Below are 72,089 nucleotides of genomic sequence, written 5' to 3' on the forward strand. Positions count from 1 at the left end.
ACGTGTCACTGTCCTGTTAGAGTTCCACACTGTCCTCCATAGACTACATAGATCTTCCAGGTTCGGTGCCATCTACAACAATGAGATTGTTACAGTGTCACAATCTCCATGAAACCACTGAAATCCTGCCCCACACACACGAGTGTGAGCAAGTGAAATACTGATATATTCCCATGGACAGAGTCGAATAATAACATACTGTCAATGAAGCAACAAAAATCCTGACGCATACGAGACAGAGCAGATGAAACATTGACAAACCACAGAGCAAGAGAAATCCGGATAGGTTCACTTATTAATATTCATCAGGGTATAATGTGATGAAGTTGAAAGTGTGTACTGTACATTTAAGAGAGGGTGAATGCTGTTCTGAACTGAGAGGTTACAAGCATCTGTGGTATGAGAGAATGACAGACCCAGAAACAGTATATTGCTATAGAGCTGGAGTCAGGTAATAAGCAGTTAAGAGAAAGGGGGTCCCAGAATTGTGAACAGTTGATGTAAAATGTTCACTTTCAGAGTGAATAATAAATCGATGTTTTTATTTAAACATTGGAATTTGGGTGTTCACTGTCATTCATATTTTAACAGTTTACGAAACAAATTGAGCATTTCTTTATGTTTAGTTTAAATTACCAGATGAGCTTCACGCCGTGTCCTAACAATTACTGTGTGTGTATCTGTGTGTCTCTGTGTGGGGCAGGTCTGGCTGTCTCTGTGGTGCTTAAAGTGATGCAATGCCACCCTCTGCTGGCCTCCACACGCCACTGCACCGGCATTGGATGAGGGTGAAAACCAACAGGGATTCATTCAGAGAGGGGGAGGGAGAGGGCAGCTGCTCACAGCACCATCCAAACTGATACCTCATCCATGGACTGATCTAAATGTCCTTTAAACGTTGTAACTGTCACTGCTTTCACCACTTCCTCTGGAAGTTCATTCCACACACAAGCCAGCTTCTGTCTAAAATAATTACCTCTCATGACTTTTGTGAATCTTTTTTCCTTGCACCTTAAAAATCCCTCAGTTTTGAATCCACAATTCTAGGGAAAAGACATCAGCCCTTCAGCAAATCTGTACCCCTCATTATTTTATAAACCTCTGTAAAGTTACTGCTTAATCACATATTCTTCAGTGAAAAAAGTCCCAACCTATCCAACGTCTTCTTATACCTCACTCCCTCAACAACATCCAGGTTAATCTCTTCTGAACCCTCTCCAGCTTAATAATATCAACGTCAGTAATATCAAAGTGAATAGTCACGGTGTTTTATAAGGGTACGGGGAGTCCAAATCTAGATGATATAGGTTTAAGGTGAGAGGGGAAACATTTAAAAGTGACAGCTTTTTCACCCAGAGAGTGGTGTGCCTATGGAAAGAGCGGGAAGGGTGACCAGACTGGACAGAGTATTCCAGAAGCGGTCTCACCAATGTCCTGTACAACCTCAACATGACATCCCAATTCCAATACTTAAAGGTCTGTCCTATGAAGTCAAGTGTGTTAAACACCTTCTTAACCACACTATCTATATGAGATGCAAATTTTAAAGATTTATACCTGACGGCCTAGGTCTCTGTTCTACAACACTGCCAAAGGCCCTGTTTTTAATTGCATAGGTTCTGCTCTTGTTTGATTTACCAAACCCAATACCTCGCATTAATCCAAACTAAACTCCAGCAGCCACCCCTCAGCCCAGTGAGTGATATTACTGTCTCCTCCCCCTCCCCCTTGAATTTTAAAATGCCCATCCCTCTCCAGGAGACCTGCACACTCCGGACTTGATTTTCACAAAGACCCTGAGCTTGGGTTGCCTTGTGTGGTTAGAGGGAGGAGGGACAGATTGCAGATACAGTCAGTAGGGAGGAGAGGCTGGACAGTAATCAGTGGTGTCAGTTCATGGTTTTAGAAAGAGGGGAGTTGCACGTGAGAGTTGGGTAAGAGTGATCGGTGTTTTGGGGTCAGAAATTAAGCTCTTCCTTCGTCTCTGGTGTTCAGTCATAAACATCTATTTGAGACCCTTCATCGGGCAGAGTGTGTCTGCAGGATTTCTTTCCCTAATATTGCAGACTACAGATAATATCAATTAAAGATGTTTATAGTTATGTACACTCAATATCCTACAGTTGAAACAAATATCTTGCATTTGTTTAATAATACAAAGTGTTGCTTGTAATTCAGTAACGGTAACCTGATTATAATAAATCCACACCAAGCTGAAAGTGGGCACTAAAATATGACACAAAATCTGGATATGGTAATGTGGTGGGTAGTGTCCCATTCTCTGATCCAGAGCTCTGGATTTGATTCCAATTCCTGGACTTGTGTGGTGGTGTCCCTAGCTCTGGGATAGAAGGCCTGGATTGAAGCCCTGCCTGTTGCAGAGGTATGTCACAGCATGTCAGGACAGTCTGATGAGCAAACACACAGGAGAATACTGTTACAGCTTTATGGGTATTGCTGAGTGATGCTAGTATCCCTGGCTCCGGGCACAAATGTCCAGGCGGAAAGCCCACAGAAGTGTCTCAGGATACATCTGAACAAACTGATTAAAATGGATTTAGAATTGTGACTTGATGGAGAAGGAAGAGGTGTCAGTATTGCATTTCAGAATTTAGGCCCGGGATGACTGAAAGTACAGGTATTCGTATTGATTGGGGTCACATTTTGCAGCAGTAAAGGTTTATAAAATCAGAATGGCCATGGATAGGGTGAGTAGTCAGGGTTTTTCCCCTGGTTCGGGGCGTCCAAAACTAGAGAGCATTGGTTGAAATTGAGAGGGGAAAGGTTTTGAGGAGGCCTAAAGGGCACCATTTCACACAGAGGGTGGTGTGCGTATGGAATGAGCTGCCAAGGAAGTGGTGGAAGCTGGTACAACTACAGCATCTGGGTATTGAGAGACCTGGCGAGCTTTTCCAGCAATTTCTGTATTTCTTTTAAAAATGCATTCAGTTTAACACAGGTATTCTGAACAAAATTAAACATTTTTATTTTTTAATGACGCAGGGACATATAAACATATCTTCAAATTGACCGAGACCATTTTCTGCAAAGGGTATGGCTCTGTGTATGACAGCAGCAATGATGCACCTACATGGGACAAGGAATGTGATGGAGACATAGTTTGTACAATGTACAAGGAGACCTGACATGGTCCAGTTTGGGAGAGGATGACATTATTGTGTGATTCAGCTCAGAGAGGGAGAAAATGTAATCTGCCTGAGAAGGAATGGCCTCTTGCACGCTCTCTCCTTCATTCGATTAGATTACTTACAGTGTGGAAACAGGCCCTTCGGCCCAACAAGTCCACACCGCCCCGCCGAAGCGCAACCCACCCATACCCCTACATCTACCCCTTACCTAACACTACTGGCAATTAAGCATGGCCAATTCACCTGACCTGCACATCTTTGGACTGTGGGACGAAACCGGAGCACCCGGAGGAAACCCACGCAGACACGGGGAGAATGTGCAAACTCCACACAGTCAGTCGCCTCATCACAGCAATGTGTGCAAGATAAAAAAGAAAAACCTCTACAGTCATCGTTACTATTCTTATTTTTATAGAATCCCCGTAGTGCTGAAACAGGCCCTTCGACCCAACAAGTCCATACCAACCTTCCCAACCCGTTTCCCTATATTTACCCCTGTCTTTTGCACATAACCTAGAAATCCCTGAACACTACGGACAATTTAGCATAACCAATCCACCGAACCTACACAGCTTGTGGTAGGAAACTGGATCAACCATTAGAAGCTCACTCAGACAAGGGGAGAATGTGCAAACTCAACACAGACAGTTACCCAAGGCTGGAATCGAACCCAAGTCCCCAGTGCTGTGAGGTACCAGTGCTAACGACCGTGCTGTCCTGTGTGTGATCACTGACCAGAATTGACTGGAATCTACTCACTGCTTAAACCAAAGTAATCCAGCCAAATCCAAACTCTCTCAGGATGAAACCACATTGCTAGCAGCTGTGTGAGTACAATATCTTCAGAAGCAGAATAACGTTTTGGCCAATCCAATAATTTTTCCAATCATAGTTTGAGCAACATTGCTCTGGATCATAAACATGTTTCTTAGATCGGAAACTAGCCTGACTTGTTCCTAAAACTGACCCTGACCCAGTCTGAGACCGATATCATCGGCCAAATCACCGATCTGGTTCCATTTAACACTTGTTGTGAGCAGTGTAGCAGTGAGACTAGAAAAGGAAACAGTGACCTCAAAAAGCCGGGGAACTATAGACCGGTGAGCCTGATGTCAGTGGTGGGTCAGTTGTTGGAGGGGTTTCTGAGGGATAGCATTTACATACATTAGGGAAGGCAAGGGCTGATCGGAGTAGACAACATGGCTTTCTGCATGGGAAATCATGTCTCATTAATTTGGTTGAGTTATTTGAAGAAGTGACAAAGAATATTAATGAAGGCAGTTTGGTAGACCTTGTCTATATGGACCTCAGCAAGGTGTTCATTTAAAGAACAAAGAGCAAAGAAAATTTACAGCGCAGGAACAGGCCCTTCGGCCCTCCAAGCCTGAGCCGATCCAAATGTACAGTCTAAACCTGTCGGTCAATTCCTAGGCATCTGTATCCCTCTGCTCCCCACCTGCTCATGCCTCTGTCCAGACGCATCTTAAATCGTCCGTTCCTGCATCTACCACCTCTGCTAGCAACGCGTTCCAAATGCCCACCACCCTCTGTGTGAAGTACTTACCGCATGTATCCCCCTTAAACTTTCCACCTCTCACTTTGAAAGCATGACATCTCGTTATTGAATCCTTCAACCTGGGAAAAAGCTTGTCTCTATCCACCCTGGCTATCCCCTTCATGATTTTGCAAACCTTAATCAGGTCCCCCCTCAATCTCCTTTTATCTAGTGAAAGTAAATCTAACCTACTCAGCCCCTCTTCATAGCTAGTATTCCTTCCGATTGGTAGAAAGATTAGTAAGTTTCAGTCACATGGGATACAGAAGAAGCTAGTCACAATTGGCCTGAATGAAGAGGGATATTTATCAGACTGGAGGCTTGTGAGCAGCAGTGTGCTGTAAGAATCAGGACTGAGTTCACTGCATTTCATCATTTATGTAAAGGATTTAGATGCGAATATTGGAGCAATAGTTAGTAAGGTTACAGATTACATCAGAAAGGTGATGTAGTAGATTATCTCAGAGTACAACAAGACCCCAATTAGATGGGACAAAGGGGCAAGGAGTAACAGATGAAGTTTAATTTAGATAAATATGAAGCTTTGCATTTTGGGAAGGCAAATCAGGGCAGAGTTTATACACTTCATGGTTAGGTCCTGGGGCATGTTGTGAAACAAAGGGGCATAGGGCTGCAGGTCCATTGTTCCTTGAAAGTGGAGTCGCAGGTCGACAGTGTGGTGCAGAACACATTTGGCATATTTGCATTAATCAGTCAGAGCATTGAGTATAGGAGTTGTGGTGGCATGTTGTATCTGTACAGGATGTTGGTGAGACCTCTTTAAGAATACTGCGTACAACTCGGTTTTCCGCAGAAAAGATTTACACAGATGTTCCAGGACTGGAAGTTTGCACATTTAGGAGATTAGGTTGATTAGGTTGAGGTGTTTCCCCCTGGAGAGTCAGAGGTTGAAGGGTGACATTATAGAGGTTTATCAAACCATCAGGGGCATGGATATTCTGAACAGCCATGTTCTGCTCCTCAGGATAGGGGAGTTCAGAACAAGTGGACATAGGTTGAAGGTGAGGGGGGTTGATTTAGAAGGGACCTGAAGATAAATGTTTCACACAGAGAGTGGTGAGTGTACAGAAAGTGCTGTCAGAGGAAGTGCTGAAGGCGGTTACAATCGCACATTAAAAAGTATCTGAAAGAGGAGGGATATTTACCAAATGCTGGCAAATGGAACTGGATCAGATTTGATATCTGATCGGAGTGAACAGTTTGGACTAAGGGGTCTGCTTTCGTTCTGCATCACTCTCTGGTTCTATAAGAGGAATGACGAATAATTCTTTAAGGTCCTTTCAAGTGGGAATTCTCTTCTCTGGAAGTTTATCGTGACTCTATGTTCACATTGATTGAAAGGTGCATTAGTTAAATATTTGACAGAGAAGTGAGTAACGGATAATGGGACACAGACAGGAAAGTGGGGCTGAGACCCCAACCTGATCAGCCACAATCTTACTGCCTAGTGGAGAAGGCTCAAAGTATCTAATGACCCACTCCTGCTCCTCAGTCCCATATTCCCGTGTTCCATCCAGCCCCTCATACCTGCTATATAGGAGCAGTTGGAGGCCACTTACTCCTATAACCTGGTGTACAGAAACAGAGGAGACCATTCAGTCCCTCAAGACTGTCACACACGCTTTGAGGTGATTTAGGAAATGTAATTGGAAAACCCAGGCTGGGTATGAAAGAGGCCCCTCATCTCTCTTTAGAAAGCTTCCCCTTGTGCTCCATTTGTTGTACATGTTGTAGACCCAGATTCACTGTGAATACAGCCCCTATACCTCACCCAGAGATGGCTCACAAAATCATCTGGTCTCCCTGACTGCAATATGCAATACCAGGACATTCATAAAAATAACACCCACTAACTTTCCAATAACAGAATGTGAGAACATCAGAAACAGGGGCATGTCGTTCACTCCCCAAGCCTGCCTTGCTCTTCACTAAGATCATGACTGATTTGCTCCTGGCCTCAAATCCTCTTTCATACCCAATTCTTCATAGCCCTCACCTCTCTGACAGGTCAATATCCATCTATTTCCTCTTCAAATACTTTCAGTCATCTAGTTCCCCGAACACACTTGAGAAGAGAAATCCTGACATTCAATCTCACTTGTTTGAAGAAAACACTTGCTGCTCCTATATCATGGCCTATTTTTGGGAACAAAAGAGGTTGAGACAAGAGTTCAGGTAAGAATGACTGGCCCTGATATCAAGGCTGTGGTTGACTTCTGTTGACATCAAGGAGATGGACTTCATGGGAATCAGCGTAACCTCTCCAGTGTTTGGAGTCAAACATGGCACAAAGGAAGATGTTCACCATCTCAGTCCTGGGTCACCTCTGTGCGAGATCCTCACAGTAGCTTCCTCTTCACAAACAGCTTCAGCTGCTTCATCAATGTATTCCCGCCCCCACCCTCCCCACCATAAGAACAGAAGTGATGATGGTCACTGAAGATTCAACAATGGTCAGTACATTTTGTCCCCCGTCCGCTCCTGAAGTGCAGCAACACCCAGATTTGTGATGTTAAAGTGTCTGTAACATTCATGTAACAGCACTGCCTGACACTGCACATTGCCACAGTAAAATAAAAGTTAATTTAGCACCTCACGCTGGTTTCACAGGAATATGAGGAAGCCATTCAGCCCATTGACACTATTGAAGATGAACAGGGACAGCCCATTCAGTGCCTCCAGCCTATTACTCAGGAAGGGAAGGAGTCTAATGTGATGGGCCACACCAGAGCCCCTCGAAAATATTTGAAGGCGGTAGCCTAGACTCTAATGTTTTCTTATTTTAAAGGAAATGTAAAGGGTCTGTTCCAGATGCAATGTGACAGGTCAAACTACTTGGTGTGAAGCTAAACACCATTTATTTAAACACAAAAGAGAAAATGAAACCAAAGAAAGAGGAATCTAGAATAATTAATTCTATAGGACAAGTTAACAGAATAATAGATCTAGGAACTATTATTAATGAACTGTTCCAATATAGGGAAATCCCATAACACAGGACCTGGCAAAAAGGAAAATTCAGACACAGGTTGTCACAAACACTTCTCCAATCCAGGAATTAAAAACAGCACCAAGAGAAAATTCAGAGAGAGTAGCAGCCAGGAGATAGTCACTGAAGCTTCCAACTCTGTGGAGACCCCAATAGTTTTGGATGTTCCTGAGAAACCAAAACCCAGAGTTCCTAATCTGTGAGAGTTGGCCACACCCATTCAGGCTGCATTAAAATAAACCCAAGGTCTCTCTAGCTGTTTATTCAAGTGGTCTTAACTAGCCAGCTTGGTAATGGTCGTTCAATCTCTCTATTAAAATAAACCAGGACAAAATAACCTCTTAAAGCTGCAGCATCATCACACTTGTCAGTACATCGAGCTGTCAAACAGAAACCGCGGTAACCCAATCCGGCCCTTGGCCCTGTCCAATCGGACGAGGAAGAAGCAATTCAGAACCTTGGGTCACTTACACAGCAATGGGATGACGCCATTCAGCCCCTTGAGTCACTTTCACAGTAACAGTAAGAGGCCATTCCCCCATCAAAGCACTTACACAGGGACAGAATGAGGTAATTGATGCTGATTCCTGATGAATGTCTTATGCCCAGAACATCGATTCTCCAGCTCCTGGGATGCTGCCTCACCTGCTGTGCTTTTCCAGCAATCGACGCTGTACTCTGATCTCCAGCTTCGGCAGTCCTCACTGTCTCCTAATTAATGCTCCAACATGATGAACAACTGGAGCAGAGGCTGCACAGACAGACTGTTCTACGTTGCTCCTCTGGCTCCATTACTTATGACACACACGTGGGACTGTAACGTGATTTTCTAGTGGTGAGGAGAGAAGCCATATGTCTTGTTGAAGTCTCAAGAAGGCATCTTCCATCTCCGAGAAGCCAGCCTGGTGTTCTCTATGTAGGGCGGAAGTGGGTGGGAATGGCTACCTGATTCAAATGGAAAGTATTGTGGCTGCTGTTGGGGATTGCGAGCAACCTGACGTTCAGTACAGGGTTCACACGCTGACTGCACAATAACGTGGGGAGAGTTAGTAAAAGCATATAGACTATTAGGAAAGTCACGATAGACTGACGAATGGACTCTCTAAGTTCAAATAATTCTGACCGTGTTCATGTTGATCTTGTCTAGTGCACGTCCTGTTCCGTGTAACCTGTATGCCTTACTCTGTCGAAGTCTATTTCCACCCTATGATCTGTATGGTCATGCTTACTATGACCTGTCTCCACTGCTCATAAATAAATTATTTCCCTGTACTGAAGTACACGTGGCAATAAATCAAACCAATCAGTCCTTGGTAAAATATGGAATTTCTGTCCCTGTCAATGTGTCTTTTGGAAATAAGTGATCGCTGCCACTCCTCGTGTTTCAGCGTCACATTTTCTTCGTCTCTCACAGTTCTACAGATTAAACACTCAGCTTCTTTACTCTATCCTCCTGTTACCATCATCCGTGTCTGTGGGAAGGAGATCATTCCTTACAAAGGAGATCAAATCTGTACATAGTACCCCTAATGCTCTCTCAGCAAGGCTCTGCAACAGCAGGAAGATGGCTTTACTTATGTACTCGAATCATCTTACAATGAAGGACAGCAAACCCTTGACTGCACCCGTTACTTACACTGGGTTTGATTCAGAGCAGTCAGCATAGACTTGTGAGGAGGAGATCATGCTTCCCAAATGTGTTAGAGTTCTTTGATGAAGTGACCAGGATGATTAATGAGGACAGAGCCGTATATGTAGTCTCTATGTATTTCAGTAAGGCCTTTGATAAGGTTCCATATGGCAGGCTGCTCAGGATGGTTACATCGCGTGGAATGCTGGGGGAACTGGCCAATTGGATACACAGTTGGCTAGATGGTCGGAAGCAGAGTGTTTAGTGGAAGGATGCTTGTCAGACTAGAGGCTGGGTCCATTGCTATTTGTTATTTATGATTATCTGCGATTATCTATGACTGCAGACACATAGACATGGGATAAAACTTTTCAATTATCTCTGAATCGGCCAAGCAAGGCACTCTATTGTGTCAAACTGCTCTGAGGTCTTAAAGGATAAACGTGGACAGAACACCCGGCCCCAGCTTCAGTATCGCAAAAAGGGAACGGGAAACACAGTCTTGTTGACACTGCAGAGACCTCGTTCCTAACATCTGAGAGAATGTGACAACAATTACAGAGCTTTCCCACAGACTGCACAGAAACATCAAAAATGGAGTAGGCCATACAGCGCAGAAGGAAAAAAAACAAAAAGGAGCGCATCCCTTTGTAGATCAACACGTTTCAAACAATCCCTTCCAATCGATAGGCTTCCAGTCTATTGTTCCCACCAAAGGGCACACCATGACCTCTACCACATTGCTCTCCATCTGCCACGTATTTGCCCATTCACTCCACTTGTCTTCGTCACCTTGAAGCTTTTTTACAACCTTCTCACCCACTCACAATCCAACATCCTTTAGTTCTGTCAGCAGGTTGGGATATATTGTATTTGATTCCCGCAACCAAATGTTTAATGGATATTGTGAACAGTTGGGGCCTGAGAACCGATCTCTGTGATATCCCAGCAACCTTCCTCTGTTATATATTTTAAAATAATATTTATTTCCTGAATCTGGGTGTGAGTGGCTGGGCCAACATTTATTGCCCGTCCCTGGCTGTCCCTTGAGAAGCTGGTGGTCAGCTGCCTTGTTGAACCGCTGCAGCCCACTGTGGATTCAGTGATAGTAACATCATTGAATGCCAAGGGGCAGTAGTTAGATTGTATTTTAGTGGTGATGGTCACGGTGTGGCATTTGTGTGGCGTGAATATTACTTGCCACTTGTCAGACTGGACACTGTCCAGATTTTGTCGCATTTGGACATGGCCTGCTTCAGTATCTGAGGAGCCACAAACATTGCTGAACATTGTGCAATCATTAGCGAACATCCCCACTTCAGACCTTATAATAGAGGCAAGGCCATTGCTGAAGAAGCCCTGAAGATGTATGGGCAGAGGCCACTGCCCGAGCAACTCCTACAGACTTGTCCTGGAGCTGGGTTGACTGGCCTTTATCAACCATAACCATCTTCCTACGTGTCAGGTATGATTCTAACCAGCGCAGAGTTTGCCCCTGATGCCCATTGATTCTAGTCTTGCTAAGGTCCCTTGATGCCACATTTGATCTAAGGCAGTTTTGTTTTAAAGAGCTGTCACTCTCACCCCACCTCTGGAATTCAGCTCTTTTGTCCTTGAATCAAGGTAATGAGGTCAGGAGCTGAGTGACCCTGGTAGAGCCTCAAACTGGGCGTCATTGACCAGGTTATTGCTGAGCAGGTGTTACTTGAAAACACTGAGACCTTCCATCACTTTACTGCTGATTGAGAGTAGACTGATGGGGTGGTAATTTGCCAGATTGGATTTGTTCTGCTTTTTATGTATAGGAGATACTTGAGTAATTTTCCACGGAGCTGAAAATGTGTTGCTGGAAAAGCGCAGCAGGTCAGGCAGCATCCAGGGAACAGGAGAATCGACGTTTCAGGCATAAGCCCTTCTTCAGGAAACCACGTAATCGGGGAAATGTAATTGTTGTAACGGTATTGGAACAGCTTAGCTCGGGCAGTGACAAGGTCTGGAGCACAAGTTTTCATTACGATTGCAAGAATGTTGTCAGGGTATGTACCCTCTGGGGTATCCAGTGTCTCCACCTGAATCTGGATATCGCGTGGAGTGAATCAATTTGGCTGATGACTGGTAACTGAATTGCTGAGGACCATTGGAGGAGGCCGAGATGGATGATCCACTCAGCACTTCTGACTGAAAATTATTGCAAACGCATGAACATTATCTTTTGCACTGAAGTGCGGGGCTCTTCCATCATGAAGGATAGGGATACTTGTGGAATCTCCTCTTCCAATGAATTGTTTAATTGTCCATAACTATTCTCAACTAGAAGTGGAAGGATTGCAGAGTTTAGATCTGAACCGTTGCTTGTGGGATCACTTAGCTCTGTCTATCACTTACTGTTAATGCTGTTTGGCACACACGTAGTCCTGGTTGTGTGGCTTCACCAGGCTGACACCTCATTGTCAGGTATGCCTGGTGCTGCTCCTGCCATCCTGCACACTCCATTGAATCAAGGTTGATCCTCAGTCTTGATGGTAATTGTTGTGAGGGGGATATGCCAGGCCATGAGGTTGTGCTGGAGTACAATTCTGCTGCAATTGATGCCCCACAACACGTTATGGAAACCCAAATTTGAGCTGCTAGATCTGTTTGAAGTCTGTTCTATTTAGCACGGTGATAGTGCCACCCAAAATTATGGAGGTTATTCTCAATGTGAAGGTGTGACCTTATCTCTACAATGACTATGCAGTGGTCACTCTTACTCGATACTGTCATGGACAGACACTTCTGCAACTGGCAAATTAGTAAGGCTGTGGTCAAATATGGCTTTTCCCTCTTGTGGGTTCCTTTATCACCTGCCGTAGACCCAGTCTATCAGTTATATCCTTTAGGACACGGCCAGCTCAATCGGTAACGCTGCAGCTGAGCTACTCTTGGTGGTGGACATTGAAATCCCCCACCCAGAGTACATTTTGGGCCCTTGGCACCCTCAGTGCTTCCTCCAAGTGTTGTTCAGCATGGAGGAGTACTGACTCATCAGTTGGGAGAGGCTGCTACATGGTAATCAGCAGGAGGTTGCCTTTCCCATGCGCAAACTAATACTATGAGTCATCATGGGATACGGAGACACTGTTGAGGACTCCCAGAGCAATTCCCTTCCAACTGTATCCCACTGTGCCACCACTTTTACTTTGTCTGTCCTGCTGGTGAGACAGGAGATATCCAGGGAAGGTGATGTGGTGTCAGGGACATGGTCATACTCACAGAATCATACCTTCAAGACAATGTCAGGCTGTTGCTTCACCTGTCTGTTTATTTCTATTCACTGTTTCCTGCCAGCTGTCTGATTCTAGAAGCATGTACATATATTCGCCCCAATCCATTAAGATTTGATTTTGCAAAATAGGCTTGGAGGTTTATCAACATTTTTCTGAAAATCCACGTGTTTTACATCCATTGCAGCTCTTTCATTTGTCTCCCAGTCAGTTTCTCAAACATACTTCCCATTTCATAAATCTATGTTCGTGTTGTCTATGGCAATTACTTTCAGTCCCAATAATTTCTCCCAAACCATTTATTTACTATGTTCTATTCTCCATGTAATATTTTGTTTTCCACACCAAACTGGTTTTTCCTGGTATTGTCAGAAAGTTCTGTGAAGACAGAACTGAAGTTGTTGATTCATAGTTTTGCCATTTCCCTGTTTCCCATTCTCCATTCTCTGGTTTCAAACTAGAAGGAACCCGCACTGTTTTTTCATACTTCTCACATTGACATAATTTGACAAGCTATAACAGTTCACTCTTATAACCTTTGTGAACATTATCTTCAGAAACCCATCAATTCCTGCCTTAAGCTGCTCAACTCCACACCGTACACTCACAGGAGCATAGTCTCTGTACCAACAGAAATACAGCACGATCTATATTAGTCCCACTTTCCAACACCACGCATATAGCCTGAAATGTTATGAACTTCAAGTGCTCGTCCAAGTACTTTTAACGGTTGAGAGGTTAGCCGTGATAAAACCCCTTTCAGGAAGTTCATTCCAGACCTCAACACTCTCTTGGTGAAAAAAGGTAATCTTTACATCCTCTCTGAACGTCAAAATCTTCACTTTAAAAGTGTGCTCCCTTGTTCTTGATCCTTTGTCGAAAAGGAACAGCTGCTGTCTATCCACCCTGTGGATGCCCCTCGTTACCTTATTCTTCAGAATCACATCCCCCTCAGCCTCTCTGTCCAAAGCAAACAACCAGAGCTTATCCAGCCTCTCTCCATAGCTCCATCCCAGGAAACCTCCTGGTGAATCTCCTCTGCAACCACTCCAGTACAATCACATCCTTCCTGTAATGTGGCTCCCTGAACGACATACAGTACTCAATCATGGATTAAACAAAGCCCTGCATAGCACTTATAATCCACTCCCTGATTAATAAACGCAACACCCAAGGTTCAATTCTTAACTAGTCCATTACCCTGTTCAGGCACATTAAGGGATGTGTGGAGAAACACCCTGTGAGCTCCCTACTGGGCTGCCAATCATTGTGTTCATCCAATGTCTGGTTCCGCCTTCCAAAGTACATCACCTCATATTTCTCAGGATCGCATTCCATCTGCCATTGATCTGCCCATCTGATCGTTCCACTCGTATTTTCCTGTAAAATCAGAACTTCCTCCTCACTGCCAACCACCCAGCCAATCTTTGTGTCAAACACAAACTTACTTATCACAACTCCCACCCCTCCACATATTCCCCCTCCAGATTCACATCTATACCATTTATGAATGCTACAAACAATAAGGGACACAGAACTGATCCCTGTGGTACACCAGGGGACACTGGTCTGCAGTCACACAAACAGCCTTCTCCCACCACCCTCCTGACACTGACAATTTTCGTTGTAACTTTTCAAGTTATCCTTGATACTCTGACATTTTTTGTTTCAATTTCCCATGTGGAACTTTGTCAAAGGCCTGGTTGCAAAACTAAATAAGCGACCTCCTCAAACTAATTCAATCAAATTCATTAGGTGTGACTTCACTCTGATAAAGTCATGATGATTATCCCTGATCCAACCTTGAGACTCTGATTGGAGTTGGATTTTCTCCTACTCTATTTTCTCCAGTAGTTTCCCGAACAGTGATCTAATACTCGCTCGTCCGTAGTTACTTTGGCAAATCTCTACCACCCTTACTGTGAAGTGGAATCATATTAGCTGCTCTCCAGTCCTCTGGCACATCCTCTATGGTCAGATTCCAATTAAAGTTTCCTTCCTTGACTCCAACAGTATCCAGACCTGCGGATTAATCCAATTTTATACCAGACAAAGCCTCAAACCCCTGCTCGTATTTTACATCAATCTCTTCAAGAGCTTTCCAGTCCATCTTCTCGAATTCTGTACCTGCATCCTTCTTCTCCCAAGTAAAACAGCTGTGATGTTTACATGTAACAATCTATCAATGTTCTCCGGGTTGACGCACTGATTGCCCCCCTTTGGTTTCTAATGGACACTAGCTGTTTGCTGATTATTCTGTTCTACTTGTACGTGTGGAATATCATGGGATTCTGCCTAATCTCGCCTGCTTGCACTTCTCCATGTCCTTCTGTTATTCAGTCCCCTCTATGTTCCTAAGTTTCTAAGTTTCACTACAATCATCTCTCATCTTTTGAAATTCGAGGTCAATGGCTGAATGTCCCCCATCAGACAATCTTGCCATTTTATGGATTAATCTGGAGAATACCTTTTGCAGTTCCTCTGTAGTCAGTATATTCTATCTTTGATTGGGACTCCAAACGGTACACAATACTCTAAGTGTAGTCTCAGCAACACTGTATGCAGCTGGTGCACGACATCTTCTCTATTGCAATTACATTCACCATGAATGTAAACCTAATTTTTCGTTTCCTATTTGCATGCGTTCTTCCCAATTCCTTTCACTTTAACTTTTCTTTTGATGTTAGTGGGAGAGTTCTTAAAATAGATCCTCCTGAATATCCAACGATACGTTATCCATTGGCTCCTCATTGCCTACGTCCATAAGAATCATCTTCAAACCATTACCAAAAATGTTTGCCACTTATGGTTTTCATTTCATCGATGCATTATCATACTCCCCAGTTTTCCCATTACCTTCTATATATCCAGTAACACGTTCTTTGTAATCGAGCCCAAAAGACAGCCGACCGGGGATGACAAGTTACTGGTCTGTAGTTCACCACTCTCCATCTTCATCCTTTCTTAAACTGTTGGATAATATTTATAACCTTTGCCTTATCCAGATTGGCTAAATATTTTTCGGGAATGCATTGGAAATAAAGTGAAAATTTGCGATGCAATTAATATGCCTATTGCTGCTTCCTTTGAAATTTTTGCATGAAGTACATCTGACCTGTCAGATTTATAAATACTCAATCCAGCTTTCTTTTAAAAGATGACCTCAACACTGATAAGAATGATCTTAGACTTTACTTCCACAAGTCCCATGGTTACTTGGTATTTCTGGGAGAATATCTGGATATTCTGCCTTGAAGATAGACACAAAGAAACTGTTTCTTTCCCCTGTGATTTCTCTGTTCTCTTTAATAAATTACCCTGTCCGCACACCCACTGTTCCATATTTGGCCTTGTTTTTACTTTTGTTTCACACACTGATGTACGTTTTTTTTTAGCAGTCTTTATGTTTTTCCTTTAGCAGTCTTTATGGTTTTCTTTTGTTTGCATGCTGTTTCGCTTTTTTATTTTCTTCTCAATTTCTTGGTCATCTGTTGCTGGGTCCTATATTTCTCCAAATTCACTGGCTTACTACAACACTAAGTTGCTTCCTTTGGTTTAATAGATAGTTGAAGGTGAGGCTGAAAGGTTTAGGTCGGAGAGGAGGGTGGACCAGATTGATGGGAAGGAAGATGAACACATAGGAACGTTCAAAAGTGGGGAGGGTGCTGAGTTGGAAGATTGGACTGGGATAAAGTGGAGTTAGGGGAAATAGGGAAACCGGTGAAATCTACATTAATCTCCTTTTGTTGGAGTGTCCCAAGGCAGAAGAGGAACCTTTCTCATCCATGCTTCGGTCGATTAGGGTTTGGCGATGGAGGAGGCCCAAGACTCTCATGTCCTTGGCAGAGTGGAAAGGAGAGGTAAGTGTTCAATCACAAGGTGGTGGAGTTGATCAATGTGGCTGTTCCAGCGATGTTCTCTGAAATAATCCACGTGTGTCTCGCCAATGTAGAGAAGATCACACTGAGTTTAAAGGATGCAGTAGATGAGGCGTTCTGTCTCCCTTCATCACTTACCACTTTCAACCCACGTTCATCTACTTATTGCATTCCTAGCTACCTGCCCCCTGCCACACCCCCTTCTTATTTATCTCTCAGCCCCCTTGACACATAAGTCTCATTCTTGATGAAGGGTTGTCCCTGAAACGACAATGTTCCTGCTCCTAGTACGCTGACTGACTGTACTTTTCCAGCGCCACTGATCTCAAGCATCTGTAGTCCACACTTTCTCCTCACACCTTCAGGGTTTGCATGATTCAGATTTATAACAAAACAAAAACTGCTGTGTACTCAAACAGCATAAAAGAAAACCAATGCATTGTGGTCACTGATCCCATAAGGTCCTCTCCAGCAAAGTTTTCCATTAGCTTTTCTGATCATCCAACACCAATTCCTAAGTAACCTGATCTCCAGCTCAGTGCTCGACAAAATGTTAATGCCAGCTATTTAACACATGCCCATGAAATCCATTTTCCCAGCATTAGCATTCAGTTGTGTTTACACAGTTTCGATATAATGTAAACAGGACATTATTACTGCAGCACCCACAACTGTGTATGTCTCATTTTCCTGTTTTATAACATGCCCAACATTTGTATTGCAGCTTTCACGTTGATATATAACTCCCATCAACGTTTCCTTCTCCATGCTGTTTTACGCTCCACATTACAAGATTCTGTAGAATCTGAGCGACGTGGTCTTGGGGGAGATTAATGGTAGAGATCATCTCACCACATCATTTATGTTCTTCTTAATCATCATTGTGACATTTTCTCCAGATTTCCCGTTATGCTAGTGGAGTAGAGAAGGACAATGATCATTCAACAATGCTCTGTATTTCCCCCAGAGAGCTGAGACTGCTCTAAACTGGGTGGGAACCTTACAGCAGAGTGGTAAAGTATTATTGCTGCTCTACAGGATTTTACTGGCCTACGCCAGTAAACCTCACTCTCACAGGGATATGTTTTAAGAAGATCACACACATTCTTCTCAATCCCTCACAGAAACCAAACTTCGATTTTTGAACCAAATCATCATCAGCCATTTCAGCTTCTAACCTTGCCATTGTAACTCTCCGCCCTTCCACATGAGTTCTCAGGACTGCAGGAAGTGAATTCTAAAATAAGAATCTCTCTCAGAGTGTCATAGGTTTGCTCTGTTTTCAATACCCTTCCCCACCTTTCAAAATTTTTTTGTTTTATCCTTTCAAACACAACGTGCGGTTAACCAGGGATGCTATTTTAGATTCCTGAAACACTGTCTGGCACAAGCTCATATGCACTTCAGATGGCTTTCTTCACCCCCTCAGATAGGGATGCAAATACCAATTAGCTTTGTTTGGATAAACTAAATCCACATGATCTCTGGCCACTGCACTTGTTTAGCCACTTTCTGAAATGAAATTATAAAGGCTCCCCCATCATTCTCATCACATTTAGATAATTCCTGGATGTATTTAAACAGATCCTGATCAGGGCTTTGGCTACCATAGGGATGCTCAACCTCACTATCCTCTAATGAAAATCCATACAAAATGAAGAGGAATTTAGAATAACTTAACTATTGGAAAACCTACCCGAATATTGGATACACTACATTCTACAAATGAACTGTTCAATCTATTCACATCACCTAAACACACCCCTTGGCAAAAAGGAACATTCAGACATGCATTCTTGCATACAGTTCTCCAATCCAGGAGGAAACACCATCAAGTGAGGCTTTAGAGAGATTAGCAGCTAGGGATAATTTACTAAAAATTCCAACCCCTTTGGGACCCCAAGCACCCGGTGATTGTTACAGCTACAAGAAAAAACAAACTAGAAATCCTGGTCTGTGCGAGCTGGCCATTGTTACTACTATTTATTAAAAACCCTAAAAGCCCTGTAAGTTATTTACTTGAGCCGTTTTCAGTCGGCAGTTTGGTCTTTAAGACCTCTTACTAAAACAAAATGAGAAACTAACGTTTTATTTAAAAAATAACAGCATTGTCACACAATTTAGATGCCTGGTCCTTCACTCAGTGGGCTTCCTTGTGTTACTTATCGCAAGGTCACCTGAGAGGGACAAATTCAGGTACAGACCAAGTTACAAGGATGTATTTCATAACTTCTGAAACACGCCTGTCCATGGAACATCACCTGGATCATACCAGAAAGTGAACAACAGCTTGACACACACCATTTCAGCATTTCTGAGCTACACAATGCCAGCACTCGATACACCAGGGAGCCAAAACTCAAGGCCAGGGAAAGATACAGAGGGACAGAGAGATTCACAGTAAAGACAGAAACAGACAGTTAATTAACTGAAAAGATGTTGTGGAAAGATGTGGAAAAAGACAGGGCAGTGAGACTAACTAGAGAAGTGAGATCTTCGTGAGTAAAATTACAAGAATGAGAACATTGAATAAAGGTATTGTCGGATCAGCTGAAATGGTTTGTTACATCAAATTCTGAATCTGGTTCACCGAACACCACAAACAACATAAACTGGGACAAGATTACAGCCCAGCAAGGAGAGCTGTGCAGACCATGCTAGTGTGTTCCTCAGTAAACAGCACTATCTGCCCAGCATGGAGAGTATTGCAAATGTTACTATCATATGCAAATTATACTTACATCAGATTACTGCCTACAATGGGAAGGTTTGCTGTGTGTGTATGCTCATCAGAAACTGAGAGAGTGTGTGTGCGCGTGCACGATTGGCGTGGTTGAATGCGAAACTCATTGTTTGAGAAGGAACGCACATGGAGGAAACTATTTTAAATACGAACAACTGGCTGGCTTTTTATTAATCAATAGAGAGAACGAGGAAAGTTTCATGGACAGATGAGATAAAGTGTTTGAGAATGTTAAAATAAGGTCATTGCCAGACACAACAGCAATATACATCGGCGTGCACATGAATTACAGATGGATTGGAGTTTGGTGTGAGGTCGAATCAGATTTGTTTCGGCAGGTTTGAAGCCGGGAGCGTCAGCAGCAGATTATTGGCTTCATTAAGCCTATACTTCATAGCTCAAGGTTCAAACCACAGATGGAATAAACCAGTGAGATATATTCTGGAGTGGTGAGTATTTCAAGTTAGAAATGGTCAGAGCATGGTGTCAAGAATCAGCTCATAGTCAAAGGGATCTCCCACAGTTGTGATTTGTCTGCTTCAGCTGCAGATATTGGCCAGGGATGGGATGGAAACAGTGGAAGGAAGTGAAGTTTGTAACCAGAGCAGTAGACAGTGACCTCTATGCTCTTAACAGCAAAGGCAATGATACAATGCATTGTGGTTCTCCCCTGAAACGGAATAGATCAACATAGAGACCCGTGAGTAACACTGCCAGAGCAGAGGGAGACAGTAATTGAACACGTTCATTTATGTATTTAGTAGTGGTCTGTAGAGTGAATATCTGGATTGAGAGATTCAACAGGAACAATAATAGTGGCAAGATGTGTAGACTATATGAAATAACAGTAATACAGTCATAACTGGTTTATAGAAAACAAAATCTGGACAGTGACACTCACCAGGAACACCAACGATAGCCAGGAAGGGATAATGAAAATATTGAATAATGAGAAGAGCATAATAGATCCGCGATGATAATGACCACCAATAAAATGCTGAAAGATACCAAACATAATCGGATAATCTCCTGTATATTGTTGAAATATTCCTGTCTAATGTTCTCAGATTCTGATCCATTGTTGGAATATTCCTGTCTAATGTTTTCAGATTCTGATCCATTGTTGGCACATTCCAGTTTAATGTTCTCACATTCTGATCTCTCCTCCCCCTCTCTCTGGTTCTGCTGATCCCTGTCAGTGCTGTCGGTGATGCTCCCGCTCATGTTATGGGCTAACACATTGAACGGAGCCCATTAATAATTAAAAGATGGAAACACTCCACTGACATAATTAGAATCCATGGAGATTGGCATTAATCGCACTTAATGAACAAATAGGCTCAGTTTACCAGTTCAAAACATCACTTTTCATTTACTATTTTGGATGGAATGGATGAGGGTTGCTGAGGAATGGATCATAAATCTTTAAATCTTTTAAATCGTTTTATTAACTTGTATATGAGAGTATTAACAGAATACTGCAGGGGTCTATATATGTTCCACTCTGTTTAAGAAAGGAAGCAGTTATAAAATAACAGATTAGCTACATAACAAAAAGTCGGGTGGGCAAGTTTTTCGATACCTGAACGCAAAGTACGGTACTTCTTGACCAGTGTGCGGCCACTCCTGGTTTTAATGCCCTGATGTCAAATCCTTTCATAACCTTGAGACAGAGCATTGAGACTGCTGCTCAGGAACAGGCCGCAGCAATTCAGTCCCATGGGCCTCTTACAGAGGGATAAGAGAAGGCCATTCAGCCCATTTTAGCCTGTTGCTACTTGAAAAGGTGGAAATCTAGAATATTGACACATTTTGCCAACAGAATCATTCAAAACAAAGAGATGTGTCGCTGCAGCTGCATGAGGTGTTACTGAGAGGGCACCTGGAGAACATTGTGTTGTTTGTGTTTCTGTAACTAAGAAGGAATGGGCCTCCATTAGATGCAGTTTAACGGGCTGCTCGTAATCCAACGGGTTGCTGTCTCATTTAATGTCTCGGATCTGTTACACATGGACAGGAGGAGGCCATGAAGCCTCTTGAATCTATTTCAGAGGGACAAGAGGAGGTCATTCAGCCTCTCCAGTCTATTAAAGAGGGGGAGGAAATGTTTATTTAACATTCACGTCTGTTACACATAAATATTAGTTTTAAACTAGTTGTGGAATAGGAAAGACCTGATGTAAACATTAAAGTTCTAACTTTGAATAAGGCCAATTTTGAAAGTGTTAGGCGAGCTCTGTGAAAGGCTGATTGGAATACCCTATTCACAGGTAAAGGGATGGTTGGAAAATGCAAGGCCATCAAAACGTGGTTTCAGAGAGTCCAGAGCCAACGTGTTCCTATTAGTGAGAGGGGCAAGGCTGGTGGGTGCAGGGAGTGCTGGATGGCTAGATATATTGATGCTCTGATCAGGGAAACGAAGGAGGCATATGCCAGATAAACAGAGCTGAGATTAAGTGAATCCCGAGAGGAGTATAAGGGCAATAAGTGTATAGTCAATGGGGAAATTGGGCCAGAAAAATGTGGATATGAGATGGCTTTAGAAATCGGGTTAACGAGGCATTGAAGCAACTCTACACATCCTTTAATTGCAAAATATTTTCTAGGGAGAGAATAGGGCACTTTAAAGATCAGTAAGGCTACGTATGTGTGGAACTATAGGAGATGGAAGGGATACTAAACAAGTATTTTTCCTAGTATTAAATGTAGAAGAGGTTACAAGAGCGAGAGAATGAAGAAATACATAGTGATATCTTAAAAAGTATGTATATTACAAGGAGATGTTGGTCATTTTAAAACATATAAAGGTGAACAAATCCCTGGGACCTGATCAGTTGTATCCCAGAATATTGTAGGAAGCTAGGAAAGAAATTGCTCAGCCTTTAGCTGATATATCTGTAACATTGATTTCCACAGGTGAGGTGGCAAAAGCCTGGAGGGTTGCTAACATAGTGTCATTATTTCAGAAATTCAGGAAAACCCAGGTAACTAAAAATCAGTGAGCCTGACATCAATGGTGACTAAATTGTTGGAGGGGATTTTGAGGGAAACGATGCATATGCATTTGGAAAGACAAGGACAGAAGAGGGCTTTGTATATTGGAGATCACGTCTCTGACTCGGTGGTATTTTTTGAGGAAGTGAAGAAGATGAATGATGAAGGCAGGACAGTGGATGTTGTCTTCATGGAATTCAGTAAGAAAACCAAAATGTTCTACATGGTAGACTGGTTAGCAAGGTTAGACTGCCTGGAATCCAGGGAGAGCTCGCCATTTAGGTCCAAACTTTTCTTGAATATCGGAGACAGGGTGTGACAGTTGGCATTTGTTATTAACTTGGAGACTTGTGACCAGTGGCGCTGCTCGCAAAGATCAATAGTGGGTCCACTGCCTTTTGTTACTTATACAAATCATTTGCACTTGAGTATATGAAGTATTGTCAGTAAGTTTGTAGATAATTCCAAATTTGGTGGTGTAGTCGACAGTGAAGAATGATCTCTCAGAATATAATGGGAACTTAATTAGGTGAGCTGAGGAGTGGCAGATGGAGTTTATTTTAGATAAATGTGAGGTGTTGCATTTTAGCAAGAAAAATCAGGGCAGACATATAGGTAGGATCCTGTCGAAAGTTGCCAATCAAGGAGAACTCCATAGATATTATAGAATCCCTACAGTTAGGAAACAGGATTTTCGGCCCATCGAGGCCAAACCGTCCCTCTAAACAGAATCCCACTGGACAAACCCCTACCCTATCCCTCTCAGCCTGCATTTCCCATGGCTAATGCACCTTGCCCTCACATCCAAGGGTACTATGCACAATTTAGGATGGCCAACCTACCCTTACCTGTATATCGTTATACTGTCGGAGGGAAACATAGCACCCGGAGGAAACTCACACAGACACGGGGAGAATGTGCAAACTCCACACAGCCAGTCATTCAACGATGGAATTAAACCCCGATCGCTGCTCTGTGAGGCACCTTGTGGTGCAGGTTCTCCGTTCCTTGAAATTGCCGTCACAGGTAGGCAGCGCAGTGAAGAAGGCACTCGGTGTTCTTCCCTTTATTAGTGCGTGCTTTAAGTCTATGCGTTTGCATGACATGTTGCATCTGTACAGGACATTGGTTAGGCCACTTTTGTAATATTGCCTTTAATTCTGGTCTCCCTGCTGTCGGAAAGATGTTGTCAAACTTGAAAGGGTGCAGAAGAGATTTAAAAGAATGTTGCAGGTGTTGGAGGGTTGGAGTTACAGGGAGAGTTTGAAGAGGCTGGGAGTATGTTCAAGTGTTGAGGCTGAGGGTGGACCTTAACGAAGTTTATAAAATCAGGAGGGGCATAGAAAAAGTATACAGTCAATGTATTTCCCCAGGATAGACAATTCCAAATATAGAATATAAAGGCTTAAGGTGAGAGGAGAAAGATTTAAAAAGGGACGTGAGGGACAACATTTTCACACAGAGTTTGCTGCGTGCATGGATTGAACAGCCAAAAGAGGTGTTGGAGGCAGGCACAGTTACACCTTCTAAAAGGCATTTGGATGGATACATGCATGGAAAGTGTTTAAAGAGAGATGGGCCACGTGCTGGCAAGGGAGACGAGATTAATTTAGGATATTTGGTTGGTATAGATGACCAGACCGAAGGATCTTTTTCCATGCTATACATCTCTGAGAGTATTGACTCTTGAGTGTTTAACACGGGAGCAGGAGGAGGCTATGCAGCTTCTGAATTCTGTCAGTCAGCTGGTTTGCTCAATTCCTGACAGTCAAATACAAAAATAAATCATTCAGATTTTGGTGCTGTTTTACAGAAACAAGAGAAAGGCTTTTAGTCAAGAAAAGCTGTAAAGAATGTGAAGAAGCCATTCAGGCCCTCAATTCCATTCCACAGGAGCAGTAGGTGAGCACAGAGCTATTGGAGCCTGTTACTCTGGAGCAGTTGGCGGACATCTATTTTCACAAAACTTCGATTAGGAGGCAATCACTCAGCTGCTGAAGACTGGGACACAGGAACAGGAGTCAGTCACTCAGCTGCTCGAGACTGGAACACAGGTACAGGAGGGAGTCACTCAACTGCTCCAGACTGGGACACAGAATAAGGAAGGAGTCATTCAACTGTTCGAGACTGGGACACAGAAACAGGAGGGAGTCATTCAACTGCTCGAGAATAGGACGCAGGTACAGGAGGGAGTCCCTCAACTGCTCCAGACTGGGACGCAAGATCCGGATGGAGTCATTCAACTCTCGAGACTGGGACACAGGAACAGGAGGAAGTCATTCAACTGCTCTTGGCTGGGTCGCAGGAACAGGAGGCAGTCACTCAACTGCTCGAGACTGGGACACAGGAACAGAAGGAGTTATTCAACTGCTCTAGACTGGGTCACAGGAACAGGAGGGAGTCACTCAACTGCTCCAGACTGGGACACAGGAACAGGAGGGCGTCACTTAACTGCTCGAGACAGGGTCACAGTGGCAGAATAGTCATTCAACTGCTCGAGACTGGATCACAGGAACAGGAGTCAGTCACTCAACTGCTCGAGACTGGGACACAGGAACAGGAGGGAGTCATTCAACTGCTCTAGACTGGGTCACAGGGACAGGAGTCAGTCACTCAACCGCTCGAGACTGGGACACAGGAACAGGAGGGAGTCATTCAACTGCTCTAGACTGGGTCACAGGAACAGGAGGCAGTCACTCAACTGCTCGAGACTGGGTCGCAGTGGCAGGATAGTCATTCAACTGCTCGAGACTGGGTCACAGGAACAGGAGGCAGTCACTCAACTGCTCGAGACTGGGTCACAGGAACAGGAGGCAGTCACTCAACTGCTCGAGACTAGGGCACAGGAACAGAAGGCGGTCATTCAACTGCTCGAAACTGGGACACAGGGAAATCTAGAGGCTAGTGAGGCCCGACGATCCTGTTACGCAGGAACAGGAGGGGGGGACTCACTCCACACCAGTATGGGACACCGGGAGAGAAGGGGAGTTTGCTTGGAACAAACAGAAATATATGAATAAGTTGCATTCGTGGTCCATTCAATCCTGCCCCACCATTCACTAAGACCACGGCTGATCTGATTGTGATTCCGTCATTCCATTTTACGGAGACTGTCCTTTCTGCAGCCTCTGCTCAATTTGTTGGTCATGTTGCAGACTCAGATACTGCAACAACAGTCACCATGATTCATCCAGAGGGTCGGGTCTAATCGGATGAGTCTGGATTTGAAATGTCCAATCACAAGAACGAAAACATAAAATAAAGGTATTGCCAGATGTTTAGTTCCCTCATATTCGCAATCCAACTCACATAACCAGCCCATCCATTATACTTTCAGGATGGAACACTGTGTAGATATGGCTAGCGTACTGCAGAATACAACCCAGCAATATCCAGAATGGAACACACCAGCCCACACCAATGCTTGATCTATAATCGTGGCCTAAATGTCCAGCTTGGGGAGCTCTGCAGCCGCACTGGTTCATTCATATATAGACCCAGGCTGTTGCATTGTTCGGTAACACTGCATTAGATCGCTGCCCAGTGTGGGGAAACTTACAGCCCATGCTGGAAGTGACAGGATGTGCGGCTCCCATCCATTTACAGCTTCATATCTCCACTGTGCCTTGACAAGGGGTGCCATGGATGTGAAAATCACTGCGATGTAGAGATGTAAATGGAAACAATTTTAAATACCAATAGTTCTTATCGCACCAGTATTTAAAGTTTAAATACCTGAGATAATATCCAATGAGGTTTCGTGAATGGTGTAAAGTAGTTAGAGGGGGATGGTAATATTATAGTGGTTGCACTATAATCAACAATGTGAATTAGAGGAACAAATATGCAGCGGGACTGGGGAGACTTGCAGGAACAATAGGGCTGTTATAATAGGTGATTTCAATTTTCCTAACATACACTGGGAGTTCCAGATGGTTAAGAACTTAGATGGAACGTAATTTGTTAAGTGTGTTCAGCAAAGTTTCCACAATCAATATATAGAGTATCGTACTCGGGAAGGGACAAACTCGACCTTCTATTGGGAAATAGGGCAGGATAGGTGAAGGAGATAAAGTGGGGGAGCATTTTGGTAAAAGTGATTAGAGTTGTATTAATTTTAAAATAGTTATGGTAGGGACAAAATTGTTCCACAGATTCAAGTTCTAAATTGGGGCAAGGCGTATGTTGTTGGAGTTACACAGGAGATTGCAGGGGATGATTGAAGTTGTTTGATTCCAGGTAAAAGGATCTCGGGCAAGTGGGAGGGATTTAAAAGTGAGATAGCTCGAGTTCAAGGTTTCCATTTTCCTGTGAGGGTGAAGGTTATGTGAGACTGGAAGAGAGAACCCTGGATGTCAAGACATATTGAGGCTTTGACCAGAAAAAAAGGAGGCGTGGCTCATGTTCAGGCAGCTCGTCTCAAGGGAATCCCTGGAGGTATACAGGGGATAGAGGAGTTTACTGAAGAAGGAAATCAGCAAGGCCATAAGGGGGTGTGAGGTAGTCTTGGCTGAGAAGATTAGAGCGAATCCAAATTCAGCATAGTAAAGATAAAGAGCAACTAGAGAGAGAATAGGATGCTTTAAAATCCAAAACCGGCATGCATGTGTAAAACCTCAAGAGATGGGTGAAGTCCTCAATTTCCCCTCTGTGTTTATCATGAAGAAAGACATGAAGATCTGTGACCTTTAGGAGGTTAGTTGTCATATCTTGGTACTGTCCATATCACAGTAAAGTTGTTTTCGGAGATATTAAAACGCACAAAGTCAGACAAATCTCTTGGTCCTGACCAGATATATCTCAGAGGACTGTAAGAGGCGAGAGAAAAAAGCTTAGGGACCAAGATCCCGGAAGACTGGGCGGTAGCAAATGTAATGCCCTTATTCAAGAAGGGCTGCAAAGAAAAGCCTAGGAAATATAGACCAGTAAGCTTCACACCTGTTTTCGGCAAACCACTTGAGAAGGTTCTGAGAGATAAGATGTGCATGCTGTGGTTCTGTTCGCCGAACTGGAAGTTTTTGTTGCAAACGTTTCGTCCCCTGTCTAGGTGACATCCTCAGTGCTTGGGAGCCTCCTGTGAAGCGCTTCTGTGGTGTTTCCTCCGGCATTTATAGTGGCCTGTCCCTGCCACTTCCGGTTGTCAGTTTCAGCTGTCCGCTGTAGTGGCCAGTATATTGGGTCCAGGTCTATGTGTTTGTTGATGGAGTTTGTGGATGAGTGCCAAGCTTCTAGGAATTCCCTGGCTGTTCTGTGTTTGGCTTGCCCTATAATTGTAGTGTTGTCCCAGTCAAATTCATGTTGCTTATCGTCTGCGTGTGTGGCTACTCGGGATAGCTGGTCGTGTCGTTTCGTGGCTAGTTGATGTTCGTGGATGTGGATCGTTAGCTGTCTTCCTGTTTGTCCTATATAGTGTTTTGTGCAGTCCTCGCATGGGATTTTGTACGCTACGTTAGTTTTGCTCATGCTGGGTATCGGGTCCTTAGTTTTGGTGAGTTGTTGTCTGAGGGTGGCTGTTGGTTTGTGTGCTGTTATAAGTCCTAGTGGTCGCAGTAGACTGGCTGTCATTTCAGAGATGTTCTTGACGTATGGTAGTGTGGCTAGTCCTTTGGGTTGCGGCATTTCCTCGTTCTGTTGTCTCTCCCTTAGGCATCTGTTGATGAAATTGCGAGGATATCCGTTTTTTGCGAATACCTTGTATATGTGTTCCTTTTCCTCTTTTTGCAGTTCTGGTGTGCTGCAGTGTGTTGTGGCCCTTTTGAACAGTGTCTTGATGCAACTTCGTTTGTGTGTATTGGGGTGGTTGCTTTCATAGTTCAGGACTTGGTCTCTGTGTGTGGCTTTCCTGTGTAAGATGTGCATGCATTTGGAAAGACAGAGTTTGACTTGAAGCAGTCAGCATGGCTTTGTGCATGGCGGATCATGCCTTACAAATTTTGTTAGAGATTTTTGAGGAAGTGACCAGGAAGGATGATGAGAGCAAGGTTGTAGACATATTCTATATGGATTTCAGTAAGGCCTTTGATAAGGTTCCACATAGTAGGCCGCTCTAGAAGGTTAGATCGCATGGAATCCAAGGTGAACTGGCAAATTAGACTGAGCTGCCAGTGGAAGTGGTTGACGTGGGTACAATAACAACATTGAAAAAGCATTTGGACAAATACACAGATAGGAAAGGATTAGATGGATGCAGAGCAAAGGCAGGGAAATGGCAGATTGGTAGTTAAGGGGCAATTACACCATGGTTTGTTGATGGAGCACGGTGGGCGTATTGGATGGGCGCGTACAGAGGGGGAACATTCCCATCCCAGAGGGTGCCACACCATCAGACCCACCGAGCATGATCTGTGCTCACTACCGAGTTCAGTGCAGTATTTGAGGTCTGAAGAAATGTCCAGCAATACAGGACAAGCATCAATAACCTTCCCCGCTCTGTCAGGATAAGGGTCACCGTATTCAGTCTGCTCCCTCACAATCACTGTATATCTGTGATTGCAACTACTACCGAACAATTCCCCCACTCATATTCCCCCACTCTCACTACTGCATGCAACACCTCTCTCTCTCTCTCTCTCTCTCTCCTTTGTAATACCTCCCACACAGTCATAGAATATTCTGGAGAATGCCGATTATAGAATGTTCCAGATAATGTTCCAAATATTTCCCAGTTTCAGGAAAATGGTAGTGTCCCAGTGTGTAACACATAAGAGTCACTTGACTCACCTTAATGATATTAAACCAAAAACAACTTCTAAACACGTCTTGTTAAAAATACAATTTCCAGCAGAGAACATTTTTACCCTCAGGCGTTATCTTGACCGTTATCTGAACTGTACCACTTTCCTTATTATGAATGTTTCTCTTACCCTTTGTCTGTGACTGTTTCTGTCTGTAACAGTTACACAGTCTCCCACTCAGTTGGCAGGACGGCAGGATTGTGATGTAGAGGCAGGACAACAGCACAGGTTCAGTTCCTCACACTGACAGAGTCCCCATGAAGGGGACACTCTCTCAGCCTCACCCCATCACCCGAGATGTGGTGATCCTTAGGATAAACCACCATGAGTGGTCTCTCTAATGAGTTTTTTTTTTGTGACTGTATTCTATCAATGTTAGCATTTTAATTTAAAAAATATTTAAACAGAGATTTTTAATATTATAATAAACCAATAACAACACAACTCAAATAACTGAAAAAAATTCCATCCAATTGCATGTACATACAAAACAACTTAAAACACTACACAGACAGAAGAAATAACAAAACTAAACAATAAATAATGAATAAATATTACAGCTCAGCTTAACCAAAGGACAGCTCTCGTTCATCAAGAGCATTAACTGATATACATTTTAATGTTCAAAGTTCTTCCTCTCTGGGAGTGGGGGAGTTCACACATCCAACATAACAGAATATTTATCCTAGCACGGGAAGTATGGAATGTAAGGATTTAATTTTTTCCCCATATTCATCTGTGGAAAGTACCCTGGCAGGCCCAGTAAAGCAGAAACCAAGTCCATCTCCAATTCAATCCCCTCGACACACTCTATCACGTCTGGCACAGTGCTGCAATATAGATGAAGTCTGCAGCAGGACCATATGCAATGAGTAAGAGTGACTATAGTAATTCTGCATTTAGGACATGCTGAAGATAATCCCACTTTGAATTTTGAGAGACAATTTGGGGTCAGATAGAACCTACGAAGAATTTTCAACTGCATGGAATGGGTCCTATTACAGATCAAAATCCTTCGAGCATTTTCACAAATATCCTCCCATGTCTCCGAAGTGTTCTGAACCCCCAACTCTCTCGCAGACATCACAAAGCTGCACAGTCTCGTCTGAGGGGACACTCTCCAACTAATGATAAAGAGTACTGACAGAGAGTGTATTCTAAGCAATAAGCACCCTCTTCCCTTTATCGGATCTGTCAGAGTGTGGTAAAAGTGTTTTTATTTTAAATCAAATCTCTGATCTGGAAATAAAAGAAGTAGTCTCTACTAGTAGTCCATACGTACGAGTTATTTGATCAAATAATAACATTGTTTTTACATCAAATAACACGTGGTGGCTCAGTGGTGAGCATTGCTGCCTCACAGCACCTGGGTCTCGGCTTTGGTTCTGGCCTTTGGTGACTGGCTGTGTGGAGTTAACATTCTCGCCGTGTCTGTGTGGGTTTCCTCCCACAGTACAAAGATGCGCAGGTTAGATGAATTGGTCATTGATAAATCACCCATAGTGTTCAGGGATGTGTAGGTTTGGGCATTAGCCAGGGTAAATATGGGATGGTAGGGGAATGGGTCTGGCTGGGTTACTCTTCAGAAGGTCGAAGTGGACTTGCTGGGCCCAAGGGCTTGTATCAACACTGTATGGATTCTACTAATTCTAAATCACTCAAGCAAGGTACACCCCTTGCTGCCCACAGTTTAAACCTGGAATCCAGTATGCCCCGGATGACAACCTGGTATACCAATTACAGCGGTAAGAAACATAATTTTGGCTGTATTGCCGTCGATCTGATGCATTGTCATTTATGCTTTAACAATATTGATAATTATTGGGTTATGACAATACTTCATAAATGTTGTCAATTTAGCTATGAAAAACAGACTAATAAAGGTTCACTTTATCTGATAGGGTTCAATATCTCACAGTAGCCCAGGCACTAACATAGGATTAAAAAAGAGCTTAATTGATAGCTTTTATCTGGGCGATCTACTCCCCACAATCTGGGGGTAGTTGCAATTTGGTTAGCTTGATAAAGAGTTGCTTATGCTGCCAAATAAAAGAGCTAAACCAGCCATTATGTTTCCTAAATACCTATGTGGGAAACATCAAATGAAGCATTCACACGAGGTACAGTAAATGAGGAAGGACATTCTTGAAAAAAAGCTATTCGACCTAGCCAGGACATTGGAAGTGCCTCCTATCTTTGAAGGTCTTGTTTAATTTAGTCAAATAAATGGACATAGTTCACGTTAAATAAATGATCAAAGACGGATGTCATGAATATACCGAAATTGGGAAACCCTCCCCCACCACCACGCCCGTTACCATTTAAAAGGAAAACAGGATTTGCTCTCATCAGGTATTTCCCCAAGACCTCCCATAGACATGGCCTCCAACGTTGCAAAATTAATCTTAAAGCCCGAAAAGGCGACAAGCGAATTAATGCATTGCATCACGTGAGCTGCCAAAATTGCGGGATTTGACAAAAACATAAGACCATCTGCATACAACACAATTTTATGTGACTTTTATCCCACTTCTGGGGCAGGTATGTTGGGGTAACATTCCCAATTGTGCAGGATGCCACCGAATCTAAGATTGTTCAGGGATGGGGAAGAGATCACCCTCGTGTGCCATTTCTGTGGGTTAAAGTAGAAAATGAAATCCCGACTTGTGAGGTAGATCTGCCTCCAGACATCCACCAGGTTCTAGACACAAATCCATTAATTGCGTACAATATAACGAGGGTATTGGGGGACCTTTGGACATTCTGTCCATCGTGGGGCCATAAGACAGTCGAAATCTCTTTCCACAATCATGTGCCATGATGCAAGATAACTGAATTTGGAAAATGCATCTACCAGGATTTTAAGAGGGTGCAGCGGGTGGCAATAAACATTTAAAATACTGTATTAACTCCCGTAGTTCAAGACTTTGCGATTATGATCTTTCCATGGGTGTTTCATACAATCTAGTAGTTTAAATGGAAGATTCTTCCTATCCATTATGACTTTTCCCCGACTCTTAGTATTAAAAGACGAGATATAAACCCGAGCAAACCCGCCCTGCTGTAACGTCAAATGTTCCTTGTCATCAAGGTGCATCTCCTGCAATAGGACAACTCTTTTTTTAAGACGAGAAAACATATTTTTCCTCTTGACTGGACGATGGCTCCCCTTAATGTTCCAGGTACACTAGTTAAGCACATCATTATCCATAACACACTGCAGCAACATTTGAACTCTAGAGAATTTCATATCGAATTACACATCGCTGAGCATTAATGACTAAAGACTCATCGAGCCTTGAACCTGTACAAACTAAAACTACTGCAACTAACAAGCTCTCAAAACTTTCCAAAGCTAAAAACATAAAAAAGAACGAAACAAAATCCAAAGTGCCAATGACACTTGATAAGGTTTTTACGCACCCCCCGCCGTCCCCCCCGTCCCCCCCCTCCGCCCCCCACCACCACCCAATGGGGACGCTGACGGCCTAGGTCTCTGTTCGACAACACTGACAAAGGCCCTGCTTTTAATTGTATAGGTCCTGCTCTTGTTTGATTTACCAAATCAAATACCTCGCATTAATCCAAACTAAACTCCATCTGCCACTCCTCAGCCCAGTGAGTGATATTACTGCCACCTCACCTTCCCCGTTTAATTTTAAAATTCCCTCCAGCTCTCCAGGAGGACTGTACACTCCGGCCTTGATTTTCACAAAGACACTGAGCTTGGATTGCCTTCTATGGTTAGGGGGAGGTGGGACAGATTGCTGACACAGTCAGTGGGGAGGAGAGGCTGGTATCATTTCATGGTTTTAGGAAGAAAGCAGTCACAAGTGAGAGTTGGGTAATATTGATCCTTTTTTGGGGGACCAGAAATTATGGTCTTTTTCCGTCTCTGGTGTTCAGTAATGAAAATCTGTTCGAGACCTTTCATTGTGCAGAGTGTGTCTGCAGGATTTCTTTCCCTAATATTGCAGACTACAGATAACAGCGATTAAAGCTGTTCATAGTTAACTTCGATGGCACAGCACGTACACTCAACAAATTAAATACAATGACTGTAGATGCTGGAAACCAGATTCTGGATTCGTGGTGCTGAAAGAGCACAGCAGTTCAGGCAGCATCCGAGAAGCAGTAAAATCGACGTTTCGGGCAAACGCCCTTCATCAGGATGCTGCCTGATCTGCTGTGCTCTTCCAGCACCACTAATCCCATATACTCAATATTCTACAGTTGAGACAAATATTTTGCCTTTGTTTAACAATACAAAGTGTTTTGTAGTTCAGTAAAGGTAACCGAAATGAAAGCTGACACTTAAAATATGACCCAAAATCTGGATATGTTAGTGTCGTGGGTAATGTCCCTGCCTCTGAGCCAGAGGTCTGGATTTGATTCCAGAACGTGCGTGGTGGTGTTCCAAGCTCTGGACTAGAAGTTCTGGATTCAAGTCCTGCCTGTTGCAGAGGTATGTCACAGCATGTCAGAACAGGCCGATGAGCAAACACACAGGAGAACAATGTTACAGCTTTATAGGAATTGCTAAGTGGTGCTCGTGTCCCTACCTCCGGGCACAAAGGTATGGGTGCAAATCCCACAGAAGTGTCTCATAACACACCTGGACAAACTGATTAAAACGGATTTAGAATTGTGGCTTGATGGAGAAGGAAGAGGTGTCAGTTTTGCATTTCAGAATTTAAGCCCAGGATGATTTAAAGCACAGCCATTCGTGTTGATTGGAGTCACATTTTGCAGCAGTAAAGGTTTATAAAATCAAAATGGTTATGGATAGGGTGCGTAGTCATTTTTTTCCTCAGATTGGGGCGTCCAAAACTCGAGAACATTGGTTGAAATTGAGAGGGGAAAGGTTTTGACGAGCCCATGAGCACCATTTCACGCAGAGGGTGGTGTGCATGTGGAATGAGCTGCCAGAGGAAGTGGTGGAGGCTGGTACAATTACAGCATGTAAAAGACATCTGGATGCTGACAGACCTGCCGAGCTTTTCTAGCAATTTCTGTATTTGTTGCAAAATGCATTCATTTTAACACAATATTCTGAATACATTAAACATTTTATTTTTTAACGACGCAGCGACATATAAACATATCTTCAAATCGACCGACACCATTTTCTGCTAAGGATATGGCACGGTGTACGACAGCAACAATGATGCACCTACATGGAACAGGGAATGTGATGAAAACATAGTTTGGACAATGTACAAGGAGACCTCGCATGTTTGGGAGAGGATGACATTACTGTGTGATTCAGCTGAGAGAGAGAGAAAATATAAGCTGCCTGAGAAGGAACGGCCGATTACACTCTCTTTCCTTCATTGTTCCTCATGACAGCAACGTGCGCTAGATAAAACAAAAAATCTACAGTCATCGTTACCATTCTTACTTTTATAGAATCCCTACAGTGTGCAAACAGGCCCTTCGGCACAAAATGTCCATACCAACCTTCCCAGGCTTGCTCCCTTACATTTACCCCGACCGATGCACCTAACCTAGAAACCCCTGAACACTTCGGACAAATTATCATGACCAATCCATCTAACCAGCACAGCTTTGGACTGTGGAAGGAAACTGGAGCAACCATTAGAAGGGGAGAATGTGCAACCTCTGCACAAATAGTCACCCTAGTCTGGAATTGAACGCAAAGCCCTGGTGCTGTGAGGCAGCAGTGCTAACCACTGAGCCACGGTGATACCCTTCGGCGATCCCTGGCCAGAATTCATTGGAATGTCTTCACTGCCTAATGCAAAGGGAATTCAGCCAAATCCAACTGTTCCAGGATGAAGTCGCATTGCTAGCAGCTTGTGTGAGTAGAATGTCTTGAGAAGCAGAATAACATTTTGAACAATCTCTCAATTTTTCCTTTTGTCATCAGTTACAATAATATATGGACAAAGCGCGTTCAACCTGAAATTGCAGAGATTTTGTTTATCTGCGTATGTGTGTGTCAGTGTTTTTAGAAAGGGAAATATCGATTCTTTATTTGCAATATCCAAACACTTTGCCATGCATCTTTCCATCATAGTTTGAATAACATTGCTCTGGATCATAAAGGTGCTATTTGAGCAGATCAAAAAAACTAGCCTGACTTGTTGCTAAAACTGACATTGACCCAGTCTGAGACCGATATCTTCGGCCATATCACCAACCTGGTTACATTTGACATGTGTTGTGAGCAGTGGAGCATTGGGAATGGAAAAGGAAGCAGTGACCCAAAAGGTCGGGGAACTATAGACCGGTGAGCCTGATGTCAGTGGTGGGTAAGTTGTTGGAGGGGATTCTGAGGGACAGGATTTACATACATGTTTATGCCGAAACGTCAATTCTCCTGCTCCTTGGATGCTGCCTGACCTGCTGTGTTTTTCCAGCAACACATTTTTTAGCTCATACAATTGGGAAGGCAAGGGCTGATCGGGGTTGTCAACGTGGCTTTCTGCATGGGAAATCATGTCTCATTAATTTGATTGAGTTTTATGAAGAGGTGACGAAGAAGATTGATGAAGGCAGTTTGGTAGACATTGCCTACATGGACCTCAGTAAGGTGTTCACAACATTCCAATTGGTAGGCAGATGAGTAAAGTTCGGTCACGCGAGATACAGAGGAAGCTAGTCACAATTGGCTTGAAGGAAGAGGGATATTTTTCAGACTGGAGGCTTGTGAGCAGCAGTGTGCTGTAAGAATCGGTACTGAATTCACTGCATTTCATCATTTATGTAAAGGATTTAGATGTGAATATTGGGGCCATAGTTAGTACGGTTACAGATTACATCAGAAAGGTGGTGTAGTAGATTATCTCAGAGTACAACGAGACAACAATTAGATGGGATAAAGGGACAAGGAGTGACAGATGCAGTTAAATTTAGATAAATACGAAGTTTTGCATTTTGGGAAGGCAAATCAGGGCAGAAATTATACACTTAATTGTAAGGTCCTGGGGCGTGTTGTAGATCAAAGGGACCTAGGGTTGCAGGTACATAGTTCCTTGAAAGTGGAGTCGCAGGTAGACAGAGTGGTGCAAAACACATTTGGCACATTTGCCTTAATCAGTCAGAGCCTTGAGTATAGGAGTTTTGGTGGCATGATGCCTGTGTACAGGATGTTGGTGAGGCCACTTTAAGAAAACTGCGTACAACTCAGTTGCAGTACTGGAGGTTTGAGCTTCAGGGAAAGGTTGATTAGGTTGAGGTGTTTCCCCCTGGAGTGTCAGAGACTGAAGGGTGACATTATAGAGGTTTATAGAATCATCAGGGGCATGGATATTCTGAACAGCCATGTTCTGCTCGTCAGGATAGGGGAGTCCAGAACAAGAGGGCATAGTGTGAAAATGAGAGGGCGAATAATTTAGAATGGACCTGAAGGTAAATGTTTCACACGGAGAGTGGTGTGTGTACAGAAAGTGCTGTCAGAAGAAGTGGTGAAGGCGGCTACAATCGCACATTTAAAATGTATTCTAAAAGAGGAGGAATATTGGCCAAATGCTGGCAAATGGGACTAGGTCAGATTTGATATCTGATCGGAGTGAACAAATTGGACTAACGTGTCTGTTTCCGTTCTGCATGACTGTCAGAGTCTATAAGAGGGATGGCGAAATATTCTGAAAGGACCTTTCAAATGGGAATTCACTTCACTGGAAGTTCATCGTGCCTCTATGTTCACATGGACTGAAAGCTGTTTAATTAAATATTTGACAGGGAAGTGAGTCACGGGTAATAGTGTACAGACAGGAAAGTGGAGCTGAGTCCACAATCTTAGTGCCTGGTGGAGAAGGCTCAAAGTATCTAATGTCCCACTCCTGCTCCTCAGTCCCATGTTTCTGTATTCCATCCAGCCCCGCATACCTGCTAGATAGGAGAGGTTGGAGGCCACTTACTCCTATAACCTGTTGCACAGAAACAGAGGAGACCATTCAGCCTCCCAAGACTGTCACACACGCTTTGAAGTTATTTGGGAAATGCAATTGGAAAATCCAGGCACGGGTATGAAAGAGGCCCCTCATCTCTCTTTACAGAGCTTCCCCTATCTGCAACTTGTACTTCATTTGTTGGTCATGTTTAGACCCAGATTCACTGAGAAAACAGCCGCAACATCTCACCCACAGTTGGCTCACAAAATCCTCTGGTCTCCCTGCCTGCAACATTCCATAACAGACATTCATGAAAATACCACCCACTAACCTTCCAAGAACAGAATGTGAGAACATCAGAAACAGGAACAGGTTGTTCACTCCCCAAGCCTGCTTTGCCCTTCACTAAGATCATGACTGATCTGCACTCTGTCTCAAAACCTCTTTCATACCCAATTTATCATTGCACTCAACTTTCTGACAGATCAATATCCATCTACCTCCTCTCCAAATACTTCCAGTCATTTTGCTCCCCAACACTCTTGAGAACAGACATCCTGACATTCAATCCCACTTGTTTGAAGAAAACACTTGCTGCTCCTATATCATTGTTTATTGATATGAACAAAAGAGGTTGAGACAAGGGTTCAGGTTCAGATGCCTGGCCCTGATATCAAGGCAGTGGTTGACGTCTGCTGACATCAAGGAGCTTAACAAAACTGGACTTAATGGGAATCAGAGTAAACTCTCCAGTGTTTGGAGTCAAACATGGCACAAAGAAAGATGTTCATCATCTCAGTCCTGGGTCACCTCTGTGCGAGATCCTCAGGATAGCTTCCTCTTCACAAACAGCTTCAGCCTCTTCATCAATGTCTCCCCTCCCCACCCTCCCCACCATAAGATCAGAAGTTGGGATGGTCACTGAAGATTCCACAACGTTCAGAACATTTTATCCCCCGTCAGCTCCTGAATTAATCTGTGTCCATGTACAGCAAGACCCAGACTCCATTGAGACTTGTGCTGTTAAATGGTCCATAACATTCATCTACCAGCACTGCCTGACACTGCACATTGCCACAGTAAAATAAGAGTTCATTCAGTGCCTCACGCTGGTTTCACAGGAATATGAGGAAGCCATTCAGCCCATTGACACTATTGGAGAAGAACAGGGACAGCCCATTCTGTGCCTCCAGCCTATTACTCAGGAAAAGAAGGAGTCCAGTGTGATGGACCACACGAGAGCCCCTCGAAAATATTGGAAGGCGGTAACCTAGATTCTTTTTTTTATTTTAAAGGAAATGCAAACTGACTGTCCCAGATGCAATGTGACAGTTCAAACTACTCGGTGTGAAGCTAAACATTATTTATGGAAACACGAAAGATAAAATGAAAGCAAAGAAAGAGGAATTTAGAAAAACCTAATTCTATTGGACAAGTTAACAGAATAACAAAACTAGGAACTATTACTCATGAACTGTTCCAATATAGGAAAATCCCATAAACACAGCCCCTGGCAGAAAGGAAAATTCAGACACAGATTGTCACAAACATTTCTCTAATCCAGGAATTAAAAACAGCACCAAGAGAAAACTCAGAGAGAGTAGCAGCCAGGAGATAGTTACTGAAGCTTCAAACACTGTGAAGACTCCAATAGTTTCTGATGCGACTGAGAAACCAAAACCTAGAGATCGTAATTTGTGAGAGCTGGCCACACCCATTCAGGCTGCATTAAAATAAACACACGGTCTTCCTCGCTGTTTACTCAAGTGGTCTTAAATAGCCAGCTTGGTGATGATCATACAATATGTCTCTTAAAAGAAACCAGGACAAAATAATCTCTTAAAACTGCAACATCATCACACTTGTCAGCACTTTGAGCTGTCAAGCAGAAACCAGGGGTGACCCAATCCGGCCCTTAGCCTTGTCCAATCGGACGAGGAAGAAGCCATTCAGTCCCTTGGGTCACTTACACAGCAATGAGATGAGGCCATTCAGCCCCTTGAGTCACTTTCACAGGAACAGTAAGAGACCATTCCCCCCTCAACGTACTTACACAGTGACAGAATGAGGCAATTGATGCTGATTCGTGATGAATGGCTCATGCCCGAAACAGAGATTCTCCTGCTCTTCGGATGCTGCCTGACCTGCTGTGCTTTTCCAGCAATCGACGCTCTACTCTGATCTCCAGCATCGGCAGTCCTCACTTTCTCCAAATTGATGCTCTAACATGATGAACAAGTGGAACAGAGGCTGAACAGACAGACTGCGAAACGTTGCTCCTCTTGGCTCCATTGCTTATGAAACACGTGCGACTTTAACGTGGTTTTCTAGTGGCGAGGAGAGAAGCCATATGTCTTGTGTGAAGTCTCAAGAAGGCATCTTACATCTACGAGAAGCCAGCCTGGTGTTTTCTATGTAGGCGAAAGCTGGTGGGAATGGCTACCTGTTTCAGATGGAAGGTATTGTAGCTGCTGTTGGGGATTGTGAACAACCTGACGTTCAGTACGGGTTCACACACCAACTGCACAATAACGTGGGGAGAGTTTGTAAAGGCATATAAACTATTAAGAAAGCCACGTTAGACCGATGAATGGACTCACTAAGTTCAAATAATGCTGACGGTGTTCATGTTGATCTTGTCCTTTTCCGTGTAACCTGTATGCCTTACTCTGTCCATGTCTATTTCCACCCTATGATCTGTCTGGCCATGCTTACTATGACCTGTCTCCACTGCTCAAAGTTTTTCCCTGTACTGAGGTACACATGGCAAGAAATCAAACCAATCAATCCTGGCTAAAGTATGGAATTTCGCACTCTATTAATGTCTCTTTTGGAAGTAAATGATCGCTGCCACTCCTCGTGTTCAGCGTCACCATTTCCTCGTCTCTCACAGCTCTACAGATTAAACATTCAGCTTCTTTACTCCATCCTCATGTTACCGTGTCTGTATTAAGGAGATCATTCGTAACAAAGGATATCAAATCCATAGAGAGTGCCCCTAATGCTCACTCAGCAAGGATCTACAACAGCAGGAAGATGGCTTTACTTATGTACTCGAATCATCTTACAATGAAGGACAGCATACCATTGACTGCACCAATTACTTACATAGGGTTTGATTCAGAGCAATCAGCATAGACTTGTGAGTGGGAGATCATGCTTCCAAAATTTGTTAGAGTTCTTTGATGAAGTGACCAAGAAGCTTGATGAGCGCAGAGCGGTAAACGTCGTCTCTATGGATTTCAGTAAGGCCTTTGATAAGATTCCACATGGGAAGGCCTTAAGGGGTGTAGTGGGCAGAAAGACCTTGGGGTTCAGGTGCACAGTTCTCTGAGAGTGAAGTCACAGGTAGACAGAGCAGAGAAGAAGGCTTTTGGCACATTGGCCTTCATCAGGCAGGATATTGAGTATAGAAGTTGGTAAGGCCGCACTTGGAGTTTGTGTTCAGTTTTGTCACCTTGTTATAGGGAGGATATTATTAAATTAAATTAGAAAGAGTGCAGAATAAATTTACAAGGACATTGCCAGGACCCAATGATCTGAGTTATAGGGAAAGGGTGGACACGCTAGGACCTTTTCTTGAGAGTGTAGGAGACTGGGGTGGGGGGGGGGGGGGCGGGGTGGGACCTTATAGAGCTGTATAAGATCACGAGGAGTATGGATAGGGTTAATGCTCTCAGTCTTTTTCCAAGGTGTACAGAATCGAGGATTGGATGGGATCGGTTTAAGGTTAGAGGGGAAGGAATAAAAGGGAACCTGAGGGACCAAATCTTTACACAGAGGATGGTATGTTGCTGAGATGCCAGCAGATGTGGTTGAAGGGGGTACATTAACAACAACCTCACATATTAAACATTACAATCTCAAGACCACACCGTCTTTATCTTCCCCGCTGAGTTCACTCTTCCAGCTGCTGATCTCCCTGGGTCATTTTGTTTTTGCTGCAAGTAGGTTTGACATGAACATATATGTTTGATAGAGAGTGTTTGAAATGGCCAGTTAGCGCTCTACTCTACAGCAGTAACTCTGCTGTTGGATGGCAGTGGCTCTCCCTCTAGTGTTCAAAATGCTGGGTTTATATACTCCCCATGATACAATAATTCTCATAATTTGATTGCTTTCCAGGTGTCCAAACAATAATATTCATATTCCTTCAGCTTCTTCTATCCTTTGGTTGTATTTGAATTGCCGACAAAACAGCAGCCAAAACTCAGGTATCCATTTCCCAGCTAATGGTGACATGTGGAATAGACTGACCTTTAGCTGGCATCTGTCGCTGTACTTTCTATTCAACAAGACCCATTCTGTCTTAAAGTGACCAGACATGCTTTCGGCTTCATAACACCTCCCCCCTTGAGAAAAGAAAATGAACCATCAGAATTAAAAGATGGCATCATTCCTTTTCCTCTCATTCTTAATCCAATTATTATGAAATACAAAAGTATTAATCTCAGTTATACCATTCTTATTAATCCTGCACACCTATGTAACACTGCAATAAGTAAAATATTATTGAAACATTTTCCTTTAAATCTGAGATAACACATCTGCTGTCACATTTTACGACCAACAGCATGTACATTTTGTACGTTTAAATTTGGTTACATAAGACTCCAATCAAATAGTCTCATATTCTGGTCTGTAAAGATTCCAAAAAATGCGAGAGATTTGTCATTGTCCACAACCATAAACGACAATTTGTTTGTCATATAAACATTAAAATACTGTCAGGCCAGTACAAAACTTAATCATTCTTCTTCAATAATGGCGATTTTGTATTTTTTTTCTGGTGGATATTGAGTTTTTACGACAAGTGGCCAATTGGCCATTCAATTCCATCATCATCTTTGACCCCTACATCCCGAGCATCAAACACAATTTTCAAAGGGTTTCAAAATATTTGGTGTATCTAAAACTGGTGCGGTGATTAATCCTTATTTAATATTCTCAAATGCCTCCTGGCATTGTTCTGTCCACCACAATTCTGTGTTCTTCCTTAGTAAATCAATTTGCAACAAACTTCCGATAGAATCCACTCAGTTCCAAAAATCGAAGCCCCTCTTTCTTCGAGGATGGTCGTGGAAATACCTCGAAGCCCTTTGTCTTTGTTTTCCATGGGGTCAACCTTCCATGTCCAATATAATGTCCCAAGAACATCACCTCTGCCTTCGCGAATTCTGTTTTCACTATTTTTATTTCCAAGTTTGCTTCTTGTAATCGTTCAACCTGCTCTGCCAACTGTAACATGTGAGTTTTCAATCACTTGCTAAAGATCACTACATCATACAGATAAGCTGCACAATTTGTACGTCTGACCACAACTCTGTTTCTGAGTCTTAAATGTGTCTGCAGCATTATTCATTCTCATGACATTCAATAACATTTTTTGTCAGATCCGGTATCTTTATCAGATAATTTAAACAACTGAACAATTTTGTTAACTTGAAAGGTGCCACTAAACCTGGCTTTGAAGTGGTTTCCTACCACTGGTGGCAATACTAATATGTCATCACCATGGGAAATTGTCAAAGTTTCAGAGTTTTTATCTGCCACCTGCTTCACTCTATGCTGTGCCCTTGTCAGGTGCTGTTTAGTAAGTCACCTACTCCACCTTATTTCTCCCTCACCTCAGATACATAATCCAAGAGTGAGATCTCCGACTTCGGTCCTGCCAATTTATATTTAATTAATTTCAAAGGGCCTCTCACTTTATGTATGAATATTAACTCAAAGGAAGTAAACTGAGTAGTTTTATTTGGGGGATCTCTAGTGGTAAACAATATAATGGGATGCCTTTATTCCAATCGTTCGTGTAATTCAGAGGGTACGTTGTTAATAATGTCTTCAGCATCTGATGCCAACCTTCTAAGGCTCCCTGGGATACATTTTGGAATGCACTTGATTTAAACTGCTGTATGCCGAAGCTATCCATGACGTCCTTAAACAACTGCGCGGTAAAATGAGACCCTTGGTCTGACTGAATCACACTGTGTAGCCCATAGTGAATAAAGAAAGCTACTAACCCCTCCACCTCCCTTTTTGCCTTAACACCCCATAATGGAATTATCCCTGGAAATCGAGAAGACACATCCATTATGATCAGCAGATATTGCTTTCCACTTTTATTTTAGAAAGGAGAGCTCCACAATTAATCATAACCCTCCTGAAGGGTTCTTTGAATACAGGAATTGGCAACAAAGGTGCTGGTTTTAATACTGCCTGTGACGTACCTACTATTTGGAATGTATGACATGTACAACAAAAATTAACCACGCCCTTGTGCATTCCAGCCACTAGAACTGCTTTAGCCTGAGTCTTCCGTGCATCAACTCCTTTGGCTTTTTCTTTCGGTTTTCCTTCCTGTTGTAACGTATGACAGTGGGATCTTGTTACGACCCTGTCTGGAAAAATCCCTGGGTATTTTTCTTTTAATTCCTCAGTTCCGTAGTTTTACTTTGGCTTTTCCACCACAAGGAGTGCCTCTCCCACGTTGAATCCTGCTAAATCATTCCCAAGATCTATCAGTGTTCCTGGAACTGACACTCTGTCATTCAATCTCACTGTTGCTTCCCCACCTTGATTTGGAACTCTAACCTAATGTTACACAGGGAATGCTTAATTTCTGTCCCCATTCCACAAATTATCACGCTGTTAAGTAACATGTCAGAAAGAGTGAAAATACTTCCATCTCTTACTATTAGAGGTTGAGGGACAGTGAGGACTGCAGATCCTGGAGATCAGAGTTGAAAGGTGTGGGGCTGGAAAAGCAGGCCGACAGCATCCGAGGGGCAGGAGAGTTGACGTTTCAGGCACACGTCCTTCATCAGGAAAGTGGCGGGGGCGGGGTGGTAAGGGAAGGGGAAAGCGGCTGAGAATTAAATAGGAGGGGGGTGGAGCTGAGTGGAAGGGAGCTTGGAAGGTGATCAGTAGATGCAGATGATGTCTGACGGTGAAAGGTCGGAGAGGAGGGTGAAATGGACAGGTGGTAGGACAGCTGGAACCCTCAAACTATACAGCATCATCGTTGACTTCACCAATTTCCAAATCTCCCCTTCCCCAGCCTCAACCCAAATCCAACCGTTCAACTTAGCTCTGTCCTCTTGAACTGTGCTAACTGTCCATCTTCCTTCCCACCTATCCATTCCACCCTCCCCTCCAACATATCGCAATCACTCCCACCTATATCTTCCTATTGCCCTCCCAGTGACCCTCCCGCCAGCCCAGCCCGTACCCTCCTATTTATCTTTCAGCCCTTTGTCCCCCCGCCACATTCCTGACGATGGGTTTATGCCTGATGTGTCGATTGTCCTGCTCTTCGAATGTTGCCTGATCTGTTGTGCCTTTCCGGCCCCTTGCTTCTCAACTATTAGAGACTGAGCAGATCCCTTATCTTGGAAAATTATAACTACTTGCCCTCCCCCCACACCCCGATTTTCATTATTAAGCTTTATCTACAGAGGTGAATTCTTTATAGAGATATGGCACTGACTCCATACCCAGCCCATGTCTCGGCTGTGCACACTCCTGCAGCTCCTCGGTTCCACATGGGGTCTCCTTTACCAGGTTCACCAATACCACTGGCTTAAACTCTTTTACCACATCTTTTCTCGAAGTGCCTTCCTTCAATGCCCAGCACAGTGTTTCCCAGCTTACTGCAGTGAAAACAACTTTTCCCAGTGCCATTCTTAAACCATCGGCACTGTTATTTTTATGTCTTCTACTACGTTATTATAAGAACACCTGAGGCCTTTCACATCCTTTCAACTCCTTGGACTTGTTTTTTCACCTGTGGTAAACTATTCACAATGTGCTTTTCTCTATGTTTTGTAGCGTACGATCTCCCCTTCTTCCAGTTTCTATCCCTCACAGGATGAAAATCCTCCCAGGAGCTAAATTTCATCTCATGCACCAATGCCATTTCTGCCGTGCTTCTCACTTCTTGAACTTTCTGTTCATTCACATGAATTCTTACCATCTCTGGAAGTGAGTCTTTTATCTCCTCCTCCAGCAGAATACTCTCACTTCAAGCCTCACAGGTCTTGTCCATTTTTAAGGCCTGCACCCATCTATCAAAATGACTGTGTTTAATTCTTTCAAACTCAATATAAGTCAGACCTGGTTCCGTCTCTACATTTCTGAACTGCTGTCTATATTCTTCTAGTACTAATTCATAAGCACTCAAAATAGCCTGTTTGACATCTGCATAATCTCTTGCTCCCTCATGTGACAGCACTGCACATACCTCTCAAGCTGTACCCACCAGCTTAGTCTGAACTAGTATTACTCACAGGTTCACTGGACACGCCATCTCCCGAGCCAACTTCGCAAATGAAATAAAAACGGTTTTGGCATTTTTCGTAACGAAATATGGCAATGTATTAACATGGTTGTATACATCCCTACATTCTCCCTTCATCTTCATCCTGCTAATTTAAATTTCTTATCTAATTCCAAACTTCTGAATTTCAAATTCTCCCTCTCTTCCTTTTTCCTCTCTTTCTAGTTCTCTATCTTCTCTCTCTTTCAGTCTCTCTCTTTATCTTCTAACTGCAGTTGTCATATTTGCAATTTAAGTTTTTTTGAACTGGACTGCAGTTGCCTGCTTCTCTGATACACCAAAGTGCTTGACCAACTCCATTATGGTGACAGCTTTCCTTTTGTCTCTGATGAAACCCAATTCTAATCTACATGTTAATTCTAAAAGTATGCCCTTTTTTTGTCTTTCTACACTTTCTTGGCAAATTTGGGTACCATCTTCAAACCTCAGAACCTTTTCAGTAATATTAAAAGCCATTTCTTTTAAAATAACCAACCACAAGAAAAGAAAATTAAATTAATTTTCTCACCTGTTTTATTTGAAGATCTCGGTCACTAACTGCCAAGTGATGGAATCAGCTGGAACCTTTTGTACCCCAAATCTGTCTAAATCCTATCCGACAAGCCCTCAAAAAGTTATGATGTCAATGTTGAACCCCTCAGTTAATTAAAACCACACACCCAGAAAAGCTCACCTCGCCTCGTACTCTGTTAAAACATGAGTGACAAATTAGTCGCAAATTCCATGATTAAGAGAAAAATAACTATTTATAAGTATGTATGTTAACTCGCTGAGCTTGAAGGTTTGTTTTCAGATGTTTCATCACCATGACTGGGTAACATCATCAGTGAGAGTCTCTGGTGACGCACTGGTTGTATGTCGTGCCTTTCTATTTCTAGGTCTTGGTTTCTTAAGTTGCGTGATGTCATTTCCAGTTTTTTGTTCAAGGGAAGGTAGATAGGATCTAAATTGATATATTTATTGATAGACCTCTGGCGAGAATGTCGTTCTTCTAAGAACTTTCATGTGTGGCTTTGTCCTAGGAAGTGTGCGTTGTCACAATCAACGTGGTGTCCTTCTTTTTCTGTATGTATGGAAACTAGTGAGAGTGGGTCATGTCTTTTGGTAGCCAGTTGGTGTTCATATATCCTGCTAGCACGACAATAGGACAGTCTAAAATGGAGGAAAAATAATTTTTTATACACTGTTTAATCAGTGTGTGTTCAGATAAGGAAGATTGTTCACATGTGTACAACACATTCTGAATGAACAACGGAGACACAGTTAACGAAAAATGATGCACACGATGTATAAAATTTATAAAGCATTAAAACATTATTTAATCCTCATCTGAAGTGATACCTTCACTTTCTCTCAACGTTCCCCCTTTTCTGGGATTCCCAACTCTAGACTCTCATTCCTATCAGGATGTGTGTAAATTCTTGTTTCTGGTTTCCCAACTTATTTCAGTTAATCCCCTTTCTACCAGAAATTAAATATGTTTGCCTGCTGGGTTCTTTCCAAAGCTAGTGTCTGTCATATTGTTGGAGAGAAAAGTTATGGCATCAGACCCAGTGTTTGAACATATTGCTCTGTTGTACGAGCACTGTACGAAGGACCACAGCACAAAGGAATTGCCAAAATGTTGATGAAAATTTATCTACTTCTTTCGATAATATAGTTTTCTCATTTTCCACATCTCCATATCTATATCCTCTCTCTCTCTCATTCTCCCTTTGTATCTCGTTAAGAAATCCACCAGTAATTCCTCGTGGCCCATCTCTCAAAACTCCTTCTTTCAGTTTATATGCAATGCTTTCGTCAAGATGTAATGTGGTTAAAATTAAGCAATGTAACTACAAAGACATGCGGGAGGAGCTGGCCAGAGTTTATTGGAAGGGGAGCTGAGCAGGAAAGACCATGGAGCAGCAATAGCAGAAGTTTGTGGGGATAATTCGGAAGATAATACCAAAAATGCAACCCCAAGAAGATGAAACATACTCATGGGAGGACAAGGCAGCCATGATTTACAAGGCATCAATCCAAAAGAGAAATATAGACAATGTGGTGAAGATGATTGGGAATTCAGAGAATTCTTTGGCTCTGAAACTACATAAGGCATCACTGACACTGCAGAGCTCTTAATCATCGTCAGGGAGAGAAACAGAGGAAACACATTCACTTTAAACACAGAAGATGGTATTTCTCAAGGAAAAAGATTCAGGTGAATTAAATATTTGAATTAAGATCAGTTAAATGCTGTTGCGGAATGTGTCAGATTGGAAGCAAGACCCGGGGAGACAGACCCTCAGCAGAATGAGAGTTTGAAAATGGAAGCATTTCCACATCAGAAACCAGGTTAGGTCACTGAGTGCAAGGCGGATGGGTGAATGGGTCTCAGTGAGAATTGGTGAACAGACAGCAGAATTGCATTGCAGATATTGCAGCTCGAAACTGCGTATTCATGTAGCTGTAGACCACAGCAGCAGGAGAAGCAGGACAGCATTCAACCACAACCTGTAACTTTTTGCCAGGATGACACCTCAGTCTGTCATTACCATCAACACCATCTATGGCTCAGTGACGAGTGTGGGTGAACATATCAGAGTCAGAATTACATGAACCTTAACCTGATGCTAACTCATTAAAGCTACCGGACTTGACCAACAGATCTGAACGAAGCCCTGCAGTCCTGTCACATTCAGTCATAAATGGTGGTGGACGATTAAACAAATGACTGGAGGAGAGGGTTCCACAAACATCTCCATCCTAAATAATCGAACAGACCTGCACATCAGTGTAAAAGAGAATGATGTTTTATCTGCACCATCCTCTGCCAGAGGTGTTGAGTCGATGATACACCTCACCCTCATCATGATGCCCACAAAATCACAGATGCCAGTCTTCAACTAATTTCGATTTGCTGCATGTGAGAGGAAGAAACAGCTGAACACAATAGATACGACAAAGGCAATGGGTCCTGACCCCATTCCTGCAATGGGACTGAAGCCTTGTGCTACACAACAAGCCGTGTCCCTGGGGAAGCTGTTTCAGTCTAACTCCAACTCTAACATCTCCCTGGCAATGTGGATAATTACTCAGCTATGTCCAGTCCCCTAAGAGGCGATTACAATCTGACCAATTATCACCCCCTCAGTCCCATCACGACTGTCAAATTGGTGGGAGTTCTTTTTGACAGAGATGTCAAGCAGCACAGAAATACCCTGCGCAGTGTAGTTTCCAATAGGTCCCCATGTGGAGATAGTGTTGTGGAAATATCACTGGATTACTAATCTAGACCAGGCTAATGCTTTGGCAGCGGGTGCAAGTTAAAACAATTAATAAAATATCGAGATCTAAAATCTGGTGTCAGTAACAGTGATCTTGAAGCCAATATGTATTGGAAACAGAATTTCCTTTTCCAATGTACTTTTAGGAAGTGAATCTCCCGTGACTTCCTGGGCTGGCCTAAAAGTGACTCCAAAGACCCTGACATGTGATAAACATTTCAAAGGTCTCTGAAACGGCCAATCAAGGCACTCATTTGTATCTAACTACTGAGACGTCTGAAAGGATGAAACCGGACAGAACACCCGGCCTCGGCATCAGTGTCGGTAAAGGGAATGGGAACACAGTCCTGTCGACCCTGCAGAAACTTCCTTCCGAACATCTGAGAGCTTGTGACAACATTTACAGAGCTTTCACACAGACTGCACAGAAACAGTGGGAAAGGAGTAGATCATACAACACATTGAGCCTCCCCCATTCTAGTTCAGGAAAAAAAATCTCCTCAGTGCACTTACCCCACACGATATGCATATCCGTTAATGTGGCTAACCTTGGGAAGCTATAAAATAGGCGGTGCAGTCGTATGTTTGGTCAATCGAGTTTGTTCACCACTTCAATGTAATGATGGTTCGCCGTCATTTCCACACAGTTCTTCTGCTCTCCCAGCATCCCTTTACCGTCTCTAAATCCTTATTTATAATCAGTGTCTTGGTTTCCAGGTGCGTGCGAATTTCCCAGGTTCACAGTCAGTGAGTACAGTCATTAATTCTCATCTCAATGCAGAGTGAGCTGCTTGTACCTAATACTGTGTCCCAGCCAGGGGAATTATCATCTCTGCTTTCAATCTGTCTGACCCTGTCAGAGTTTTGTATATTTCACGGAGATCTGCTCCCAAAACAAGCCTGTCATCCCAGAGAGCAGTCTGGTCATCCTTCAATGCTCTCCCTCAATGTCAGGTTTGTCCTTTATTAGGTAAGGAGACCAAACCTGCACACAATACTGCACAATGTTCAAGATGGGATCTCTCCAAGGGTCTGTACAGCTGCAGTAAGACACCCTTTCTCCTGGACTCACATCCCCCTGAAATGAAGATCAACACACCATGTATCTTCCTCACTGCTTTCTGTTTCTGCAATATTACTTTCAGTGACGGGTGTACAAGGATATCCAGATCTTTTTCAATGTTACAGCTACCCAATTGGCGGGTCCATGTAAACTGGGCAGCGTGCCAATGCCATGCCCAGTATTGACTTCTGGTTACAGAACTCACTGCGCTGCAGGGACCTCAGAGGTTTATGCAGAAGGAAACAACAAAAAGGTACATACGCCCCTTTGTAGATCAACATGTTTCCACCAATCCTTTTCAAATGGTAGGCTGCCAATTTATCGTTTCCCACCAAAGGGCACACTGTCACCTCTATCCACATTGTTCTACATCTGTCACGTATTTACCCATTCACTCCACTTGTCTTAGTCTTCTCGGTGCTTTTTTACATCCTCCTCACCCACTCACAATCCCACATCCGTTAGTGCTGTCAGCAGACGAGGATATATTGTATCTGCTTCCAGCAACCCAATGTTTAAAGGGCTTTGTGAACAGCTGGGCCCCAAGCACCGATCCCTGCATCACCTCAGCAACCTTCCTCTGTTAATTTGTATGTATTTATTTCGTGAATCTGGGTGTCACTGGCTGGGCCAGCATTTATTTCCTGTCCCTAGTTGCCCTTGAGAAGGTGGTGGCCAGCTGCCTTGTTGAACGCTGCAGTCCACCTGCTGTGGTTGACCTCCAATGCCATTATGGAGGGAACTCCAGGATTCTGACCCAGCGACTGTGAAGGAGCGGTGATATATTTCCAAGTCAGGACGGTGAATGGCTTGGAGGGGAACCTAAAAATGATGATGGTATTTCCATATATCTGCAGCCCTTTTCCTTCTAGATAGATATAGTCCTGAGTTGGGAAGATTTTCTCTGAGGATCTTTGGCAAATCATTTCATTGCAGCATGTAGATAGTAAAACACTGCTGCTGCTGCTGCTGCTGCTGCTGCTGAGCGTTGATGGTGGAGCATTGTGGATGAAGGGACAGTCAGACTTGCTGCTTTGTCCTGGATGGTGTCAAGCTTCTTGAGTGTTGTTGGGGCTGCACTCATCCAGACAAATTGGGCGTCTCCTATCACACTTCTGACTTATGCATTGTAGACTATGGACAGGCTTTTGGAAGTCAGGATGTGAGTTACTCGCCGCAGTATTCCTAGCTTCTGACCTGCTCTTGTAGTTACTGTGTTTATGTGGCGAGACCAGTGAGTTTCTCAGCAATGATTACCCACCAGGACTTTGATACTGGGGGATTCACTGATAGCAACACCATTGAATGCAAAGGGGCAGGTTAGATTGTATTTTATTGTTGATGTTCATGGTCTGGCATTTGTGTGGCCTGAATATTACTTGCCACTTGTCAGCCTGGATACTGTCCAGATCTTGTCGCATTTGAACATGGACTGCTTCAGTATCTGAGGAGCCACAAATGTTGCAGAATATTGTACAATCAATGGCGAACATCCCCACTTCTGACCTTAAAATGGTGGGAAGTTCATTGATGAAGCAGCCCTGAAGAAGTTTTCGACCACTGCTCGAGGGACTCCTACAGACTTGGAGCTGAGTTGACTGACCTTCAACAACCATGACCCTCTTTCTACGTGTCAGGTATGATTCTAACCAGCGGGGAGGTTGCCACGATACCCATTGGTTGCAGTTTTGCTAAGGCCCCTTAATGCCACACTTGGTCGAAGGCAGCATCGTTTTAAAGGACTGTCATTCTCATCCCACCTCTGGAATTCAGCTCTTTTGTCCATGTTTGAACCACGGTAATGAGATCAGGATCTGAGTGACGCTGGTGGAGCCCAAACTGGATGTCATTGACCAGGGTATTGCTGAGCAAGTGTTGCTGCTGAAAAGCACTGAGTCCTTCCTCCACTTTACTGATGATCGAGAGTAGACTGACAGAGTGGGAATACCATCATCTTTAGGTTCCCCTCCAAGCCATTCACCATCCTGACTTAGACATATATTTGCTTTTTATAAATAGGAGATGCTTGGGGTAATTTTCCACATAATCGGGGAAAGCCATTGTTGTAACTGTCTTGAAACAGTTTGGCTTGGGTAGTGGCAAGTTATGGAGCACAAGTTTTCAGTACTATTGCCAGAATGTTGTCAGAGTATGGACTATTTGGAGTATCCAGTATCTCCAACCATTTCTGGATATCACGTGGACTGAATCGAGGTGGTTGATGACTGGTAACTGAATCGCTGAGGACCACTGGAGGAGGCTGAAATGAATCATCCACTCAGCACTTCTGACTGAAGATTGTTGCGAATGCATCAGCCTTATCTTATACACTGAAGTGCTGGGCTCTTCCATCATGGAGGAAGGGGTTATTTGTGGAATCTCTTTCTCCAGTGAATTGTTTAATTGTTTAATTGTCCCCAACGTTTCTCGACTAGATGTGGAAGGACTGCAGAGCTTAGATCTAATCCTTTGCTTGTGTGATGACTTAGCTCTGTCTATCACTTACTGCTTATGCTGTTTGGCACACACGTTGTCCTGTTTGGTGGCTTCACCAGGCAGACACCTCATTTGCAGGTATGCCCAGTGCCGCTCCTGCCATCCTGCACACTCCATTGACCCAAGGTTGATCCTCTGGATTGATAGTAATTGTCGTGAGGGGGATACGCCAGGCCATGAGGTTGTGTAGGTGTACAACTCTGCTCCTATAGATGAGCCATATCACCTTATGGACACCCAGACTTGAGCTGCTAGATCTGTTCGAAGTCTGTCCTATTTAGCACCGTGATAGTACCTGCCAAAATGGTGGAGGCTATTCTCAATGTGCAGGTGTTACTTTTCTCGACAATGACTATGCGGTGGTCACTCTTACCGATGCTGTCATGGACAGATACTTCTGCAACTGGCAGATGAGTAAGGCTATGGTCAAAATGTATTTTCCTCTTGTTGGTTCCTTCACCATCTGCCGCAGTACCAGTCTAGCAGTTATGTCCTTTAGGATCGGCCAACTCCATCAGTAATGCTGTAGCTGAGATACTCTTGGTGGTGAACATCGAAATCCCCCACGCAGAGCACATCTTGCATCCGTGCTACACTCACTGCTTCCTCCAATTGTTGGTCAGCATGGAGGAGTATTGATTCATCAGTTGAGAGTGGCTGGTACAATGTAATCAGCAGGAGATTTCCTTTCCCATGTGTAAACTCATGCCATGAGATTTCATGGGAATCGGAGTCAAGAGCATTTCCCTTCCAACTGTATCCCAATGTGCCGCTACTTCTGCTATGTCCGTCCTGCTGATGAGACAGGAGATATTCGGGGAAGGTGATGGGGAATCTGGGACATAGGCTGAAATGGATCACCCACTCAGCACTTCTGACTGACGATTGTTGCGAATGAATCAGCCTTATCTGAAACACTGATTTGAAGGGCTCTTCCATCATGGAGGAAGGGGTTATTTGTGGAATCTCTTTCTCCAGTGAATTGTTTTATTGTCTCCAAAGTTTCTTGACTAGATGTGGAAGGACTTATACCTTACAGAATCATACCTTACAGACAATGTCAGGCTGTTGCTTGATGAGTCTGTTTATTTCTATTCACTGTTTCCTGCCAGCTGTCCCATTCTAGAAACATGCCCATACATTAGCCCCAATCCACTTAGATTTGATTTTGCAAACTGGGCTTTGAGCTTTACCAAAACTTTTCTAAAAATCAAAATATTTGACATCCATTGCTTCTCATTCATTTGTCTTCCAGTCTGTTTCTCAAACATAATTCCCATTTCATATATCTATGTTAGTGTTGTCTATGACCATTACTTTCAACCCCAATAATTTCTCCGAAACCATTTACTTACTATGTTCTATGTTCTATGTACTCTATCATTTTCCCACACCAGACTTGGTTTTCCTTGTATTGTTTGAAAGTTCTGTGAAGAGAGACCTGAAGTAGTGGCTTCATAGTTCTGCCATTTCCGTGTTCCCCATTCTCTATTCTCTGGTTTCAAACTGAAAGCAAACTGCACTTGTTACTCATATTTTTCACATTGACATGATTTATCAGATTTTACAGTTCACTCTTATAACCTTTGCGAATATACTCTTCAAAAATTCATCAATTCCTGCCACAAACTGCTCAATAATTGAACTTCCACATCATACACTCACATGAGCATAGCCTCTGTGCCAACAGAAATACAGCACGATCTATATTAGTCACACTTCCCAACAGCAGGCCCATAGCCTGGAATGTTATGACAATTCCAAGTGTTGTCCAAGTACTTTTTAATGATTGTGAGGTTATCCGTGATAATTCCCCTCCAGGTGAAAAAAAGTTTAAATCCTCTCTGAACCTCAAACGTTTCACTTTAAAAGTGTGCTCCTTTGTTCTTGACCCTCTGACTAAAAGGCACAGTTGCTGTCTATCCACCCTGTCCGTGTCGCTTATAATCTTATCCGTCTGAATCATGGACCCCTCAGATTTCTCTGTTCTTTATTCTGTTCGACTTGTCCGTGTAGAAAATCGTGGAATTCTTCCTGATCTCGCCTACTTGTACTTCTCCATGTCCTTCTGTTATTCAGTCCGCTCTATGTTTCTAAGTTTCACTGCAATCACATCTCATATTTTGAAACTCGAGATCGCAGGCTGATTTTCCACATCAGACAATCTTGCCATTTTAGGGATTAATCTGGATAATACCTTTTGCAGTTCCTCTGTAGTCAATATATTCTTTCTTAGATTGGGACTCCAAACGATACAAAATACTCGAAGTGTAGTCTCATGAACACTCGATGCAACTGGTGCACGACACCCTCTATATTCCAATTACATTCACATGAATGTAAACCTAATTTTTACTTTCCCATTTGCATATATTCTTCCTAATATCTCTCGCTTTCACTTTTCTTATGAGCTTTCTGTGTGAGTTCTTTGAAAAGAAAAGCTCATGAATATCCAACTCCACGTTATCCATTGGTTCTTCATTGCCTATATCCACAAGAATCATCTTCAAACCATTCCAAAGCAATGTTTGCCACTTCTGGTTTTTCTTTCATCGGTACATTCTCACACTCCCCAGTTATGTTATTGCCTTCTAAATATCTAGTAGCATGTTCTTTGTAATCGAATCCAACAGATACCCGACTGCGCATGACAAGATAACTGGTCTGCAGTTCACCACTCTCCAAATCCATCCTTTCTTAAACTGTTGGATAATATTTATAACCTTTGCCTTATCCAGATTGGCTAAATGCCTTTCGGGAATGAGTCGGAAAATAAAGTGAAAATCCGCGATGCACTCAACATGTCTATTGCTGCTTCCTGTGAAATTCTTGTATGAAGTACATCTAGTCTGTCAGATTTATAAATACTCAAACCAGCTTTCTTTTCAAAGATAACCCTAACATTGATAACAATGATCTTAGACTTTATTGACAAAGTCCCATGGTCACTTGGTATTTCTGGAAGATTTTCTGGACATTCTTCCATGAAGATAGACACAAAGAAACTGCTTCTTTTCCCTGCGATTTCTCTGTTCTCTGCAATAAATTATCCTGAACGTGCACCAATTGTTCCACATTTGACCTTGTTTTTTATTTTTTTCATACATTGATAGATGCTTTTTACAGTCTTTATGCTTTTCTTTTGTTTACACGCTTTTTCTCTTTCTGATTTTCTTCTCAGTTTCTTGATCATCCTTTGCTGGGTCCTACATTTCTCTGAATCCATTGGCTTACTGCAACACTTGGCATTTTTCTAAGCTGCCTCCTTTCATCTAATAGGTAGATGAAGGTGGGGTTGAAAGTGCTAGTCGAGGGGAGGGTGGACCAGATTGATAGGAAGGAAGGTGGACATGTAGGAAAATTCAAAAGTGCGGTGCTGACTTGGAAGGTTGGAGCGAGGTTAGGTGGGATTCGGGGAAATGGGGAAATGGGGAAATCCACTATGATCCCCTGTGGTTGGAGCGTCCCAAGGCAGAAGAGGAGGCTTTCTTCCTTCAAGCATCTGGTGGCTTGTGTTTGGTGATGGATCAGGCTTAGGGCCGTCATGTCCTTGGCAGAGTGGGAAGGGTAATTAAAGTGCTCAGCCACAAGGCGATGGAGTTGTTCAATGTCGCTGTCCCAGAGATGTTCTCTGAAATGATCTACAAGTTGACCTCCTACCTCGCCAATGTAGAGAAGACCACATTAGGTTTAATCGATGCAGTAGATGAGGCATTCTGTCTCCCTTCGTCACCTATCACTTTCAATCCCACTTTCATCTACCTGTCGCAATCCCAGCTACCTCCCTCCTGCCGCACCCCCTTCCCATTTATCTCTCAGCCCTCTTGGCCCATAAGCTTCATTCCTGATGAACGGCTTATGCCAGAAACATCGATTTATCTGCCCTTAGTATGCTGCCTGACTGTGCTTTTCGAGCACCACATTATTCGACTCTGATCTCCGCATCTGCAGTCCCCACTTTCTCCTCACACTTTCATGGCTTGCATGACTCAGATTTATCACGGTTACTTCAAATAAAACAAAAACTGTCGTGTACTCAAACAGTATAAAAGAAAACCAATACGTTGTGGTCACTGTTCCCAAAAGGTCCTTTCCAGCAAAAGTTTCAATTAGCTCTTCTGATCACTCAACACCAATTCCTAAATAACCTGATCCCGAGATCAGTGCTCGACATAATGTTAATGTAAACCATCTCGCACGTGGTCACGAAATCCATTTTTCCCAGCATTAGCATTCAATTGGGTTAACACAGTTTAGATATAATGTAAACAGTACATTATTACTGCAGTACCCACAAATGTGAATATCTAATTTCCTGTTTTATAACATGTCCAGCATTTGTATTGCAGCACTTTGATATATAACTCCCATCAACGTTTGCTCCTCCTTGCTGTTTACTAGATTCCTCCTTACTAGATTCTGTGGAATCTGAGCGACGTGGGCTCTGGGGAAATATAATCTCGCCACATCATTTATAATGTTCTCAAACTTTAATTTCTACAGATCTCCCGTTATGCTGATGGAGTAGAGAAGGACAACGATCTTCCAACAATGCTCTGTATTATCCCCAGAGAGCTGATACTGCTCTTACCTGGATGGGAACCTGACAACAGGCTGGTAAAGTGTTGCTGCTGCTGTACAGCGTCTTAGTGAGATCACATCTGGAGTAGTGTGTACAGATTTAATCTCTTCAATGAAGATAGGATGTTGTTATATTGGAAGCAGCTCAGAGATGGTTCCCTCAACTGATTCCTGCAATGAAGGTGCTCGCTTATAAATAAAGGATGATCAGGTTGACCCAGTAGCCATTGGAGTTTACAAAAAGTAAGGATGATCTTATTTGAACATAGATGACAGAAGGAGTTAACAAGTGAAGCGAATTACACAGATAATAGAGGAATCCATTCCGTTCTCCAGCCTGTTACACTGGAACAACAGAAGGATATTCAGGCCTTTGACCCTGTTACACTAGAATAGGACGAGGCTGTTCAGCCCCTGGAGCCTGATGTACATTTACAGAAGGAGGCCAATCAGCCATTCGAGCCTATAACAGTAGGCCATGCTGCACCAGTATCCTGTTAAACAGCAACAGGATCAGTCCATTCAGCCTCCTCAAGTCTGTAACATAGGAACTGGAAGAGGTCACACAGTGACTGGAGATTGTTACACTGGGACCCACCGAGCCTACTGCAAGGGAATTGGATCAGGATAAAAACTATCTGAGACTTCTTTCATGAAAAAGGAAGAGGTAATTTAGACACGTGTTTGTTGTATGTGAACCAGAGAAGACCAATCAATCCCTCGGTCCCATCTCTGGGATACATGAGGAGACCTTTCATTATTTCCATATGTTATGGAGAAATATGAGAAGACCCATCAGCTCCTCAAAATGTTAGACAGCAACAGGAAGATTCCATAATCTCTAAATCGTCTAAAACATCGACAGGACGAGGACATTCTGGCCTTGGAGATGACAACATGGGAACACCAGAAAGACATCAGCCCATCGATTTTGTCCACCAGCGGGATGATGAGTCCATTCAGCCACACATGGCTCTTACACGGCATTTGGAGCAGATCTCTTAAAAACGCTTGCCCATTAAATAGGAATTCAAAGAAATCGCAAAGGGTTTCGAAAGGGAAGAACTTATAATAATGGTGTACATTAGGGACTAAAGTGTAACAATAAACTCTTGTAATTTAAGGCAAATTGTTAGAGTCTATTGTTCAGCACATTTGCAAACTCAAACCACAATTCGTCAGAGTGAACATTGTTTTACGAAGGCTAAATCGTGTTTGAATTGTTTGCTTGAGTTATTTGAACATGTCACAAACAAGGTGGATCGTGGGAATCCTGCAGATGAAATATATCTAGTCTTCCTGAAGGCATCGGATATGTCGCTTCTCCAAAGAATAAGTGGTAACATCAGACAACATGGGTTTAGGAGTAATTTATTAGCTTGGATGAAGGAGTGGTTAACCAACAAAATGGAGTCAGATGGAATTAATATGTCATTCTCTTTTGGCAACTGCAATTTGTGGGATGCCATTGATTTCAGAACTCATGCCTCATACATTTGCGATCGATGGTGGTACTGTACTCGGCTGATGGGATAGAAAATGCCGTGCCACATTTTCAGATGACACTAACATTGGTAGGAAATTACTTCGGAATGATGATGCAAGAGACTTAAAATTATATGGATAGGTTGGATGAATGGGCCAACATTTGGCAAGGAAAATAAAAGGGAATAAATATGGGGCTATTCAAGTTGGCCAGTATAATAGAAAGACAAATTATTATCTAAATTGGGAGAACATTCAAAGTGTTTAGGTGCAGAGGGATCTGAGTGTCTGCTTGCATATCACAGAAAACATGCCTGCGGGTACTGCAAGTAATGAGAAATGGAAGCATAATTTCAGTGTTTATTTATAAAATGATAGAGTAGAAAGGTAGGGAGTGTTGGTGTCGCAATGAAAGGCATTAGTGAGGCTGCAACTGGAGTACAGTTTGGGTGTCCTGCAGAATGAGGTATTTTCATTGGAAGCAATTCAGAAGAGCTTCATTGGATTGATTCCATATTTGAAGTGTTTGTCTTATGAAGAGAAATTGAGCAGTTCAGGCCTATATACTCGAGTTTATAAGAATGAAAGGAGATCTTCATTGAGGTCTGTAAAATGCGAAAAGTAATGGAAAGTGTAGATGTGGAGTGGGTTTTTTTCATGTGGTGCAATCTACAACAAGAGACGAGAGTTTTAGGATGGAGAGATGGCTGGAAAGTGGAACAGAGGCCGCGTTGACATCAGCATCATCCAGGGGTTGTATACCTCACAGATGCTCCTTGTTCTTTTTCAACCCTTTGACTGTGTTGCCCAAGAATGGGGGAGGACTGGGTCTCATACAGGAAGCAGGCACTCAGGATACATCAGTCTCAATCAGTTAGACAGTATGTAACAAGTAAGGTCACACAGTGACCAGCGCTGGGTTCTCAACTATTTTCAAACTATATTAATGATCAGGAGGATGGAACAGATATACAGATGCTGAGTTTGGTGATGTTAAGCAAGGGATTAAATTACCAAGGGATAGTGGAAAGTCTGCAACTAGATACAGAGAGGGAAAGGCAATAGATAATAGTTTGGCAGGTGGAATTTAACAAAATATAACCTGTCATTTCATTTCCAGGAATAATGGAAAGCAATATGTTTCTGAAATGGAGAGGGATTACAGAACTTAATGATACTGTGTACTGGAGGGTTCACTCAGGCCCGTTCAGACATGGGAGGTTTTGCTCCATCCCTGATCGTCTGCTCCCAGACACTCCAAATGACCCTATTGCTCTCCGTAAACATGGAATACTTTGATGTGGTTGATTGGTGGTGGGGATGGTGTTTTGAAACGTGCATCAAGGGGACGGCCTTTATCCAAGATATATTCATTTTTTTCTACGTGTAGACCCGATGACGATGGGAATGGCTGACTGCTTTTGCATGAAGAGGCCGTGACTGCTGCCAGCATCGGGCGTATTCACCAACATGATGTACTGTGCATGGACACACTGTAACATTAATAGAGAGAGAGAGCTCCTTCAGTTCCTCTACCTCTCCCCATTGACATGGATACTCTGCAGATGCCATGTACACCATCGGGAATCCCACTATACTGGATACATCCGGCAGCTCCCTGCTGAGGGAGATACAATGTATTTACCTCATCCACCATATATATCCTCCATTACCGAATGGTGACATTGATGTTGAGATACTGGGAAGTGATGGATATGACACCTAGTCCTGCCTGGAAAGTTCTGGATCATAGAAGCTGAATGAAACAGTGACCCCAACAGCCACTGGCAGCACCATCCTCCTCCTGGTGTGAAGCTGCAGGTCGTGTTGAAGGAAGTGACGCCTTTCTATGACCAGCTCCTGGTTCAGTAAGGGCCGCTTACACTCTGCTCCTGGGTCAGGTGGAGCTTGAGCAGCTGTTCCTGGGAAACCCGGGGTGGATACAGCAGATCCCATTCCCCACACACACTCACTTCGTGGTTTCAGAGCTCCTCCTCTCTGCAGCCTCTGTTCCATTTGTTGTTCATGTTGCAGGCTCAGATGTTGTAACTACAGTCCCCATGCTCCATCCAGAGTTGGGTCACCAATTCCTCAGGTCTCCCTGACTGTCTGAGTCAACTTACAGCACAACCTCCAGCAAACCATTCCCTGCACGTCCACTAAATTTTCAATTAAAGGAATCAGTCAGAAACCCCTCGGTACAAATGTTGTGGACCAGACAGATCCCCGCAAAATATTTTAAGAAGGCCGTTTAGACCCAAACCTTTCCATATTTTGAATATAGATGTGAAGTGTGCCTTACAGATATGTTGTGACTGGTCAAACCACTCGACATTGAGTAAAATATAATCTATTAAAATGCTTAGTTAGAATACAATAAAAAAAAAGAACATCTTCGAATAGCTTATATGTTGGAACACTTACACAAACATTAGCTACCGTACCTTCTTTGGTATAGGCCACTTGGCACAAGGATACATTCAAATACAGATCCTTACAGCAGTTTTCCAATCCAGGGGGAAACAACATCAACAGAGATCTCAGAGAAAAGCAGCTGGGTATCAAGTATTGAAACATCCAACCCTTTTGGGATCCCCAGCAGCTCCTTAATGCTGCAGCTGAAATCAATTAAGGAAACCTGGTCTGGGAGAGCTGGCCACTGCCCTTCCATTGTTCCCACCGTTTTAATGAAACCTAAAATCTCAGTTATTTACTTAAATTGTTTTCAGACTGCAGTTCTGCACCTCCGCCTATAAAATCTCTCTTTAAAAACAATCAAGAGAAAATAGCCTTTTTACCGTGGTAATATTCGCACAATCCATCTTGAATACAATAATTCATCAATATATAACGGCGGATTCATTTTATACCTCCTAATCTCCCTCTATTAGTAGACTGAAATGCATATACATTACATTGACAGTGAGCATACAAATGTTCACAACTAGTTTCGGTTTCAGTCATTTTATTCCTGCCACAGAATGCCTTTATCTTTCTTCATCCAAGTCTCCACAACTTAGATTTTCTCGCCCTGTAACCTGTGCAATTTCAAACTGAATGACAGCAATAATAAGCTCAATTGAAACAGAGTGGTATTTTTCTCCCTAAACTTCTCCATAAACTTTAAGGGGGTCACGATCAGTGATAGAGATTTGTCTCAGGTATGTTATTCGCAATTTATATGCTGAAATGTTGTAACGCCAAAAACAAGCTCAAGACCCACCTTTCAAAATGACTTTGATCCTTTCAAACTCAATGTGCGTTTAACCAGGGACCCTTTTTTAGATTCCTGAAAGACTGTCTGTCGGCTTCTGGCCCAAGCTCATATGCACTTCAGATGGCTTTCTTCACCACCCCATACTGGCCAGATACCTCCTCCGATAGGGATGCAAATACCTATCAGCTTTGTTTGGATCAACTAAATCCACATGGTCACTGGTCACTGCATTTTTTAGCCACTTTCTCAAATGAAATTTAAAAGGCTTCCCCATCCTTCTCATCAAATTTAGATAATGCCTGGATGCATTTAAACAGAACCCCATTAGACCATTGGTTACAATAGGGTTGCTTAACCTTAGTATCTTTCTCATCCTGCCGACCTTCTACCTTCATCTCCGCCCTCTATGTCAACTTTCCTCTCTAATTGCTAACTGTTTAAGTTGAAACTCTCGGCTTTTCTTCTCTCCTTTTCTCTCTTTCTTCTTCATTTCCTTTTCTTTTATTTCGACTTTTCATCTGAACTCAAACCGTTTCAATTCCTTCTCATGTTCAAAGTGCCTCATTTGAAATTGAATTCCTGCTGTTTCCAAAGAGTCTGATGGCAGTTATACCAAATGTAATTGTCGAGCTATAGCTGCAATCATCTCTCATTTTCTCACAGACAAACGCAACCCCAACTCCAGCTTGTCTGTCAATTTCTACAGCTTTGCCTTCATTATCTTTTGTAAAACCCCCAACTTCACTTCTTCCACACCCAGAGAACTCTTAATGACTGAAAGAATCTTTATATACAACACACTGTTTAAACCAACCGAATTCAGCATCCGGAACAAAAGACACTGACAGCTACTAAACACGACCTTTGGACGCAATAGTCTCCCAGTGCATAAACTCCAGTGTCTGCATTAGCTTATTCTGGATTCTCTGGTTTCCTCCCACAATCCAAAGATGTGCATGTCAGGTAAATTGACGATGCTAAATTGTTCATAGTTTTCAGGGATGTGTAGGTTGGGTGCCTTAGTCGGGGTAAACGTGTTTCCAAAGGGTAAAGGAAATGATCTGGGAAGGTTACTCTTCGGAGGGTCGGTGTGGACTTGTTGGGTCGAATGGTCTGTTCGCACACTGTAGGGATTGTAATTCTAAACCCAATTTGGTATTATTGATTTAGAACCTGCAAGAGTCCCCAGTTTGCTATAAACCAACTGGACAGCCTCAATCTATTTTAAGAGGGTAGCTTGGATGCCAAACCTTTCTTATTTTAAAGGTAGATGTGAAGTGGGTGTTCCAGATGTGATGCTACGAGTCAAACCACTCACCATTAAGCAAAACACAATTTATTTAAACACTCTAATGAAAATCAATTCAAAATGACGAGGAATTTAGAATAATTTAACTATTGGAAACCTTAACCGAATAATGGATACTGTACCTTCTGCAAATGAACTGTTCCAATATGCTAACATCACCGAAATACACCCCTTGGCAAAAAGGTACATTCAGACATACATTCTTGCATACAGTTCTCCAATCCAAGGGCAATCAGCTTCAAGTCAGGTTTCAGAGAGAGTAGCAGCTATGGATCAGTTACTAGGCCGTTGTTTCTACTATTTATTAAAAAGCCTAAAAGCGTCGCAAGTTATTTACTTGAGCCGTTCTCAGCAGGCAGTTTGGCCTTTAAGATCTCTTATATGAAAAAAAGAGAAATTAATCTTTTTATTAAGTGACAACATTGTCACACAATTTGGATGCCTCGTCCTTTACTCGAGGGGCTTCCTCGTGTTACTGATCGCAAGGTCACCTGAGAGGGACAAATTCAGGTACAGACCAAGTTACAAGGATGTGACTCATAACTTCTGAAACACCCCTGTCCATGGACCATCACATGGGACATACCGGGAAGCCTGACACACACCATGTCACTGTTTCTCAGCTTCACAATGATTGTACTCTATACACTAGGGAGGCAAAAGCAAAGGCCAGGGAAAGATACAGAGGGACAGAAAGATTCACATTAAAGACAGAAACAGACAGTTAATTAACTGAAAGGATGTTGTGGAAGCATGAGGAAAAAGACAGGGCAATGGGACTAACTGGAGAAGTGAGATCTTCGAGAGAAAATTTACAAGAATGAGAACATTGAATAAAGGCATTGTCAGATCTGCTGAAATGGTTTGTTATATCAAATTCTGATTCTGCTTGACAGAACACCACAAACAACATAAACTGGGACAAGAGGACAGCCCAGCATGGAGAGCTGTGCAGACCATGCTAGTGTGTTGGTCAGTAAACTGCATTATCTGCCCAGCATGGAGAGTATTGCAAATATTACTATCATATGCTAACCATAAGATCGCATTAGATTACTGCCTAAAATGGGAAGATTTGTTGTGTGTGTGTTCATCAGAAACTGAGGGAGAGTGCGTGTGTGTGCCCGATTGGCGTGGTTGCATGCGAAACTCATTGTTTGAGAAGGAACGCACATGGAGGAAACTATTTTCAGTAAGAACAGCTGGCAGGCTTTTTGTTAATCGACAGAGAGAGAACGAGAGAAGTTTCATGGACAGATAAGGTAAAGTGTTTGAGAATGTCAAAATAAGGGCATTGCCAGACACAACAGCAATATACATCGGCGTGCACATGAATGACAGATGGATGGGAGTTTGGTGTGAGGTTGAATTAGATTTGTTTCAGCAAGTTTGAAGCCGGGAGTGTCAGCAGCAGATTATTGGCTTCATTAAGACTGTACTTCATAGCTCAAGGTTCAAACAGCAGCTGGAATAAACCAGTGAGATATATTCTGGAGTGGTGAGTATTTCAAGTTAGAAATGGTCAGGGAATGGTGTCAGGAATCAGCTCATGGTCAAAGGGATCTCCCACAGTCGTGACTTGTCTGCTTCAGCCGCAGTTATTGGCCAGGGATGAGATGGAAACAGTGGAAGGAAGTGGAGTTTGTAACCAGAACAGTAGAGAGTGACCTCCATGCTGTTAATATTTAAATAACAAAGGCCATGATACAATAAATTGCAGTTCTCCGCTGGAGCTGAGTAGGTCAACATAGAGACTCGTGAGTAACAATGTCAGAACAGAGAGGGAGACAGTAATTGAACACGTTCATTGATGTAGTTAGTAGTGGTCTGTAGAGTGAATATATGGATCGAGAGTTTCAACAGTAAAAAAAATAGTGACAAGAGTGTAGATTATATGAAAGAACAGTAATACAGTCATAACTGGTGTACAGAAAAAATCTAGACAGTGACACTTACCAGGAACACCGACGATAGCCAGGAAAGGATAATAAAAATATTGAATAATGAGAAGAGTGTAATAGATCCACACTGATAATGACCACCAATAAAATGCAGAAAGATACCAAACATAATTGGATAAACTCCTGTCTATTTTTGGAACATGCCAGTCAAATGTTCTCAGATTCTGATCCATTGTAGGAACATTCCAGTCCAATGTTCTCAGATTCTAATCTCTCCTCCCCCTCTCTCCAAATCTGCTGATCCCTGTCAGTGCTGTCGGTGATGGTCCCGCTCATGTTATGGGATAACACATTCAACGGTGCCCATTTATCATTTAAAGATGGAAACGAACTACTGGAATTATTAGAATCCATGGAGATTGGCATTAATCACAGTCAATAAACAAACACTGGGAAACCGAAAAAAGGCTACAACAATGGGTGAATGGGCACAGCACAACAATCAACTGTTCCCTCCCAGTTGGGGAACACTTCAGTGGCCCAGGACCTTCAACCTCGACCCTTCTGGTGACCACCCTCCAAGGCGGACTTCAGGACAGGCAGCAGCGAAAAGTGGCCAAGCAGAGGCTGATAGCTAATTTCGATAAACATAGGGAGGACCTCAACTGGGACCTTGGGTCCATGTCACATTACAGGTGACCACCATTGCACTATACACACACACAGGCACTCCTATACACACACATACATACGGACACACATGTACACAGACACGCACACAGACACGCACGCACACCCTTACATACACACACGATCCCACACTTACACGGCATCCTCTCAGAAACTTAGACCACTCTACATATTGGACACACATATGCACGTTCTCTCACTGATACTCAAAACTCCCCACCCCAGACACGCACACAAACTCCCACACTCACAAATGCACCCCCTCACAGACTTAAGACACTCTACATCACTACACACACATATACATTTTCTCTTACGCTCACAGCCCGCCAACCCAGACAGACACAGACACACATACACACACAAACCGACAAATATCCACATCACACACATATATTTTGTGGGATGATTTTGTATTTGCAGAGTTACATAGTAATTTGCTCAAAAACTGCATGAATTCATGTAAATCTCTGAGCTCAGAAACTGCATGGATTCATGTAAAACTCTGTTATCTCACTTTTCAGATTAGAATCAATTTAAACATCATGGCATAGACAGAAAACACAGGGGGCGAACACCTTCAACATATTGTCTAGCTAATACTCACTTTTACAGCTAACGTAAGAATGCAACAATTATTTTAAAAAAGAGTTTGTGATTTACACATGAAGGAAGTAAAACTATCATGATATTCGAACAGATGAAAGACGCAACAGATCATCAAGGTATTTTAAATGTGTAATTTCAGTTACATCACACTGAAAATTTTTGCTATAAATTCTGTGTCTTAGAAGTGTGTCCTCCACTATCACCTGATGAAGGAGCGGCGCTCCGAAAGCTAGTGTGCTTCCAATTAAACTTGTTGGACTATAACCTGGTGTTGTGTGAATTTTAACTTTGTACACCCCCAGTCCAACACCGGCATCTCCAAATAATGACTGAGCAAACAGGCTCAATTAACCAGTTCCACACATTAGTTTTCAGATAACTACAGAACAGAACATTTACTGGGTTTGGATGGAATGGATTAGGGTTGCTGAGGGATGGACAATAAATCTTTAAATCTTATTTTAAACTTGGATATGAGAGTATTAACAGAACACTGCAGGGTTCTATATATGTTCCACTCCCTTTATGAAACAGGCAGTTATAAAATAGCAGATCGGTTGCATAAAGAAAAGTCAGGTGTGCAAGTTTCTAGATTCCTTATTGACCAATGTGAGGCTACTCCTGGTTTTAAGTGCCCTGCTACCAAATCCTTTCATAACCTTGAGACAGACAATTGAGACTGCTGCTCAGCAACACGCCGAAACAATTCTGTCCCTACGGGCCTCTTACAGAGGGATAAGAGAAGGCCATTCAGCCCATTTTCGGCTGTTGCTACTTGAAAAGGTGGAAATCTAGAATATTGGCACATTTTGACAACAAGGAGAAAGTGAGGACTGCTGATACTGGAGATCAGAGCTGAAAAATGTGTTGCTGGAAAAGCACGAAACGTCGATTCGCCTGCTCCTTGGATGCTGTCTGACCTGCTGCGCTTTTCCAGCAATACATTTTACAGCACATTTTGCCAACAGAATCATTCAAAACAAAGAGCTGTATCGCTGCAGCTATATGAGGTGTTACTGAGAGGGGACCGGGAATACATTGTGTTGGTTATGTTTCTGTAACTGAGAAGGGATGGACCTCCATCAGATACAGTTTAACGGCTGCTCATAATCAACGGGTTGCTGTCTCATTTAATGTCTCGGGTCTGTTACACAAGGAGAAATTGAGGACTGCAGATGCTGGAGATCAGAGCTGAAAATGTGTTGTTGGAAAAGCACAGCAGGAAAGGCAGCATCCAAGGAACAGGAGAATCGACGTTTCGGGCATAAGCCCTTCTTCAGGAACAAGGACATGAGGAGGCCATTCAGCCTTTCTAGTCTATTCCATAGAGCCACGAGGAGCCCCATTCAGCCTCTCGAGCCTGTTACAGAGGGGCAGAAAGTGTTTCTTTAACTTTCTGTCACGCATAAATATTAATTTGAAATTAGTTGTGGAATAGGAAAGACCTGATGTAAACATTAAAGTTATAACTTTGAACAAGGCCAACTTTGAAAGGGATGGTGAGCCATGTGCAACGCTAATTGGAATACCCTATTCACAGGTAAAGGGATGGTTGGAAAATGCAAGGCCATCAAAACCTGTTTTCAGAGATTCCAGAGCCAACATGTTCCTATTGGTGAGAGGGGCAAGGCTCCTGGGTGCAGGGAGTTCTAGATTGCTAGATATATTGATGCTTTGATCAAGGTAAGGAATGAGGCATATGTCAGGTAAATAGAGCTGAGATAAAGTAAATCCTGAGAGGAGTATGAGGGAAGTAAGTGCATTGTCAATGCGGAAATAGGGCCAGAAAAAATGTGGACATGAGATGGCTTTAAAAATAGGGTTAACGGGGCATTGAAGAAATTCTACAAATCCTTTAATGGCAAAAGATTAACTAGGGAGAGAACAGGGCCCCTTAAAGATCAGTAAGGCTACCTATTTGTGGAACCACAGCAGATTGGAGGGATACTAAACAAGCATTTCTCCTCAGTACTTACTGTGGCGGAGGTTATAAGAGCGAGAGAATGAATAAATATATAGTGATACATTGAAATGTGTCTATATTACAAGGAGGTGTTTGACATTTTAAAACACATAAAGGTGAACAAATTACTGGGACCTGATCAGTTGTATCCCAAATGTTTGTGGGAAGCTAGGAAAGAGATTGGTCAGAATTTTGCTGATATCTTTGTATCATTGATTTCCACAGGTGAGGTGTTAAAAGACAGGAGGACTGCTAACATAGTGTCATTATTTAAGAAAATAAGGAAAACAACAGGTAACTATAGATCGGTGAGCCTGACGTCAATGGTGACTAAATTGTTGGAGTGGATTTTGTGGGAAAGGATCTACATGCATTTAAAAAGACAAGGACTGAAGAGGGCTTTGTACATTGGAGATCACGTCTCACCGATTGGTGTAATTTTTTGAGGAAGTGATTAAGATGATTGACGATGGCAGGACAGTGGATGTTGTGTTTATGGAATTAAGTAAGAAAACCAATATGTTCTACATTGCAGACTGGTTAACAAGGTTAGACTGCCTGGGATCCAGGGAGAGCTCGGCATTTAGATCCAACATTTTCATGAATATTGGAGACAGGGCGTGACAGTGGACATTTCTTCATTAAAATTGGAGACCTGTGACCAGTGGCGTGCTGCAAAAATCAATAATGGGTCAACTGCATTTTGTGACTTATACAAATCATTTGCATTTGAGTATATGAAGTATGGTCAGCAAGTTTGTAGATAATAACAAATTTGGTGGCATCGTCGACAGTGAAGAATGATCTCTCAGACTATAACGGGAGCTTGTTTAGGTGAACCGAGGAGTGGCAGATAGAGTATATTTTAGTTACGTGTGAGCTGTTGCATTTTGGGAAGACAAATCAAGTCAAGACACATCACTCGTGCCCTGTTGAAAGCTGCCAATGAAGGAGAACTCCATAGACATTATCGAATCCCTACGGTTAGGAAACAGGCTTTTCGGCCTATCGAGGCCACACCGACCCTTTAAACAATATCCCACTGGACAAACACATGCCCTATCCGTCGGAGACTGCATTTCCCATGGCTAATCCACCTCCCCTACACATCCCTGGATACGGTGCGCTATTTAGCATGGTCAATCTACCCTTACCTGTATATCCTTATACTGTCAGAGTAAAACATAGTACCCGGACGAAACTCACGCAGACACGGGGAGGATGTACAAACACCACACAGCCAGTCATTCAAGGATGGAATTAAACCCAGGTCGCTGCCCTGTGAGGCAGCAAATCTAGCCTTGTGGTGCAGGTTCTCTGTTCCTTGAAAGTGTTGTCACAAGTAGACAGCGCAGTGATGAAGGCATTTGGTGATCTTCCCTTTATTGGTGCGTGCTTTGAGTCGAAACATCTGCATGACAAAATCTGTACAGGATACTGGTTTGGCCACTTTTGTAATATTGCCTTTCATTCTTGTCTCCCTGCTGTCGGAAAGGCGTTGTCAAACTTGACAGGGTGCAGAAGAGATGGAAAAGAATGTTGCAGGTGTTGGAGGGTCAGAGTCACAAGGAGAGTTTGAATAGGCTGGGACTATTTTCAAGTGTTAAGGCTGAGGGGTGACCTTAAAGAGGTTTATAAAATCATGAGGGGCATAGATATGGTAAACAGTCAATGTCTTTTCCCAGGATAGACGAGTCCAAAATTGGAAGACAAAGGTTCAAGGTGAGAGGAGAAAGATTTAAAAAGGGACATGAGGGACAACATTTTCACACAGAGACTGCTGTGTGTATGGATTGAACAGCCAAAAGAGGTGGTGGAGGCAGGTACAGTTACACCATTTAAAAAGCATTTGGATGGATATATGCTTGGCAAGTGTGTAGAGGGAGATGGGTCAATTGCTGGCAAGGAGGACGAGATTAATTTAGGATATTTGGCGGTATGGATGACCAGACCGAACGATCTTTTTCCTTGCTGTACATCTCTGAGCGTCTATTGATTCTTCAGTGTGTAACACTGGAACAGGAGGAGGCTATTCAGCATCTGAATTCTGCCAGTCGGCTTGTTTGCTCAATTACAGAGAGTCAAATACAAAAATACATCATTCAGATTTTGATGGTGTTTTACAGAAACAGGGGAAAAGTCTTCAGTCAAGAAAAAGCTGTAAAGAATGTGAAGAGGCCATTCAGTCGCTCATCTCAATTCCACAGGAGCAGCAGGTGAGCACAGAGCTATTAGAACCTGTTACTCAGGAGCAGGAGAAGGGCATGTATTTTCACAAACTTGGGATCAGGAGGCAGTCATTCAATTGTTTGAAACTGGCACACAGGAACAGGAGACTCAACCGTTCGAGACTGGGACACAGGAATAGGAGGCAGTCACTCAACTGCTCAAAACTGGGATTCAGGGACAGGAGACAGTTATTCAACTGCTCAAAACTGGGGCACAGGGAAATCTGGAGGCTACTGATGCCTGAGGATCCTGTTACGCAGGAACAGGAAGAGGTGACTCACTCCCCACCAGTATGGGACACTGGGAGAGAAGGGGAGTTTGCTTCGAATAGACAGAAATATATGAATAAGTTGCATTAGTAGTCCATTCAATCCTACCCCACCATTCACTAAGACCACGGCTGATCTGATGGTAATTCCCTCATTCCATTTTACGGAGATTGTCCTCTCTGCAGCCTCTGTTCCATTTTTTTGGTCATGTTGCCGACACAGATGCTATAACAACAGTCACCATGACTCATCCATAGGGCTGGGTCGAACCAGATGAGTCAGGATTTGAAGAGTCCAATCAGAAGAATTAAAACACAAAATAAAGGCATAGCCAGATGTTTAGTTCTCTCACATTCGCAATCCAACTCACATAACCAGCTCATCCATTACATATTCAGGATGGAGCACTTCGTAGATTCGGCTCGTGCCTGCTGAATGCAACCCAGCAATGTGCAGAGTAAAACTCTGTGCAGCCCACACCAATGCTTGATCTATAATCCTGGGCTAAATGTCCAGCGTGGGGAGCTGTGCAGTCCGCACTGGTTCATTCATATATAAACTCAGGCTGTTGCATTTTTCGGTAACACTGTGTTCGATCGCAGCCAATGTGGGGAAACTTACAACCAATGTTGGAACTGGCAGGATGTGCAGCTCCCAACCATTTACAGCTCCATTTTACCAATGTGTCTTGACAAGGGGTGCTGCAAATATGAAAGTCACTGCGAGGAAGAGATGTAAATGGAAACAATTTAAATGCCAATAGTTCAGATTAAGGTGCGTATCACTCTAGTATTTGAAGATGAAGTAACTGAGATAATATCCAATGAGATTTTGTAAATGATGCAAACAAGTAAGAGGGGGTGGTAATGTTATAGTGGTTGCATTATAAGCCTTCAAATAATCAATGGGAATTAGAAGAACAAATATGCAGGGAGACTGGCGAGACTTCCAGGAGAAATAGGGTTGTCATAATAGGTAATTTTAATTATCCTAACATAGACGGGGACTTCCAGAGGGTTAAGAACTTAGATGGAACGTAATTTGTTAAGTGTGTTCAGGATAGCTTCCACAAGCAGCATGTAGCGGGTCCTACACGGGAAGGGACAAACTCGCCCTCCTGTTGGGAAATAGGGCAGGATAGGTGACGGAGGTAAAGTGGGTGACCATTTTGGGAAAAGTGACTAGAGTTGTTTTAATTTTAAAATAGTTATGGTAGGGACAAAATTGGCCCACAGATTCAAGTTCTAAATTGGGGCAAGGCGAATTTTGTTGGAATTAGGCAGCAGATTGCAGGGCTTGATTGGAGTAGTTTGTTTTCAGGTAAAAGGATCCCGGGCAAGTGGGAGAGCTTCAAAAGTGAGATAGCTCGAGTTCAAGGTCTGCATGTTCCTGTGAGGGTGAAGGGAAAGTGAGGCTGGAAGAGAGAACCCTGCATAACAAGAAATATTGAGGCTCTGACCAGAAAAAAAGGAGGCGTCACACAAGTACAGGCGGCTGGGACCAAGGGAATCTCTGGAGGTGCACAGGGGATACAGGAGTTTACTGAAGAAGGAAATCAGCAGGGCTAAAGTGGGGTATGAGATAGCCTTGGGTAAGCAGATTAGGGTGAATCCAAATTCAGTATAGTAAAGAAAAAGAACAACTAGAGAGAGAATACGACGCCTTAAAATCCAAAATGGCATGCATGTGTAAAACTTCAAGAGATGGGTGAGGTCCTCAATTTCCCCTCTGTGTTTATCATGAAGAAAGACATGAAGACCTGTGACTTTTGGGAGGTTAGTTGTGATATCTTGGTACAGTCCATATCACAGTAGAGGTGCTGTTGGACATATTAGAATGCACAAAGTCAGATAAA

This window comes from Chiloscyllium plagiosum, unplaced genomic scaffold (genome assembly GCF_037043375.1).
Source record: "Chiloscyllium plagiosum isolate Xiang-an unplaced genomic scaffold, Cpla_swu_hap1 HiC_scaffold_44, whole genome shotgun sequence".
NCBI classification, from domain to species: Eukaryota; Metazoa; Chordata; class Chondrichthyes; order Orectolobiformes; family Hemiscylliidae; genus Chiloscyllium; species Chiloscyllium plagiosum.